Genomic DNA, 70,412 nt, shown 5'->3' with positions numbered 1-70,412 from the left:
ATATCTATTCTTTTTACCATTTTGATCTGAGAAGTTATACTAAGTACTCTTTAAGTAATTATTAAATAAATATCTGGATTTGAAGTAAAAATAAACTGATCTGGTTTTATTTAGATTTAAAATTTGAGACGGAAGGAGTACTTCTTATCAAATTAATCTTTTTTTAGAGTTTAGTCTTGTTTGTGTTTAATTCTAATTGTTGATGTTAATAAGCTTACTATTTATTCATTGAAACTCATACAGATGATGAAGTGAAGGTTTCTAAGCTCAAATTTCCTTCTTACATGTGCGCCCCTCAGAAGCCCACACTATAATAAGAGGTGTTTTTTTCTTTTGGTGTCGTTTAACAAAAAAAATCGTTAGTAGATCAAATTGTATATGGTAAGAGATAAATTTAGTTCTACAAATTGTATATTGGTTAATTTTTTTTTTCAATGCCATGCATGGCAGGACTCATGTGGTGCATAAGCTTTAAAAACTTTTTTAGAAAAGACATAAAATCTTCCCTAAACTTGTCGCCAAAACTCACTTTAGCAATTTAACTTTACGGATATTTATTTACCCCCTATTCTTGTTTGAGTTGAATTTAATTACCCCTAAAAGGTGACATGGCAAAAAACTTCCTACAAGCGCGTGAAGAGGGGGAAAAAGTACAAAAACTGATACAAACTATACACATTTCATCTTCTAATCGGATGACATACAACTTTACTTATGTAACTAATTTTCTTAATATTTTCTTACAATTTCAATATTTCTCTTTATTTCTTTGTCCCTTTTTTTTTTCTTTTCTCCTCTCTATTACTTTCTTTCTCTTTAATTATTTGTATGTTCATTGCCATAGCCCATTGGAATTAATCCTCCCTCCATATTCAATAGTAGCTTCAACTTTCTCACTTTCCATGGCTGAATATTCAATCAAAACAAATTTTGAAAATACTGATTTTTCTTACAACTTTGGTGCTTCCTTCGACGTTTTATTGCTTCATGTTGTGGGTGGGGGACGGGAACCTTATTCTAATTAATCAAGTTTACATGAAAAAGAGAGAAACGAAATAAGGATTGGGGGTGGACTTTCCAGCGGACTATGAACTTTCCCGCGAGATACAGCCGGAGATAGGGAAGCTTCAGAAATTGCATACTTTATTCTTGAAAGTTAATTTCTTTCTAGGTTTGTTACAACAGAGTTGAGAAATCCAAAAGCTTGCGGCTTTAACTTGTGGTGAAGACACGAGTGACTTACCGGTAAGTCAACGACGGGGAGGGACTGGAGGGCTTTGGCCAGTGGCGTAGGAGGGGTGTGCATGCGGTTGTTTGGGAGAGAGCAGAGGGGTGTGTGCGTAAGGCGTGTGGATGAAAAAGGGAAAAAAATGTAAAAAATGAGTTTTTGACACGTGGAGGTGCGTGCAGAACACCTCCCACTATAAGTGTGGTTATGTATTTTTGAATAGGTATTAAATTCATTTGAAAGTTGTTTAAGGGGTAAAAATTTGCCAATAAAATTTAATTACTAAAGTGAATTTTCAGTGCAAATTTAGAGGTGATTTTATGTCTTTTCTCAAACTTTTTTAGTCTTTCACTCATCACTATTAGGACTAACATTATCTCTTATCACATCTTTCCCTTTAGCCTCAATTCCATATAATCTAAATTTTTAAATTCTTATAAAAAATCCCTAGCTTCGTTTCAAACGACAAAGAGTAATCCCAATTGATAATATAGATTGAAACTCCAAAGGAGCTATATGGTCCCTCATCGTTAAATTTTCTATTTTGTTGAAACCGTTACTTTGATGCTGCAAGCTGTTTAATTATTCCATAAAAAAAGTACACAAGCTACTAGTTGAGGTACACTGTTTACTTCAAGATAGAATTCCTATATTCCTCCTCTTGTCCTGAAGATCTTCTAAGTTCTCCTCCTGAAGATCTCTTCTTCTTCTTGAAGAACTTGTGAAGTGGATATTTGTGGTGGGCTGGGTTTTTAATGGGGTGGTTGGATGGTGTATAAGATTATGTATATGATGGTGTACACTTTATAAATGGAAGCAGAGTGTAGCGAGTATAAGTATTGTATAAAAGTTACAGTATATAATTTGAATAAGAGTATTTAGACTTTCATTACCTTATTGTAGTTTCCTACCATTTGTAGCTACCCTTTTTAATATTACCATTCGTGGCTAAAAATCAGCTGATTTGTGTATGTTTTCGGATGTATTTGTTGTCAGCAAATACATGAGCATACGGTAAAAAAAGGAACAGGTTCCTTTATTTTAGCCTGTAACGGTAGAGGTATTAAATGATAAATTAATATATTTTTTACCTTCTTTTCCACAAAATCAGCTGTAATATTCCCTTTCCTTACACGTATCTCCTCTTCCACACATTCTTCAACATTCAAAACGTAAAAATTCAAATTTCAAATTAAATCTTCAACACATCTGAAAATACATTAACAGACACAAACACGTCAATCATCAGGTAATTCGTGCAAAAACACCGTTTTTGATTTCACAAATTTCGTCTATTCAATTTGTATTTATGTGATTTCAATTTTTTTCTTGGATCATAATGTCAAAGTTGTTTTATTCTTCTGATTTTGTTTTTTTGTTTTTTTTATTTCTATCTTCATAACTGATGTTCGAAAGTAATGATGTAATCTCATTGTAAGCGTGTCAATGAATGAATAATGCTTTTGAAAATTTCGGTTGAAAGTATGTTAATGTACATGAATGGTTAGTAATCAAAAAAAAAAAGTTCAAGTTCATATCTTTTATTTATCTGAAGCTAAACTATGTATTTCTGAACTATTTTTCATATCAGTTGCAATTTATGCTAAAACTATGTATTTCTGAATTGTAATTCAATATGTGTATGTTATATTTCAATGTGTTTTCTCTTTTACATGTTCCAAAAACTTATCGAAAGCTTTCATCAATAACTTTGCGAAGATCCAGTTCATATCTTCTTTTTTTTCCGAATCTAAACTATGTATTTCTGAAGTGTAATTCAATATCTAAACTATGTATTTCTGAACAATGTAAACTGAACTGTCTAAACTATGTATTTCTAAAATATCTAAACTATGTATTTCTAAACTATGTATTTCTGGACTATTTTTCATATCAGTTGCAATTTATGCTAAACTATGTATTTCTGAAGTGTAATTCAATATATGTATGTTGTATTTGAATTATTAGTGAGTAATTCTAATTTGCATAAATTGTTCAAATTCGAACGTGAATCTTATGTAGGGCATACATATGACAGGTTTTATGTTGACGCAGTGATTCAAAGATTATTTTATATATATATATAAAATGGCCAATATTTCATCGTTGATTAGACACTCCGGTATTTGGAACGACGAGAATAAATACGTCAATTACAAAATCGATGCTGTGACTTTCAAGGAGTATTCGACGTATGAGGAATTGTTACAAACAGTTGCAACCCAATTGAATTTGGACAAGAAAATGAAAAACATAAGCATAAAATACATGGTTGAAGGTGATTATATTCCAATGGAAATTCACAATGACATGGGTGTTAGGGTGTATGTGGAACTGAAGAAAGAGAACAAAGCATTACCAATGTACCCATTATGTATCATTACAACTGATAGAAGCACGGAGATATGTATATCGGATGAGAGTTGTGTTGAAGGTGATTATTTGCAAATAGGATACACGAATCAAACAGTTGGTTCCCGTGATTTTGCATCATCAAGTTGTGGAAAGGCTGATTTGTTATTCGAAAACAACATGGGTATGGTTATTGATGACAAGAACCAAAAAGTAGTTGCCGTCGATCAAGTATACAAGGATAAAGATACATTAAAAGCTGTGATGGTGAATTATGCAATTACGAACAGGTTCAACTATTGGACAGAAAGGAGCAATGCAATAAGGTACTAAATGTGCATTTGTTTATGTATTTGCAACTGTGTGTTGTTATGTATTTGAACTGTGACAGTATATGTTTGTTAATTTGTACGAGTGGAAGTATTTCTCAGCATGTGTATGTTTATTATAAAGTAGAATCAAAACTGATTTGTGTGTATTTGTACTCATAAATAACGTATTTGGTCTGAGTTGCATTTGATTTACTTATTTACATATGGTAAAATTACTCATCTGTCCTTTGTATTAATAATACAAGAATAAATACATTACTAATGTATTTTACATTGATGTTTTTTTTTGATTTATTTCTTTTTTTTATTATTGTTGTAGCTACACTCTTGTGTGCGTATCAGGAGAGTGTGACTGGAAATTCAGGGCGTCAAGTGTCGGTAAGTCAGGAATGTTTAGAGTTAGGGAGTTTCAAGACAAACATACATGTCCATTAAAGGAAAAGGTTTATTCCCAATGCCAAGCTACAAGTCGGTTGATAAGTGGGATTGTCAAACCAAAAATATCAAATCATAAGAGGAAATATACGCCTAAAGACATTGCGGAGGACGTCAAAAATGATTTTGGAATGGATGTGTCGTACATGGTTGCTTGGCGGGCCAAAGAAAGGGCGATGAACGATTTAATGGGTGAACCGGCTGAATCTTATAAAAGACTACCTGGATATCTATACATATTGGATAAGACTTACCCGGGTTCACATATTAGAATGCGTAAAACCCGCGAAAATGAATTTTTGTATGTTTTTATAGCACTACATGCATTTATCAAAGGCTTTGATTATTGTCGGCCAATTCTGGTGGTTGATGGAAGCCACTTAAAAACACCATACAATGGAACATTTGTCTCGGCAAGCACATTAGACGGTGCAGGTATGTCAAAAAAATACATATTAATTTATTACCTCAATATATATTTTATATGTTTTGGACAAATACAAAATGTATTTTTTTTTTCTTCTTAACTGTATCTCCAGGCAACATACTTCCCTTAGCATATGGTGTGATTGATTCTGAGAATGACAGATCATGGACGTGATTTTTTGAGCGTTTCAGAGAATCATATGGAATTAGAGAGAATATGTGTATCGTATCAGATAGACATGAAAGTATAAACAAGGCTGTTTGTCGAATTTATCCAGAAGTTGCACATTATGCATGTATTTGGCATCTGTGGGGTAATGTATGTAAAAAATACAAAAAGAGTCATGATGTGCTGAGTCCTGTTTTTTATTCCATGGAAAAGGCATACACGCAGGATGATTTCGATGAGTTAATGGGAAAGGTTCAAAAGGTAGATATGCGCGTGGCAGGGTATTTGGAATCGGCTGGTAGAGACAAGTGGGCTAGACTGTATGCATTTGTTAACCGAGGGTGGACAATGACTTCTAACATAGCAGAATGCATTAACCGACATCTTCTAGCAGCTAGATAACTGTCTATATATGACTTTCTCGAAGAAGTTAGAAGGATGTTTGGGAGATGGAATTACAATAACCGGAGAAATGGAACATACACGTTCATTACACTCGGTAAAAAGTTTCAGGAGATGCTATCAATCAACGAGTATCTATGTCTTCGAATGACGGCATGTTTCAGTTTAATGCGTGTTATAATTTATTTGACAAACTTGTATTGTACTAATCTGGTGTTTCTGCACATTATACAGTTGTGTATTTGGTATCCATGAACAGTTAGTGTTAATGTAAATTATATGAATCTTTGAAGATTGATATGTATTTGTTTAATGGTTTGTTCATTTATTTTAAAATTCTGATTGGTTCAATAACAAATACATGTCATATTTATTTTTTTAGGTAGAACCGTCAACCGAATTCGTGTACACAGTACATGATGGAGGACGACGATTAATTCTTAATTTGAATAGCAAAACTTGCAGTTGTCGTATGTTTCAACTAGATGAAATCCCCTGCCCGCATGCATGGGTTGTCATTAAAAAGAAAAATCTGGTTGCTGAGGATTATTGCTCTGATTTGTTCAAACCGGAGACCGTGTTGAGACATATGATGTACCTGTGGATCCTCTACCCGACGAGCGTGAATGGAACATTCCCAAAAACATCTTGGAGGATGTGGTTTTGCCACCAAGATACAAGAGACCGCCTGGTAGGCCAAAGAAGAGGCGTGATAAGCCTTTAAGTGAATTGTTGTTTGGAAAGGGCAGACATGCTTGCAGTACTTGTGGACAACTTGGGCACAACAGACGTTCATGTAGTTTTGAGTCTCTGAGGAAGTGAATTTTTCTTGTGTTCCTATCCCTTTAACTTTATTACCGAAGATAGATTGGTTATTTAAGTATTTGAACACTTGTGTCAAAAACTTCTATTGACACATGTTGTAGTATTATAGAACTTTTTGCAATGAAATGAATGTCACATTCAAAATGATCTTAATTGATTTTTTTTTTCCGATACGTATGGTGTTTTTTTCAACTTCAAAAAATAATGCGTACTTGGTAAAATAATACATATTATATTTGTAAAAATGATAAGTTGTTTTTATTTTGGATTTTTTTTGGATTGGAGACTCGTAGTTGTGCGGGTAATGTCAACTAACATTATGTATTTGTTGGCCTTCTGAAAATTGTATAAACTGTAATAGAACATACATGGTTTTTGTGATCCTGGTGTCTGAAATTACACGATAATGTTCAACCTCATAACACAGCATATATGGTATAAAAACGTACGTATTGTTTCCGAAACTGATGAAGATGGTTTATTTGAAGTAATTTTTTTTATTATTGAAATCATATAGTTGTGCTGGTCATTTCAAATACGCAAGATGTGTTTATTAAACTAAAACATATCTAAAACATACATATTTTGTGAACCTGGTGAATTAAACATAGATATTTTGTGAACCTAGTGAATAAATGTATTTGTGGATTCATGATGTCACATTTTACTGTATTTTTTCCAAACTTCAGATTTATTTGACAATATATGAAACTAAGTACATCAAACATATGGAACATAAAACCACTGAGATTTCTTTGGTTAAATTATAATTATCCAACATAAGTCAAAATACATCTAAAAACATCAGATTGTTTGCTGTAATGAAAAAAAGGACAAAAAACATCGAATGCACGAATAGTATTTATCAAACATCAATTGCATCTACAGTGTCGTAATCGATTGCTGGCCTAATCGGTCTTGGTGGAACTTCATTATCACTCTCTGCTTTGTCAGCAACCTTGCCTTCAGCGTAGTCCCATAAGAGTGCACCGTATCTCATACGCTGCATGTGTGCATCAATGACATCTGGAATCCTTTCACCCGATGTCAAATACTCAGCATACGCTGCCACAAAGACACCACAATCCCTAAAAAAGAAAAAAAGAAAAAAAAAACAGATAAGAAGTTGTATTAGAAAATATATGTTCCAAGTTCTAAATAAGGTATCTCAAGTTCAAACAACTCATGTATTTTAGAAGAATAATAAATTGATATGATATATCATGTATTTAACTATACTTACGGATGCGGTCAAAAATACATGAATCATTAACCGAATTTGGGCAACATGTAAAATACAATTTTATTCACAAAAAATAAATAAATATATATATATATATATATATATATAACAAATGAAAAATACCTGCTTGTTCATAGTTAATTGTTGTTCTCCGGTATCTGTCTCTACAACATTCTTCCCTTTGCTACTATAAGCAACATCGGATGTTTTTCTCCTCTTTGTGGCAGTATCAAAATCATTTTTTTTTTAAATTAACAGTTGAAGGATTTCTGATTCTGGAAGGATCATGGATTTTCTTAGATCTCCTTTCAGCAACCAACTTCTCAGCAGAAGCTGCATCAACATCATGTTGTTGCTGAGAAATACCCAAATCAAAAGAAGGGGAATCTAAATTTTGAAAAGTATGTGGGATACCTCTTGTAACCCTACCAGATATGCTTTCATCCGCCATTAACTGATGTTTTTCACTACTCAAAATGGGAAACCCTAAACATTGAAAGTTAAAATTTTTGAAAAAAGTCAAGAATATTGAATTAAATTGACCAAAATACACAAAATAATGAAAATTTACACAAATACACAACCACCCACGAATCTCGGTAAAATGAATTGTAGTGGAATCGTGCTTGATGGTAATGGATAGATTCTGAGGAGAAAAAAATGGCTAAATTTAATGGAAAGGGAGAGAGAAACTAATGTATATTACGTGAGTTTCAAAAATGGGAAGTTGGGATAGTGTTTACCTTTTTATACGGTGTATTTGAGAACTGATAAGTGCAAGTTACTGTTGTATCTACAATGGGTAATTTAGAAAATTAATTAGCTATTATTATTAATTTTAGTAAAATGTAGTTATTAACATTAAATAGGTAGTAAAAGTAGCTATAACAAGTAAATTTTCCTTCTTTTAATTAATTGGAGTAATGTGACTATAGGGCCAAGCAGCCCATTTCATAAAAGTCCCTAGATATGGGCTAGGACTCGACTGGCCCTTCGGAGGATCAAATCCGTCTACCCCTGTGCATCCAAAACATGAATGAATTAGCCCAGCTAAAGACTCTTACACATTGGTGGGTCACTTGCACTGGTATTCAATACTTGTGTCGGATCTCTTAAAGAATTTATACCTCACTAGGCATGCGTTTCATTTGAAGGACAAAAATTAAAGACCACCCCATTTGAAGGTCAAACCGTGCAATTTCTTCCCCATGGGTCAAACATCTGATCGTTGGCCCAAGATCCATTTGCATGTGGATTATTTGCTAACATTCATTTCCCTCTTTCAACTCTTTTTTTTAACTTGATGTCAAAGCCATCAATGGTCGGCCAAAAGTAGGTATGGCAAAGGTAAAGGTAAAGGTAAAGGCATGTGAATATCAATATTGTTAAGAACGTGAGACTTTTTGTCTTCCATTGGTTTGTGTATGGGACACACGAGTTTTCTGACTCGAGTTCCCGGCTCAAGCGAAATGATACCGGTGAAGGTAAATAAATTCTTTAGTTTAGGGAAGGAATCCAATACAAGATTCTCCATCCCTTTTTTATACTCTGTCTATTCCTCGATCAAGTAGATGGGCCTCTATCCGCATTTGTTGATGGATGTGTATGACACTCCTCCGTAATATCTTCTTATACCCTTTAGCTTACATACAAACTTATTTTACAGGAGCATGTTAGCTTATTCTCATCTCACTTCCGTAATATCAGTCCTATAAATAAACTCTATGGTAATGCATTACTTATTTCTAGTGAAATAAAATATAACCTTGGTTTTTAGTTTGCCTTAATTAGACTCTCTGTATTCCCTAATTTTGTGCATGGAGCTATAGCTAAGATACGAATCTATATAAAAAGTACAGTACGACATCTTTGTGGGACGAATGGATAAAACGCTATCTTATTGTACTACACTAGCTACTACTGTCATATACCCCTTTTTCCTGATTGGGAAAAAGAATAATTTACTGTATGAACCCTAAAAGTGACAGAGACAGTCAGATACATTGTGGTGCATGACAGAAAGAGGAGCAATTTTTCTTGTTGCCACTGGAATAGAGGATTTGTGGGGGGCTATTGATTCAGTGGTCACCTTTGGTGACAGATGCTAACATTATTTGAAAGTTGCTTTTGCAAGTACGTAGACACGTGTTATGTCTTTGCATGAGAGTGGCACAAAGTCAAGGGGTCCCCTACCCATGCTTGGCTTAAATGCCAAGGAATAGTTGGTGCCTGATTGACGGCTATAAAAATTTAAGAAAAGGTCACCAATTTCCCATTTCCGTAAAAATATAATCCATCCGTGGCAGGCTTTTTTTTTAAGTTTGTCAAAAAAAATATATTATTTTTTTATATTTAGAAACAATTTAACTTTATGAATAATTTACAGTTACACTAATATCTAAGGCTGTTTTGGACCATAATTTTCAAAAGTCTTTATTTTTTTTTAAAATTTCACGTCAAGTCAAATGGTGTCACATAAATTGAAACGGAGAGAGTAATTAAGATAGGTTTTCGAAAGGTCGTAATTGAAGTTATTGAGAATAAGTCATTCATCTTTAATTAGAAGTTTTGAATTTGAGCTCTAGAATAGATAATCGCCTTTAACAGGGAGACCCCCATAATAAAACTTTTCGGTCGAATTAGTTGGACTCCAAAACAAATACTAAACACGGGGTGAAAACTAAGCTCCCGTTTGGCCATAGATTTTGGAAACATATTTTGAAGATTTATTTTCAAATCTTTATTTGGCCATAAAATCTTAACAGATTTTGAAGCCAAATCTTCAGATTCTGGCTCAAACCTGTTTTTGGGCCAAGATCTATGTTTTGGCCTTTTCAAAACTTTTAAAAACTACCCCAAACTTTTGTATTTTATAAAAAAAAAAAAAAAAAAAAATTATCTATTTATGACCCAACTATTTTTTTTTTTTACCATTTTCCTCCATTAAAGTTGTATCTATCATGTTTTCACAATTAAAACAGTCTCTTCTATAAAGTGAAGATTGTTTGTACAATGTGGGAAGATTATATTAAGAATAGTTAGTTACTACCGTTGTTTTTTTTTTTCTACGGATGGATCTTTGTATTGTTATTTGAATTTTAGTAGCTTTTAAGTGTTTTATTAGCAATTGTTATTAAAATAGCATGATCTGCCTAATTTAGAATTAGCAAGTATGTATGTGGTAGCTGATAGTCAATCAAAGGTTCTTTTGATAACGTGTAGGCTGCTATATACATGCCTGTCTTAGTACAGTTTCCTGGTATTAGGATAGAAGAGGTATGGTTTATGCCCTCCTCCTTGCTATTTTTGTAATCATATGGTTATATAATCAACAAGGTAGGGGTCTATGCCAAACCCCTCACGCCACAAACGTAAAAATTTGGGTGATTGGATTAGGAAAAAAAAAGTATGTATATTTTGTATGGCTGAGTATTCTTGATAGTTTTTAGAACTTAAGGGTATAAGTAATGTTTTAAGTTTTCCTAAACAAAAAGTGAAATATGTTTTGAAAAACTATGACAAACACATTTTCAAAACTTGAAAAATTTCACCTAAATCAAAATTTTCAATTTTTTTTTTGGTGAATCTATGACCAGACGCTAGCTAAAAAAAGAGTTTGGGTATACCTTAGACTGGAGGTCTGGAACCAGTATGGTTAACTCGTTGTCATGACGCCATGTTTTCATGCATTACTTTGGCTGAATTATTGACATGTGAATCAGATCTCAAGTAGAGGAGAAATGGACTTATCTAACGTGTGAGGTGTTATGCAAAGGTTCAAAATTTTGGCATTGGAAAGACTGCAGTTACTGTAATTAAGTTTGATCAAATTGTAGTTCCTTGCTAAATAATGTACTCCATAAATATAATATCGTTGATTAGGGGCGGAGCCAGCCCATCGCATGTGGGTTCGGCCGAACCCAGTAGCTTTTGTTCGAACCATATATTTGTATTAAAAATTTTGTCAAATATGTATAAATTCCTAATTTAGAACCAAGAAACTTTAAAGAATTAGAATCCCGAACCCACAAGCTTTGAATCCTGGCTCCGCCTCTGTCGTTGATGCTATGTGTATATTTATCATCATGTGTGACATATAAATTATTTAACTATCGGTAGAACAGACGGAAGTAATCTATAAATGATATAAGAGGTCCTAAATCTGATTTCAAGTTTAACTTGGGAACATTCAGTTCCATTGCAACTCCACTTTTAGCCCCAGCAACAGAACTTGGGAAGTATAATTAACAATTCATATGATCTCTAAGAAATTGTGGTTTCCTCTGTCTTTTTTTCTTTTTAAATAATTATGTTTAAAATTCTCAAGTGGATAAGCTATTAGTATGGTATCTTGATTAAAGAAATCCCTTCATTTGTGGCGGATCTTTAACTTATGAGATTTTATACTTTACTGTGAAGTCAAAACTAAATAAACCAAAGCTTTCATTCTCATGTACATATCATCGTTATTTACTGTACTAATTGAATTACTATCGTGCGCATCAATAATTTTGTTTCTTATAATCATTTTAATTAGCTCCCCCCCAAAAATCAAGTCTCGTTTTCAATGAGAGGAAAATACCAACTTGTTGCATGTCGATATCATGCATGTGATATAGTCCCTTCTTTTATTCGTTCACCACTTCATTTTTGGACATATTAGGGGGTTTGTACAAAAATCGTATGGTAAATACACGTGAATATCATATGAAAAGAACGTGGAATTTTATCTTTCATTCCATTGGCACGTGAATATCATAGGAGTATATGTTTGTACTAATCAACTAAACTAGCTTGTTTCCACCAAAATACTCAGTTCATAGAACTTGGGCATATTTTAAAAACAAGGTCTCTATCCTGGTTATAATGCTTTGCTAAAAAAAAAGGATATACACAGATGTCAAGGATGAATTTTTCAAATTTTATGTAACACTTAAAAAAAAAACCATCCCTCTAAAATTTTATTTAATAGCACGGAAGCACTATTCCATAACATATGAAGAGAGAAAAAAATGTTTCAGAAGTCTCATGAAGAAAGCAGGAGAAAGAGCACTTTAGTTAATCGGCTAATGACACAATCTTTTTAAACATTTTGATCAAATCTCCCTTCATTCATTTCCATAACACATCAACTTTTATAATTTGGTATGTCCTGAAAGAAGTTAATTCATCACTTCTAGAAAGCATGGTATCCTGATTCTTTTTATAATAAAGTGTAATCCTAATACACATAATATATCTCTTTCCAATTTATTTGAAAGAAACTTTCAACTAATTACTCAACATAACAACTGTTATAAAATATAATTTCGGAAACAAGAAAGAAATAATTAGTCTTTAATACTGTAATCACTGTCTTTAAAAAATTTAAGTCTCCAACTATGTCGCAGTAGGAATTTTCACAAGATTCTTTCAGAATTTTACAAAGCTAACAAAATTCGAGTTTTAGCAATTAACTAGATTTTCTCACATAAATAAACTTTTGTGATTTGTAAAAAGAATCAAAAGAAAGGAAGATAGAAATTTGATATTTATTTTTTTTCGTAGAGGAAGTAGTAGGTATATATATACAATACCTCTTCATGTCTGTTACGATTAACAGGACAAACATTTTCATAAAAGGTATAGTCTAACCCAACATTACTTCTTACAACTCAAAATCTGTTAAAACTGTTTTGTAAAATAATTTTTTTTCATTACGAATAAAAAACCATTTTAAAAGTGACTCAGATAATTTCGGACTGCTTAAAATTTGGCCCAAGTGCCCATCTTTGACTATTAGGAAAAATTACGCAGGCAAACATTTATATAGACTATATTTATGAAATGTAGCTATTTAAAAAAAAAAATTACGAAACGTAGCTACTATATTTACAAAACATAGCTATATGAGCTGATACAGTTCTTTCGCACGATTTTAGCTAATACAGTATACGCTGATATAATTGATACCTGTCGATACAACTCTTTCGCTAATATAATTAATACCCACCGGATACAACAACTGTACTTGCGTTTCATAAATTCGCAACCTGTAGACACATTTCGTGAATACGCATACTGCAGCTACGTTTCATAAATGCGCAAACTATAGCTACATTTACGTAATCACGCTCTAAACTATAGCTACTTACCAAATTTTATCTTAATAATATAGCCAAATTTTCGGTTTTCCTTTAAAACTTCCCTCAAATTATTCAAACCAAATTAGACAAGACGTGTTTAAAAATACTTCTACTTTCTTGTATCCTCACAATGAAGGGCAAATTTCTACTCTCAACTACTACTCCCATCAAACGCTAACTATTACATTAACAACAATATATTTTAAAATATAGCAACTAAAGAAAATAGGAGGTCCCTTGATTTTTGGTTACGTTAATACTCTACCACTTAACACTAATCCTTATCTCTCTTTACCACCTAATCTTGATCCTTATTTATTTCTCACTACCACCTTCACTTCAGCCGGAAGCCCATCCCCATCGTGTAATTCGATCGACCACCGTTGTCCTCTTCGCAAACCGTGGAAGCTGACCCTATTGTGAAGTTGTTTTCACCTCCTCTTTCTTTTCTTTGGATGCACTTGGAGGCTAACACATAATGATTCATACATTACATATATCGCAATTAGTTAACACGTAATTATATTACTGAAGGTGTTACTTTGCGGGAGAACATATTTGTCTGTATCTGGAATAAAACACTTTTCTTCTACGAAAGTGATTTTTATATTATTATGGTGGAACATATGATGGTTATGGTAGTTGTGTGGTGGTATTTTCAAGGTGAAAATGAATGTATGTGTGTTGTACCTCACAATATGTATGATGTATATGTCGTGTATATTTGATGTATTTTTAGTGTTTGTGGAGCATATGTTACTGTATGTCCTATGTATCACTGTAAATACAGCAACATACATATACAATATATAAGTACATACTCTGACATATACAAGTATGTGTGTATCACCACCAAAAGACGCCCTTTTTTGAGGGACAAAACACACGAAAGTCCGTCGGTGGAAAGGGATTACCGACAATAAACTAATGGATAGTAGCCTATAAAAAGTAATCATATCGGTAAAAAAAAAATCAACGGATGCAGTCGGTAAATAGTCCATCGGAGAATAGAATAAAGCATATCATGATTTTTTCTGGCAACCTGAAAAAAAAAAAAAAAAAAGTTAAACAAAAAATAATATTTAAATAAAAGAAACTGACTATCGCCGTCGGGTTTTCGTAATTAAATTATTTTAAAGTTATAATTAAACTGACAATTCAGAATTATTTTAGTAGTGTATCATTGTATGTCGTGTATGTCAATATGTATCATTGTATGTCGTGTGTATGTCAAGTGTATACATTGATATACATACGACATACAATGATATACGCGTGTACATAGGGAAAAGAAGTTGTAAAATCCATGAGAGAGAACTCACGCAGAAAAAGAAAACTCATGTGAATAAAATTAAAAGCAATGGATAAAGTCATTTGATTTGCCGGTGAATCTCCGACGATTTTTTGACATGCAGTGACGATCGACGGGTGGATGGGGACAACAACAGCTAGGGTTTATGTGAGACAAAAGATAAGAATAAAAAGAAAATCTCCAAAATCCCTAATTTATGGAACTTGTTGGAAGATTGTACATGTTTTGTACAAAAACTATTGCTATGATTTAATAATGGAATTGTATTATTAGTTATGGCATATACTAATTTATTTTAGTATATTTCTGTAAAAGTCTCTTTATTTAATTCATGTCTAAATAGAATTTATAGTCAAAACACTATTAACATGAATTTCTTTATCCTATTATAAATGAGGTGTTGTTAGCTATTTTCTTTTCTTCGAAAATTGTAGAGACTAGTGAGTAAATTGTTTATTTTCCTTCAATTAGTAGTACAGTTGTACGTACTCTACGTGACCAATTGTACCAACCAAACCAATTGTACTAACCAAAGGAAAAATCTCTTATCAAGCTTCTAATTATTGTAATCAAACCCGTGTTTTGCTGGCAACCAAAGAACGGATTGCAGTAGAGATATTGGACAATTACAACTAAAAGAATTCAACTGAAAACCAATCGTGTTTGTAATATCGTGAGGCTGTTGATGGTTGACCCCCTTAATTAAGGAACAATCTCAATCTAAATTAGACTATTTATTTAGGTGGTCAATTCTTATTAGTTTCTTATTAAAAAAAATCATAAGTTCAGAATCGTCCCAGTTTTCCCCACTTAATTGTGATGCCATTATCAGTACCACGTACACCGATATATGGCTGTAGCTTGCAAGAAAGCCCTTAAAAAAGGACCGTTTGTAAATATATTTAAGTGACAAAAACAAGAGAGAGGGTCTTTTTTTTTTTAAAAAAAAAGGTAAATAAATATATGTCTTCATCTCAATTTATCACAAAACATGGTAAATTTATGTTATTTAATTAGTGTAAACACTGAGTGTGAAAAGTATTTTTATTTGAGACTTAGGTTCGCTTTTCAGACACTTATACTTACAGCAATGAAAAAATAATAAAATAGTAGTTGCAAATATTATAAATTAAAAATTCTCCTTCTAGTGACCTTTTTTCTATCAAATAAATCAAACGTTAATTATAGAAATTAATATTTATTTTAACGTGTTGGACGACTTATAGTATAACATAGTAGAAACAAGGTACATATATACCTAATAATGCAACCAACCTTAATTTTTAATCGGTCACTAAGCAGAGCTTGGTCATTCTAGTGAGTACATGGATCGATCTTTCTAGTATTGTTGTTAATGCAAGGAAGACCCACACCACAAGGTACTTTTTTGGTTAGTGGGATGAGCTAAGATTCACATATCTATGTACAGTACAAATTAACTAAGCATCTTTTGGAACAAATGAATATAATACATTATCTTATTGTACTGCTACACCATCTCTCGATTGAACCCCTTGGAAGGAAATTCAAGAGAGAGAGAAAAAAAAAAAAGGAACTAATTGCTTCCAATAGTAATGAGTACTTTATGCACTTATATCACTTGTGGTGATGAATTGTCGATTGACATTGATGAGACTACGTCTAAAAAGATGGCGTGAAATATTATGATGTGATCGAAATATTATCATGTGATCGACCAATGGGGCATCGTGTATGTCATCAAATTCCATATGGAGACATAAGTAGCTAGTAGCTAAGGCAAGTCACAGTGGTTGATCATTCATTAATTTCTAAAATTGTGATGAATTGTCAATAGGGGCGGAAGGAGGAAGGGCTAAGGACCCGAATCCTCTCAGCGAAAAATTATACTGTGTATACATGGTTAAAATTGGTTTTGATATATATATATATATATATATAGTAGATATTGAATCCCTTTATCTTCTTCGTGTGTTTACCTTTTTATATTTTAAAATTACTTAATAAAAATTCTGACTCCGCCACTGGTTATCAAGTAACATTATTGATGAGACCAATCTAAAAAAGTGATCACTATAATGAACATATTATTACGTGACACACTTAGTGTGAGGTTTCCACAAGAAGGTATCTCATCATCATTGACGCCATTGATCGTCCGTTCATTAAAGGACCTAGGTTATCTTTTTAATTTAGACCTCACACATGACACATTGCTTATCCCCAATCTTAATTTCTCCTTGTTGGTCGATAGTTTTCTCTTGATTAGCCCCAAGTTGGCGGACTTCAAATTAAACCATGTGGTTCTTGACTTAATTAGGCCTCATAATTCAACTTTAAATCATCCAGCCCATACACCAATTGAACCCCAATAAAAGTGATAGAGACACACCTAGCTATGTACGTGCGTTGTGTGTGTGTGTTTATATACACACCACAAGTTTTATGAAAGAAGAAGAAGAAGCAACAATAATTAATTATAATTATTCTAGTATCCACTTGGACAATGAAAGGAGTGGACGGGGGTCCTCCTGGTGAAAAGATTACGAGGAGGTTCCTTTCAAAACTAGACACGTAGTGTGATTTGCTTTTCCATGAGAGTAGAACAAGACGTCAAGACCCCATGGACTTTAATGCTAAAGGATTCTTCGTGACCTAATGGGCGTGCATAAATATATGTAACATGTACAAATTTGTACGTTTCTTTGTATTATCAGCAACTAACACACATATTGTATATTTGTATCCCCACACCTGCACGCTAAGGAAACATGAGCGAAGCTAAAGTATTAAATACAGATTGACGAATTTAATAGCTTTTGCTTAGATATTATTTAAAAGATTTATTAAATATGTGTAGATATTTAATTACAAGCTTAATAACTAACTGAACAGTAAATTTAATGATAAATTCATAACTCATATACTTTAAATTATGACTCTGCCATGAAAAGAAAATACTATAAAAATTCTCATTATATATGTTGCAGTAGTGGTGAGCGGTGAGGGGATATGTTTGACTTCGACATCTAGGGCATGTAACAAATAACAATATTGTCTTCTTTCCTCGCTATCTCCGAACGAGTTCAGGTATCTTTTATTTACAAGGATAATTCATACAGTGAAAAGTCGTATGTTGTAAAATTAAAGTGACAATTAATCGTAAGCTTGACTATCATAATGAAGCAATCGATTATCATAATGTAAGATGTTTCACTATTAAGGAAGGAGACCGACATGTGCAAAAGTTAGTAAATATGTTAGATAATGTAGAACCTACACTGTAAGTGCAAACAATAAAACAAAAAACTGAAAACGATACACACATATTGAAGAACACGATGTACATTTTTTAGAACAGTCGGAGAAAAGTTCCATCAATGTTGATTATCGGAGGCACATCAAAGATTTTAAGTAGATAGCACCTGTTGTTCCTTTATAACAATATACACAAAATTAATTTTGGAAGGATTTTTTTCCCACAAGACTCTGTTTCTATTTGGGAAGTGAACACAGTTGGCTAATTAATTACTACTAGGTAAGATGTTAGTTTTATTTTTTGCTGAAGAAAGGAAATTGCATAAATTAAAACGGAGTTTGAAATTTACAGTTCGGAACTAATTTGTTAGATGTAGTCCCTAAGTAATTTTTGCAAATAAAAGATAAAATAAAGATAGGTGGTTTGTTCCAAAACATATCCACCTCCCTAATAGGTAAGATGTTTCACTATAAGGCGTGGGAGAAAAAATGAGGCAAAGACAACATTGGAGTGGAAAGATCGACGAATGACACAAGTGACAAATGTAACATACATACATGTGTCAAAACATAAGTACTCCATATGTCTCATAATTGTTGTCCTCAAACTACATGAATTTTTTTATTAGCTTTTTAAAATATATTTTTTCATATCAAATTAAAAAGTTGCACCTTTTAGTATTTATTGGATAGTTTTTGAATAGTTAAATTTTAAATATAAAATATTGGATTAATCTTATTTAATTTAGCATTGAAAATGGTCAAATTGACTTTTGAAAGAAGAAACATGACAATTAATTTAGGACCGAGGAAATATTAGATAACAATAAGTAAAATACAAACGAGAAATATTAGATAACAATAAGCAAAATACAAATGATTCTTTCTCTCGTATATTCAATTCAAGGACTTTTAGCTTGATAACAATTGATCTCATCAATGATGTAACTTCAATGGTTCCAAAATCTCCTTATCCATATTTTGTGGTATTGTAAGAAGTTCATTCTCTTTTTTCCTTTCCCCCCTCCTCTTTATGTATTACTACATACTTATAATTCTTTCTTTTAGAAACCACCCAACTTCAAAAATCGGATTCTGGATGGAAGTTTTGTAGATAAAAATAGTAAAAGATACATAGGGAGCGGACTAGGCCTAGCCTCTGAAAACCTTAGGAAAATTGAACATATATATGAATGAACTCTTTGGTCAAAGATTTTAGTTGAAGTTAAATATCAAATTATGAATTCAATGTTCAAGTTAGCTAGTTATTTTAACAAGCACAAGCAAAGTAGAGCATAACACAATAAATAAATCAAACCCAAATTCTATACTTTTTTACGCTTTCATATTAAATTCAAAAGTTGTACTTATTTCTGGTAGCTTATGTTAGAGGTTAATATCTATACCTTTATTGGATTCACCGATTTTCCCAAAATATCGGAAATACTATTGATTAATTAAATATAAAACGCTTGTTCCCATTAGTCACCAAACCTTTTAATCACTCACAAGTACAATGATTAGCATTAATTATTAACCGTCCATGTGAGGGATCATGTGGTCAACTTACATAACAAGCAGCAACCCAAAACTAAAATAAACTAAAATGGTTGAAGGAAAACAAGTTTATGCATTATATATATATATATATATAAGGAATTCAAGAAGACAGTGGTCATAAGTCTTTTCCCAAATAATCAAATTTGAAATATTTGTATTACTTTTAATTTTATTAAGTATAATGATATGATATGAGTTTAAATGAAGAAGTAGAGATTCTTATATAGCCGATCCCAACTTATTTGGGATCAAGACGTAACTATTGTTGTTTTTTACTTTGCAGAAACAGTAGTTCAATTAATCTATTCTTCCATTCTTAGCTCTTTTCAGGTTAATAAAATTACAACAAGTCTTATAATGCTCTTTAGAAGCAAATTGTTGCATAAAATAACAAACTACTTTCTCTTTTCAAAAGCTTTACATGCATGTCCAATGATATAGTTTTAATTTCAGTTCACTTTCTTCCTTCAATACCCAAAAAGCATAAACTGAAAGAATGTAATTGTATCATGCAAATTATGCATTCTTTTATATCATAACAACAACTATTATAACATCTCAATTTCAAGCTAATTCGGTCGACTATATATATATGAATCATCAATTTCCATGTCGCCTCATTTAAGTTCGATATCATACAAAACTATGTAGCAATTTATTTGGCATTAGAAGTTCTCTATTTTTTTTATTTACCAGTATCCGCATAGAACAAAAGTTGAAGATAAAATTTAGGTCTAATCCTGTTTGTCATAAATTTCATCACATTGATGAATTTTGTCATAAAATCAAACAATTTTGTGACAGACTTTAATAAAAGATATTTCATCATAAATTTGAGGTTTACTTGTATTGAATGTATTAACATGACACTCTTTTACATGAACATAACAAATTTCCAACTCCCACTAGAATGAAATGAAAAAGTTAAGTTACTATCAAAGGATGTGGTGCAGCGAATGGGGCTGCTCCTCTCTTAATTTGAGATCTCGGATTTGAGCCCTGGTTATGAAAAATTCTTGGTATGATGCGTCCCCCCGGAATGACGCCTTACACGGCGCAAATCCCGATATAATTGGGCTCCAATACGGTTATCGGACACCGGATGGGAAAAAAATAAAAAATGAACAAGCTACAATAATTTACAGCAATTCATGCAAAATTACAAATGAATGAAGATAAACCATAGTTGAATGGGAGAGTTGGGGGAAGTACTATACCACAATGGTCCAAAGGAGGTGATTAATTACAGTATATAATGTGAACATGGAGTGAAGAAAACAGACTATTTATATGGGACCCAAGAGAGTTTGCTTGTATTATTATCATCATATAGTATCATTTCATTTATATTATAAATAGAAAGGTCTTTGATGGTTGTTAGGAAGAGGCCATCATCAACCATTATCAACATTGTCCTCTCTTGGAATCCTATGAATCTATAACCCTACACTCTTTAACAAAATTTCTCTCCCAAAATTTTTGCAATTTGAAACTTCAAAGAAATCTCAAAATTCTTCTTCTGGTTCCTACTACACCTATAATATAAAGTAAGTACTTAGTACCCTTTAATTGTTATCTTTATCTCTTTCCAATTGTGTATTCTTTATCCTTTTATTTATTTGGTTCACAAGCATCTTAACCATTTATATAGTCTTGGATAAAAATGGTTCCTTTTTTATGCAGTTCTTGATGTGTTTCACCTAGTAAGTGAGTCTTGATCTGTAATTAGATCTTAGTGTTCAAGAATTGTGTTGTATTTCCTGCTTCTGATTATTTTTTTCATTTGATTTGATTTTTCATCTTTCTTTAATGCTTCTTGATGATGGATAATTGGCACTTGAAAGAGCTGATTTTACCTTGGATCTTCACTTTTTTTTTTTTTTCACTATTGAAAAGCTCTGTTTTATGTGCTATGTTGTATAATTTGCAATTGGTGGTCCAGATTTCATTTTTTCTCAAGGATAAATATTCCAGAAATTGGTTTCCTATTATCCTGAAAAGGGTGTTCTTTTTTGGCTTTTTCTATTAACATTTGGTATCAAGAAAATGAATATATTGCAGTTTTAGCACAAATTTCTCTGGTTCTTGGATCCATGTACATAAAAATCTGGATTTGTTTTTTCAATGGCACAAAACTGAATTTTTAAAAGAAGATAAGGACTTTCCAATTATGGGGTTCTCATATCTTGTTTAGTTGTGTACATAGTCCAATTTTCAGTTCCTGATTGGGTTTCTGCTTCTTGCGTATGCTATTTATTTAGGCTGATATATAAATCTGCTCTTCTGGAAGGAGTATGTTCCATTTATAATTGGCTTACTTCTGTGGCCTCCTAACTTTATCTCATAATTGACTTATTGATATATGTTACTGCTTGTTTCTATGCAGGTCCAGCGCACTCAGCTATTCCAGAAGTTGTTGCTAGAAGAAGAAAATCTCTTAATTCAGCCTAGGTAAACTCTTATTGCAGAAGTTCTGGTCTTTCCATTTATTTCTGTTCTGGATGGCCTCTTTCTGATTGGATCATCTTGACCTTAATATTGCATAACTAGAAGCAACTATTAGTCTTGTACTGCCCTTACTACCTCTGAGCAAGCTGTTTATTCTAGTCTACTTGGAATATTTAGATAGCAGTTCTGGAAAGTAAATACAACAACATACAGTGTAATCCCAAGTGGGGTCTGGAGAGGGTAGGATGTACACAGACCTTACCCCTACCTTTGTGGGGTAAAGAGGCTATTTCCAATAGACCCTCTGCTCAAAAGAAGTGTAATCAAAGCGGATTAAAGAAAATAATGGCAGATTTTGGAAAGTAAATATTAGTTAAATATGAATTTATTTCACTTGGCTGAAAGATGAATTTTGACTGATCGTTTTGCTAAAAGAATGTGAAGCTTGTGGTGTTGCTGTTCTTGTTTGAAAAACTATTATACTTTTTGACTAATAGTTGATGTTTTATTTTCATGACTAGATTTCAATCCATTATGGGCCTATCACAGTATCCAACTCCAGCAGATGCAGGAGTGCTCTGTGTGATTCTAGTAAACACAGCCATATCTATCTCTATCGTCAAGGAGATAGTCCGATCGATCCTTCATGTGATTGGCATCCACATAGCATCATGGGACGAATATTCCATAGAAGGCCCTTTAGACCCGTTTGAATGTCGAGGTAGCCCATCGGAATCATATATGGACGAATTCAGGAGTCGTACCCCTGCAATTCGGTACGACTCAATCTGTATCTCTAACCACGCCGAGAAAGAGTGCTCGGTTTGCTTGACGGATTTTGAGCCCGACGCAGAGATAAACCATCTCTCGTGTGGTCATGTTTTCCACAAGCTTTGTCTAGAGAAGTGGCTCAAGTACTGGAATGTAACTTGTCCACTTTGTAGGAATTACATGATGATGTCTCAGGAAGGTGAAGAAGATACTTGTCCTATGTGAGCTATAGAAGTTTATGAGGCTTTTAACACTACTATACATCTCTGAGGATGTTCTGCTGTACAGCTTAGTAGTGTACATGCAATGGTTGATCTTTGACATTGGGTAGTTTCTGTAGCTTTTCATATTGTAATGCTTTGGCGTCCTCTCGGAGTGACGGGTCTCTTTGCTGTGACCAAGAAGAATTCATACATTCTTGTACATAATATATGGAAGATTTTCTTATCATGTTTCCCATCCTTCTTGCTTAGCTATCAAGTGAATGGTCTCTTTCTGCTTTGCTTAATTTGGTGTTTTTCGAGAGGTTATTTTGAGTGTCTGGGAAGTTGCGAGGTCAAAGTTTAAACAAGGAGGATCAAATTTCTAAGATGTGTCAGTCTTTCTGTCTTTTGGTTTTCTTTTGGGTGGGTGAAGGATGTTAGAAAAAGCATGTGCAGTAATTGAACTCAGAATCAACCAATGAATAAACAAATGTACAGCTTTCTTTAGGATCTACTCCAACGCTAGTGAATAGGTAAAGATACACAAGAGAGATCTAAGTAGTAGTAGCGCCGCCAAATGGTGATTCAAAGAAAACACTCTTTAATGGAACTTTAGCCTTAACTGGCCGTGACAAAAAAACCATTGGTTTTGCTTGGTATGCCCTACTTATAAATTTATCCAGTAGTTAACAACTAGGGGCTTATGTAGGCCATGCTGGGGAACAAAAGCTAGAAACGGCTGCTAATACCCCGTAGGCTGAGGAGCAAAAGGAGGAATCCGCCCCCAGATCATCGATCTCATACCAATCCCATCAATCGAATTACTTTTTTGCGAAATACGAGACATCTAAGTCGTAAAAGTAAAGAGGTCTATTCATTTGATAAGAAAACGAAAAAGGAATCAGATCAGCAAGTTATAGTAAACCAAGATCATGGACCAAATGGAAAGGAGAAAAGACAGAAAATTGAGTCCTTATTACATGTTTAATTACAGAGGACAGTTAGAATTATCCCTTAATAAGATGAGCATTGTTTTGAATAATTTTCCAGCATCCATGCTATGCATCAGAATTCAGTAGTGTCATTTTCCAGCAGCAAGCTCGGAGAGTTTGGAGCCAACGGACATGCTATTACGAGTGAGGCTAGAGCTTCTGTGGTATCTGCATCTGAAAGAACCGGCGTGTGTGGTTGGTGAGCACAAGCAGTTGTACTTTGCGCTCTTTGGTTGGCCTGAAGGTGAGGATGGCACTGAAGATGGCAGGTTGTTCTTCATGCCCTCCAATATCCTGCTTGGCACAATCAACTTCTTCTTAGGTCGTTGAATCTCAATTGAATGTTCACTCACATTTGAGCGTTCAGCCATTTTTTTTTAATGGACTCTGCAAAAGAGAGCCATCGTTAAAACAATAATCTTTTGAATGGGGTGTCTGCGCGTATGTTCCTTGCAAAGTCGTAAGACCATGTATAGGGAAAGGTCAAGGAAGTTGGAAACATAATGACGAGGAGAGAGTATTTTGTATGTCGTATGAGAATGTTGATTCTTGAACCAGACGTCGTTTAATCATTTTGAGAGAAATTTGATGCACATATACAATGGAACAAGATAATAGTAACGCCTATCCTTGACACTTTATACTCTTGCACTGCACTATTTATACGTAAGGTTATTTCCTATTTTTCCATCTCTTTTTAATTTCTCTGTTCACTTTTTCAAGTTGTGTTTTCTCTGATTTTGGGGCAGAAAACCGAGTTGTGGATTATTATATTTTCAAGAAAGCTTTCGGGTTCAATCGAAAAGAGGCAACAAAAACAGGAAATGTTTTTTTTTCCTTCCTTGAATTCAAATGAAAACGCATGATAGTATGTCAACATTAAGCTTTTCTTTTTTCACCATATGGCAACATTATGTTAGCATGACCAGAATTAGCATTCAATTTTCCATAATAAAAACTCAAAAAGAACAATATCAGGAAAAAAAAGACACTTACATTAATTAAGATGAAGAAATTAAAGGATCACCGGAACGTAAAAGGAAGGCAAAAAAGAAAGAAGAAGCATAAAATGATAATCCTAAGAAAATATCATTTAATACCTGGAAATGCAAGTATGGAGAATTGTTGAAAGTAGGAGAGGAAGGAAAAGGATTTTAAGGAGAAATTTCTCCCAAAAGAAAAAACAACTCCTCTCTAGGAATGATTCTTAGTTTCTTCTCTCATGTTTATGCTTGACTCCTCCTGAGGCTATTGTCATTTCTGTTTTTGACACCACTATTTTTTCTACTTTTTATTATATTATATGAAAAAAAATATATCAGGAAAATATAAAATTTATACTCCTGTTATACATGAATTACCATGTAATGTAACAAATCTTTGAATTTTATTATAAGTTGGTCAATTTCTCGGCATGGGTCAAAAAAATAAAAATAAAATACTGAAGTCCGTTTTTATACAACTTTAGTGTCTGGACCAATTTGTGCGTACCTCAGCTATTTTATCGAATACTTGCTACCTTCCACTGAATGTTGAGTAACTCTGCTAAAAAAAAGTCAACTAGTATTTTTCTGCCTCTATTAGAATTTGACCCCTGATTTTCCATAAATTGTATCCCGACTTCATCGACCACGAGTCCAGAATCTTAGGTGCAACCAAAAAAAAAAAAAAAAAAAAACTTTAAGTTCTTACACGTTTTCCCTTTTATTTTTGGAGGAGAAAATTGGGTACCCACTGTGATGTTGGCGGTTGTAAAGAAAGGGATAAGCTCTCAGAAATCATTAAAATTCAGCTGTAAATTGCAAAATCATAGTAAATGCTGGCACTATAATCTCACAAATTCAATAAGAAAGCTGACACTAAAAGTAGAAGAATAAATAATAGTAGCAGTCGGTTGAAACTTAAAACCTTCTGTTCTCTTCATTTTTGGGCCATTTCAGGACTCATCTTTACTGGACATAAGAATCTCAGAATGACCAAGCTTGGCTTCTTGGAAGCAAGAGATTTTGAAGGGACTGAATTATCCAAGTCCAACTTAAATAAATAAAGATAGAAAGAAATAACAGAAGATAGATGACATTTTACAAGAAGTGAGAACAATGTTCCAATTCCACCTTTTTTTTTAATAAGTTAGTTGAAATTTCCAATTCCACCTTGAATAAATAGAAGTTGAAATGAAAGAAGAAGATGTTCAGTTTGAGATAGCTAAAATCTGCAGACATAACCAGTATTTCTTCATTCCAATAAGAGAAGTAGCAATGCATTTTGGTAACCTTGTTCAGCATCATAACTATCTCCCTATGTACACCATCAGGTAAGTCTTCCACTAGAACCATGACAGTGTTCTTGTTGTTTAAAAAAAAAAAAACAGCCATAGCACGTTAGCAATTGGATTTTTTTATCATACCTTTAAGCAGCATAAATGGCGGGGTCTTATCCAGAGACGGATGTCTATAGTTTGCAATACAACCTAATACCTTCGGAAATGAAAATACGCGACTGAGTTGTCATTCTACCTATTTTCGATAACACTGGAAAAGCATGATTCTATCTTCAACAAGTCAACTAGAAGCAGTGTTTAATGAAAGGACGCATCTGAGTTATTCTCTCAGACCCTAAACCCTAAGATTGCAATGGTTCAGTGTCGCTGAGAGGAAATGCTAGAACGCATATTAAGATTGCAATGGTTCAGTATCGCAGAGAGAAGCATTTTCATTAGCATAAGCACAAATGAGATCATAGAACAATTTCACAATTAATGTAACAGCAATTTAAGTCAGGAACACAAATGACATTCTTATTAACTTACCAAATGAAAGGATACAAGCTTGAAGCAGACACTGAGTACAATGCAACTACACTATAAAGAGGTACCAACTAAAGAAGTAATCTGTAATTGCTTTTCAAAATAAATACTTACGAATGCACTCTACAAATAAAGACCAAAGCTTACCTAAAACAACAGTATGGTATAGATCTATCCAAAAACTGCAGGAGTAAATAAAGCTTCAAACGCCAGTCAGAAACTAGCTGGACGAACTGCACGTATTGATCCCATCCTTGCAGTCTTTTGTGAGATCATTAAATGTCTCAACCTGTTTTTTACCCCTCAAGAAAACTTCCGTATCAACTGAAACCCTCATGTACCCATCAAATTCAACTGGATTCCCATTATTAAGTTTTGCCGTCTCAGCATACCACTCACTCTTTTCATCCCAAAGATCTTTATATTCATCAAGGAAATGTGTGGAATATTTGTCTTTTAAAGGGTTAAAAAAGGATGTATTTGGTTCGTTAGTTGCAATATAGAGGTTCCTCCCGTCATCAATCTTGTCCTGCAAGCTAGACAGTAGAGCCTCGGGAGAAGTATCTTTTTCCAAATGTGGCCACATTTCACGATTCCTTGCTTTCTCCCCTCTTACAACATGAACCGAGTCATAATCCCAATTCAACCTTGATGAAATAGCTGAAACAATGTCCACTAACCGTCTAGATTTCCATACTAGATCCCATGGTCGTTCAACGACGGGTTCTGTCTCACCCTCGCATACCCTGAACCAGTAATTATCTGGCTCTACAGAACCAAATTTCCTCATAATTAAAGTATCTTTTACTCCAGATAACTTCATGGGTGTAACCCTAAAATCCTCCACAAGATGGAGACTTAATCTGTCTTTTCTATGCCATTGCTTCCAATCTGACCAAAACTGAACCTGATCGAGGACCGAAGCTGAATCCTTTAAGTGCTCAAAATCGAAGTAAAACCTGAAATCCTTTCCTTCCTCATCTACACCAGATGAAGTATAAATCTTGGATAAACAAATACTTAAGTCCATTACCAAAGTCCTGTTCAAATATTGAGCCTCACCTAACGCACACAGGAAGCTCCAAAGATAATGGCCCATGCTCTTGCACCTATCCCCACCTCCCGAATAAATCAAATACTTCCTGTCACCAAACGAACTCTCCGATTCCACCACCGGAAGCGAGTCATTTATAGTTTCCCCAACCACAGGCAGAGTAATATGTTCTCCTTCTGTCTTAGGAGGTGCCTTCTCGAAACCCTCATCATTCTTCCCACGATTTCTGTTCTCTCTCTTCCTCTTGCGAGCATTTCCACCAGAATGATAATCACCTATTCTGACCACATCAAACGTGCAGTTCTCCGACCTAGAAACCACAAAAGACCGGTAATCCTTATAAAGGGAAGCAGTCTTCCCTTCCTTAGGCCTAAACCGCCACGCCATGTGGCAGGAACTATCGTTCGACCCTCGAACCGGCTTCCCAAACCGGTAAAAATGTATGTCCTTAAACTTCTCAATAGCAGCCCTCATCAACAAATGAAACACATCCGGATCCGTGCAATCAATGGGATCATCAATCTTGCCACGACAATCCAAATTATCGTCAGACACAAGTACAGCATTAGTGGTTGGAACATCAACATCAGTGAGGTTTATAAAGGTCAAAAACGCGGTGTGATTAGCAACAAGAAAGTCCTCACCAGTCCTCACTACAGTATCATCAGCTTTAAATGTAGCATTAGATTTGGAAGTAAGGAAATTAGTCATTTTTGTTGAAGGGTGGAATAAAGGGTCTTCAGGTTGATAAGTTGCAGCAATTATAGTGAAAATCAAAACCCCAAGTACAAATATAGTGAAACAAAGGTTCCCTATCATTGCCATTGCATTTTGACCCAAATTTTCTGGCCTGAAACCTCCAGTCCTGGACAGCAAAATTGATGGTCGACCCAACATTTTTTCCCACTTTTTATCACTATAGCATTAAAGCTTCAAACACTACAAAAATGAAATCTGAAAAATGAGCAATATATTAGACTATCACTCCCAAAAACAAACAAAAAAACAAAAAAAAGACTAAAGGGTATCTTTGAAAAATGAAATTTGACAAAGTACAACCAAGGGGCCTGAAACTTTTTTTTTTTCCTACTTTTTTTCTCACCAAAATGAGCTCACTATAGCATTAAAACCTCAAACGCAACAAGAATGAAATCTGTAAACAGATGCAATATATTAGACTAAAGGGTATCTAAAAAACATGATTTTTTACAAAGTAAAATCAAGAATTCATAGATCTGGTTTAATTACAATCAAGAATTGACTATGTTAAAGCTAAAAGAAGAATAATTATAAGAGACTTTATATAGTATAAAGATTATGGTTTACCTCATAAAGATTGGTGATTGTTCAATGAGATCACTGGTAGCTCAACATAGATTTCAGAACTTCTCTTTCATTCTTTGTCTCTCTAGAGAATAATCAGTGAAGTAAAGCTGCTTTATTTTTCTTAATTTTTTTAGAGTCAAGATCCTAGATTTTTACTTACCATTTTACACTCTGTAGTAGCGTTTATATTGTGTCGTGTGTCTGTACTGTATTTATTCTATTATTTTGATGAATATAATATTTGAAGAGATAGTATAATTTTTAATCATTATATAATGTCGCACTTAAGTAATTTGAACGATAAATCTATGAGATAAGCAGGGTAAAAGTTAAAATAAAATTATCACTCCTTTCGTTCCAAACAAGTGTCATCTCAGCACAAATTATGTTAATTAAAAAATTAATAAATATAGGTTAGTGAGTTGGTCCATTTATGACGTGGACGGTCGGATATTATAGTTTTATGTGGTACCGGGTATTTGCCGCTTCATGAAATTAAATTAAAAATATTTTAATGGGATAAACATTGTGCACCGACAAAACTATTCGGTGGTCGAAATGTGATTAGCGAATAGAGTGAGGCCCTAAATCACGGAACAATATTAGCGTAATACGTGCTTCGAAATTTGTTGCGTCACCCCCCGGAGGTTTTCCTATTGACCAAATTATCCTCTGACTAGACTGACTTTAATAAATAAAGTTCTAAATATTGCTCACGGAACTATTTTGTTCACTTTTTAATTATATTGGTTTTTACTCTCTCCGTTCATTTGTACTTGTCATGTGTATTAAAGAGAGTCAATTCCTCAAATGATCACTCAACTTAAGTAAACCACCTAATAAAGAGCCCGTTTGGATTGGCTTATAAGTTGCTTATAAGTTATTTTCAGCTTTTTTGAGTGTTTGGCTGGCAGGTTAAAGTCATTTTGTGCTTAAAATAAGCTCAAAAAAAATAATTTGACCCATTTAACTTAACTTATCTAAAACAGCTTATAAGCTGAAAACAACTTATAAGCTAAAAAAAATAAGTTAAGCTACCCTAACTTATTTTTTTTAGTTTATAAGTTGTTTTCAGCTTATAGGCATAAGCCCATCCAAACAGGCTCAAAGTCATTTATCTTTTTTTTCTTTCTCATATGGTCATCGAAGTTTGTGCATTTGTCTTACAAAGTAACAATGATCAAAAGTCACTTTAAAAATAAAAGAAAAAAGGGTCAAAGTAGTCCTTTAAATTTGGACTTTAAGTTAAAATACCTCTTATTTATTAACACCGAGCAATAATAGTCCTCTAACTATTTTTCACTTTCTTACTTCGTAAATTAGATTGTGTTCGTCCATATTATAGATTAAAAAAAAAACAAATCATAATATTTAAAAGTAAAATAAAAAATAAAGGGTGTTAACGTAGAAGGTAAAATAAGTTCTAAAAGTTTTAATTTTTTTTAGCAGGATTGGAGGGAGGAAACAATGTTTACCCAAATAATATTACAAGATTGACAAAAATAATACTTGAAAACTTTAAAAGAATTTAATACACAATGACAATGTAGAATCTCCTCATTTTATGTTTTGTCGAATAATTTCTATTATTATGATGATGTTCTTCAATATATATATATCTATGCTTTGTTCTTTATGAAAATCCTTTATGATTAATCATTACACATGGATTTTTTTTTCCTATTAGGACCTAATTTTTTTTGTTTGAAGGAATTCATTCTTCCTTATTAGTTAGTGTGAATTTTATGGCAATAGTTTCTACCGTAGAAAAAAAATAACAACTAATTTAAACTATTTTATCAAAATAAAGATTACTCATAAAATGAATAAATAAATAAATTGTTATTTTATTGTTGAACTCCTAAGGTTCCAAGCAAATAGAATACAACAGGTTATTTGATATTCTTTTCTTAGCAGCAATAAAATGAAAAAGTTTTTTTTTTTTCATTTCTAAGGTTATCAGTCACAATTTTTTGTGTGTTTCGTTATTTTTAATACCACAATTAGAATTTTACTAAAGTTGTACTATTTTGTATCATTAAAATGTTGTTAGTGTTTTATGTTTAAAAATAAAGAACATTTTAACTCAAAGTCCAAACTTAAGGGACTGCTTTGACCCTTTTTTCTTTTATTTTTAAAGTGACTTTTAGCCCTTGTTACTTTGTAAGACAAATACATAAACTTCAATGACCATATGAGGAAGAAAAAAAAGATAAATTACTTTAGTAGGTGGTTTGCTTCAGTTGAGTGACCATTTGAGGAATTGACTCCTAAAAATAGATGTTTACTTTTATTTGTCCAGTTAAAAATTAAGAAATAATTTATCATACCATATCTATTTTACCCTAATTATTAATTATTGGGTAGGAACTTTAAGTAATTGTTAGTGGATAGGGTTGTTAAAACCGAACCGCTCCCATTAAACCAATCGCAAAATTGGCTTATTGGCTTATGGGTATTGGGTTATTGGATTAATGGTTGGCTAGCGGATTGAATTTTTTTAGCTAACCGTTTATCGGTGCTGGGTCGAATTACTCAATTCCTTTTCGGGTAAACTGTTACCCTCGTTAAGAATTAGTATCATATTTATAGTTTTACCCCCTAGGTATATAAAATAATAAATTATATATTGTAATTTGTAAACCCTTAAACAATAAAGCTAAAGCCCCAACAATTTCGTGGACGCCTTCGCAATTGTCCAAATAATTCTGCATTGCAATTTGTTGTGGGAGATTTGAAGTTTTATCACATGGTAATGGAACACTAAAATAGTCGAAGAGGAGAAGAGATATGTAGAAGAAAGGAGGGATATTTTCTATATTGCAATTGATCTGTACAAGGCACTTCTTTACATACAATCTTACTTGGCTGATTAACTTACTAATCACGCTAAATAAAATTCAACTTACTTATCTAATTAGCAACAAAACTGAATTAGTTAAAGTGATAATTGTTAGTTTAGTCGATACACCGCCCGATAATTGCTAATTAATTTGATACCGAACCAGTCGATATCTTATCGGTTGGCAAGCGGATTAGTATATATATTTAAGAGCCGATAACCGATAAGCTGAACCGTTAAGCATAATTATAAATAGATTATTTTTTAAAGTATATTTGATTGATTTCAATCATTAGATTATTTAGTAATAATTAGGGGTGATAAAATTGTCATTTTATTTATGGCTTCTTAAAGAGTGTGTCAAATCTATACAGAACAAGTAAAAATGAACAGAGAGAGTAATTTTCTTTTTTGAAAGTTTTATATTGGCTTGTAAGCATGTGGAACTTTCGCAAACAAAAATGAAATGATCACAGGAACTTTATGGAGTATGGTACTGTATGGTAACTAGAGATCGAAAATCATTACTCCCTCCCGTCCGTTTTACTTGCTAGTTATCAAAAATATTTGATGCCAAATACTTATCATTTTAAAAAATCAAGACAGAATTAGGTAGAAAAAATTGACCTTTACCTTTACTCTAATAAATATGAAAAGAACGTAAAAGCTGCTCAAAATATAAAAATCAAGTAATTTAAAGAAATGATTATTTTTGTTTAGGGCTGTTATAAATAGAATCTTCTTTATAAAATCAGAAACTAAGGAAAGAGTCCTTGAGTTCAAACTTCATGAATGATTTATGAAATTTAAACCAGTTTAAATTTCAAAGATGGTTCATGAATTTTAAACTTGTCAAGAATTGTAGTTTTTTCGTTATTTCGTTTAAAGGTATATTTGTCTAAACTTATTATAAAGTGAATATATGTCAATTACTTTTTGAAACGGTGACTAATTCCTCATCACCAATCTATGAAGTGGTTATTTACCCATGATATCCGTTAAAATTTTCTTTTTACCTACACAACATTAGCAAAATGATAATGTTCTTCACGTGATGATTGATAAGAAATGGTTCTTGTAAAGAGAATAACTGTGTTAGGTTAATGTTCTTCTAGTTTCTTTTTATTGAAGTTTATCTTTTGCCGACTATTGGTTTTAGCGTTTCTGACTCATCCATATAATTCCTCCTTGTCTTAACATATTTTTCAAATTTTATCTAGAGCATAAAATAATTCCGACATATAAAACACACGACGAAATAATGTTACGGCGTTCTAAGGGGACGAGATAGAAAATGCCTTAAAATAAGGAAGAAAACTTATCGGCATTGAATGTTTATATCAAGTCAATAGATGCATAATGTGTATTTACATATAGACTTTAAATACTTAGGCTGAACCATCAGAAGATATCTGTGGTTGGTAATATTTTTTACTTACACACCTCTACTAAGCATTTTTCCATTTAGACACTTGAAGTAAGGTCCTACTGTGCCGTTTAGACACTTTTTGCTAACTGAGCAAAATATGTGAAGAGTGTATAGCACACTCGCTAATGATGGGGCAAAGTAGCCAATTAACTGATTACATATGTCATTTTGGGTCCAAAATAATAGTTAAAAATAAATTATGAAAAAAAGAAAAGAAAAATATTTTCAGCAAAAACCAAAAAAGAAAAAAATATTTTCTAAATCCCAGCCCCTCCTTCCCGATCTAAACAATTGGAAGCATTTTCTAAAAGTTACTGATTGTCTATGATATATAATGCATTCGGCAACATGAATTTTGGTTCAAGGATATATAAATGATATAACAATTTCTTTTGCTTTGAAGGCGATGTCAATGAAATAAACCTAGAGTAGTATAACGGCAACAAGAATCAGAAGTGTTGGGGTAACCAAATCTAAATATCGTTTTTACTAACCATACTCTAGCCGGATAAGGCCGGAGAAGAAGAAGAACGGGGGGTGGGTTAATTTTTTTTTTCTTTTTCTGGCTGAAATTCTTTCTTTTTTTAACTTAAAGTTCATTTTTGATTTTGATTTTATACAAAAAAAAAAATGTCACATGTTCTCCGAGAATGGTGGCGGTCTTCATTTTTTCTGATGAGCAAGATAGCAATAGTGGAAGGTTTGTTAATGGTAGAATATTAAGTGGAGAAAAAAGAGAAAAAGAATCTATATATCTATGTAAAAGCAGAACATAGGCCTGCTGACGTGTCGCAACACGAGTCCGGAACCAAAATGACTCAATAAAAATCCAAGTGAACCAAAATACTCCAAAAACTTTTTTGGCACAAAAGTACCTTTAGCGCAGTAAAATACTGTGCTAAAGCACTCAAACCTGACGGAGCCGTTAAGTGCTTTAGCGCAGTATTTTACTGCCCTAAGACAAAGTTTCTCTCACCTATAACGCAGTAAAACACTGCGCTATAGCACCCGACCTTAAAACCCCTTCGGCTCCACCACTGGTCCCTCCAGTGGCGTTAAAGATTTTCAAAAACGCCATTGGAGGCGATTTCGACATGGTCCCCAAAAAAAACGTCGTTTTCTATTAATGTTCGTCGGGAAAGTTTTGATTCTTGGTATATTCAAGTCAAGGAGCAAGATTCTAACCTCGAGTTGTGGAAAAAAGTGGTGTACAACTCGATTAACACAACTCTACAAAAATTTTACATTAAGGTTTTCTGTTATGAACTTTTGTTATTAATTTGTTATATACATTATATTGTACGCATGTTTTACATTTAATTGTCGTTAACTTCCAAAAAAAAAAAATCAAATTTCATTTATTTATTTTTTGCTTTCATCCGCTGGGTAGTGGGTTCTTTTTTTTTCATTAATTGTTAAATGTGTATGAATTATTAGTTTGTTAAATCTTTATGAATTGTTAAGTTGTTTTATGTTTATGAGTTGTTAATTTGTTAATTGTTTATGAATTGTTAGTTATTTATGAATTGTGAATTGTTAATTGTTAATGAATTATTATTTTGTTAATTGATTATTTGTTAAATATTGATTATGAATTAATTAGTTGTTAAATATTGATTACGAATTAAAAGAAGTTGATTGATAAGGAATTATTATTTTGTTAACACTTTGTTTGGATGATTGTTATGTATTGTTTCATAATGTATGGTATTGTGTTGTACTGTATAGGACCAAATCAGTCATTACATAAAATAGGACCTTTCCTCGTTACGTAACGATGGATTTAACGATACGATACAATAAAATAAAAGTAACAATCAAAGCAAACATTGTAGTTAAACTAACAATACAATATAATACAATAGGTAACAACCATCCAAACAAGTTGTAAATGATTATGAATTGTTAAATCTATATTATTTTAAAAGCATGAATATATATGTTAAATAAAAAAAGATTATCTAAAAAAGAATAGTTAAAGTTCTTCTTTTAATGTTTATGTTCACGGAAATAAAAATTATTATGAATTTCATATACGTTAACGATAAAATGTATAGGACCAAATCAGTCGTTACATAAAATAGGACCTTTCCTCGTTACGTAACCATGAATTTAACAATACGATACAATAAAATTAAAGTAACAATCAAAGCAAACATTGTATTTAAACTAACAACACAATATAATATAATAGGTAACAACCATCCAAATAAGTTGTAAATGATTATGAATTGTTAAATCTATATTATTTTAAAAGCATGAATACATATGTTAAATAAAAAAAGATTATCTAAAAAAGAATAGTTAAAGTTCTTCTTTTAATATTTATGTTCACGGAAATAAAAATTATTATGAATTTCATAAATACATACGTTAAAGATTTATACATTCAAAATAAATATTGTATTCAAGATAATAAGTAGATATTTTCTTTCCAAGTTAAAATTATTAATTAGTTAATATAATTTCTCTTTCATTTTAAGAGTAATGACTAATTTAGTTTATACAAACTAGACTCTTTCATGGATCCGAATGTTCCACCGGGGCCTGATGATCACCCGGGGCCCGCTGTTCACCCTGAGCCCGCTGATAGATCAGTAATGTCTTTGCAAGGCAATCATAGGTCAGAGTTATTATGGGCTGGTACTATAGGGATATCGACTAGGATCCGTCCCCGTAGGCTGCAGAGAGCGTGGACTCTTTTACGCGAGGGCCCCCCCCCCCCCCCACACCCTCGTGTCTTAGAGATATTGTTTCGGGGCGGCATCTATCGTTGCGTATCCGTTGGTCGGGTATAGCATGATTGGGTGCTCATTACGGCCATGGTTGAGCGGTGGAGGCCGGAGACACATACCTTCTATCTTCGCACTGGTAAGGCTACGATTACAGTTCAGGATGTGGAGGTCCTCTTTGGATTGCGGGTAGATGGAGAGCCATTATACACTCGATACGAGCCTCCTCATGGTAGTACATGGGTGACGGAGTTGACTAGGCTCACCCACTTCGTGCCTGGTGGCGAGGGCCAGATGTCGGGTTCAGATTAGTGCACTCTGCACTTATTTAGAGGCTCTGCCTCCTGTTGAGGACGGCACCCAGCAGGACGTTGTTGATCGTCATGCCCGTTTGTACCTACTTATTATATTCGAGGGCATCTTGTTCCCGAACTCATCGGGTGCCTTTGTTAGTTTACGATATTTGGTTTTCTTGGAGCATCTGGACCGCTTGGGAGACTACAGCTGGGGCGATGCTGTTTTGGTGTATCTTTACAGATGCCTATGCCGAGCGTCTATTGGTGCTGTCAGCGATGTGTGTGGATTTTTTGCTCTTCTCCGGGTAATATTTTAAGTGTGCGTTTCTTTAATGCAAACAAACTTCTTGAAACAACGACTAAAAAATCGTATTTTCTAATATCGCTTACAGTTATGGGCGTGGGAGAGGATGCTACCTTTTCAGCCCGTACCTAGGCATCACCTCGAGATTGACATGCCTTATACGAGGAGGTGGATAGCGGGTTTTGACCAGGATGTGGATACACACCACAATATTCTTCCATTCCCGGACCAACTTGATCACATGACGGACGATGCGGTAAAACTATTTAACTTTACATTATTAATTTAATTAAACGTCTTTTCTACTTAGTGATCACTGATTTGTATTTATATGTTATGCATCTATTTATATGGACGTCGTACGCTGCTATATTAGATGGTTTGCCGGCCTTTTGCAGGGCAGGTCAGGGGGTTTGGAGGTCGCGGTGTCCATTGATACACCTGGACATCGTAGAGGACCACATACCTAAGCGTGTCATATGACAATTTGGGCATACACAGAATATACCCCCTGACGTTCGTCATGAGCTTCGACACTACCAACGGGACGATCAGGCTGCCATTGATGATGATTTTCTGGCTTTCATGGCTGTCCAGCTCTACCGTTGGGAGAACAGGTTGGGCACTTTAGCGGTGGTCGGCCATTTGACTCCCATTAAGGATAACATGCGCTGGTATCATCAGATCACACGCTGATTGATCGGCAACCCAGTTTTGCATCCCGCTAGGGATGTAGGATACTCAGCACTCGCGGGGCAGTACGAGGCATTGGTAAGTTTATTGTATTTAGATTTATTTAATTGCATTAACTGTTACGTTTTAAAAAATACCTTTTTTTTACTGTTGAACACAAATGCAGCTGGTAGCCATACAACGATTACGCATGTTGGGGTTAGAGCATATTCCTTACCCCGGGCTTGCGGGGATTGCGTCGGAGATGGTACTGATATCTGAGGATGGTATCCGGCAGGCAGGAGAGATTAGACGTATGCAGGAGCCTGTTCCAGAGGCTGAGTATCAGCCAGCGCCAGGAGGAGGACCGGGTGCTCCCAGAGAAGAAGGTCGTGCGGCCAGAAGACGTCGTGCGCGTAGAGGACGCGATGCTGCTGCTAGAGGACCTATTGGTGGAGGACACCATCTGGTAGATGAGGCAGATGAGGCCGATCTCATTCCAGAGGGCGTTACCCTTCTAGTCCATCCGCAGCCGTTCCAGGCTGATGGCAGCTCACCTGGGGACGCACCTACGTTTACGTCGGCGCTCCTACTTGCTGAGATACCTGGGTCTTCATCACAGCCGAGCCAGAATGCATACATGGAGGAGCGTGATAACGTCGATTGGGTGGCGTTACGCGCATCATTAGCTGATGAGCGGCCTGTGAGGAATTTAGAGGGAGCCAGGATTCTTGACTTCGATCAGTTTTTTTATCCCGGTTAGTATTTAAAATACTCATTTGTTCATTTAAATTACTTATTTTAAATATATATATATATATATATATATATATGTTACTCATTATTTAGTAATATTTTATATTTTAGGATTCGGCGCCAGCGAGTCCAGCAGAGCCACCCACTCAGGCGTTTTCTCATGGGCCTGCCGAGCCAACGATGTCTTCCTATGTGACTGTCGAGCCACAGGTAAGCTTTTTATTAAAATTAGTTTTATTCAATATAAGGTCAATATTTAAAATACATATTTGTTTATTTAAAGTATTTATTTTAAATATGTATGTTACTTATTATTTCATTTTTTTCATATTTTAGGATTCGACGCCAGTGGGTCCACAGGATAGGCGCATTCAGGAGCCTTCTCATCAGCCTGCCGAGGCAGAGGTGTCTTCTCATGAGACTACCGAGGCACAAGTAAGATTTTTACTTAAAATGAATTTTATTCAATATAAGATAAATATTTATTTAATTTTTACAACATTTATTTGGACTTCGAACAGCATCTCGTCCAGGAGACTACCTCATATTCTGCACCAGACCCATATCAGGAGCTTACTCAGTCGCCCGTTGATACACAGATTTGATTATTCAACAAACATTAATGTATTCAATATAAATAAGAAATAGTACTAATTATTATATACTTTTCATGTGCATCCTTCGGCGCCTGCGATGGCGACTCCCGACGAGAAAGAGGTCGAGGTTCTAGACCCAGGTCAGCATGAGGTTCTGCCCGTGCTAGCGGGACCAGATCCCAAGAAGAAGCACATTCTAGTCAAGGGTGCACGGGCCAGGGGAAGAGGAGATGATCATGACTTGGAGCGCTCGGTTATTAAGAGGAAAAAGGGCGATGGAGACGATGGCGAGGGCGGTGGGGATGGTATGAGCCTTAGGCCTAAGGATAGTCTTAGGCATACCACATGTGGGACCCATCCACGATAGTGTACAGGGGCGGATTCACTAAGGCTTGTGGAGATGCCACGCCACCCGCAAGCTTCCGACGAAACCCTACATATATATAGGTGTATATATATAACACATGGTAAATAATTAAAGTGGCACCCGAATAACAAAAGGTTACCGTAGTGCCACTGGCAAAGGGCGACTGGGCGATGCTTTTGTGCTTGGAAGCGTGGGATCGAACCACGGCAACAACACTTAAAAAAAAAAAAAAAACTTACAGGCTACAGCATCAGCAAGAGCTGCTTATCTCTTTCTTTTTCTTTTACTTTTACTTCCAATTGACTTAGTTTAAATAAATGATGGATATTTATGATATTAGTAATCTTATTGGAAGTTTTTTGTTTTTTTCACTTCATGATCTCAGTCGATGATATTAGTAATATTATTGGAAGTTTTATGTTTGTTTTTTTTCACTTCATGATCTCAGCCGTATGTGGTGTTTAATGCTATAAACAAATATTTCATCTGAAAAGACAAATAACCCGACCCGAAACCCAAATGGATTTAATGATGGATGGCACTTGGAAACTCCAAATCCTAGATCCTCCTCTGATAGTGTATATACATTAGTGTTGTACAGTTTATCGTAAATATTATATATTTTTTGCATATCTATTTATATTTATAAATATTATCTTAGCCTTTATTATTGTTTATAGTTTCACATCCTAAATTGATAATAAAAAAAAACGTGACACATTCGAAATAAAGTTAAGCATTAATTTAAAAATAACACAAAACCCTAAAAGATAAATAACGTAAAGCTAATGACTACAAGTCTCCAAACAAAAAAGGACTTCCAGCACTTTTCAACCACTAAAACGAAAATCCAAACTTTTGTGTATCCTTGAAGTATTGAGCTTACCTTATTAATCGTACAAATATAAGTAGGGTTCTATATAAAATATTGAAGTTCCGGAGTCTCAAAGCATGATTAATATACGGCTAAACTACGTAAAAAAAGTGTGAAAATGTAATAAGTGGTTGTTTTGGGAAAATGGTGGACTCCTATAGCGCAATAAAATACTGCGCTATAGGGGACAGACAGTTTAATTTAGCACAGTATTTTACTGCACTAAAGCACTTAACGGCTCCGTCACGGTTAAGTGCTTTAGCGCAGTAAAGTATTTATGTCACTTTTTTTGTTTTGTTGAGATATTTTGGTTCAAAAGGTTTTTTTTGGGTCATTTTGGTTCCGGACTCGCGCAACACAAACGCGGAGTTTACATTTATCTATTTTCTCATAATTTGGCTTTTCCCCTTATTTATTTCCGATTTATTCATTAAAAAAAAAAAACAAAGGAACAGAAAAGACGCGTCCGTTATTTTTTGCTACGTCTCTTCTTCTTGGTTCTTCAACTGCCCTCTTACCTTTTCACTTCTTTATTATTCACAACCCACACTGACTGAAGCACAAAATCAAGATAAACGATTACCTTTTTCCTTAGTTTTTCGGGTTTTATCCCTATGTCTCCTTTGATTATGTGCTAAATTATAAAACGAATAGCCTTATTTGTTTAGTACACCGTTTCGTCGTCTCTTCTTCTTCAATTACAATTGTCAGCCTCTTCTTCCCTTTCTCTTCGTCCTCTATCTCACTCTCGCCTAAAGTAAATCCCCTTTTCTCTTTACAGAATTTTATGTTTTCTTATGATTCTCTTTTTGATATTTCAGGTTATCTTTCATGCTTGGTTGGTGTTTCGTGCTCTTTATATTCTCTTTATAGATTGCAGTCAATTATTATTATTATTTTTTTTGTTTGTTTGTTTGATAACGGTGGTGTCAATTACAATTCTTTTTTGATAACGGTAAGAGCAATTATGCAATTCTTCATTTTGATTAGTCGTATGTTGTGATATTGTTTAGATTGATAGTGGAAGACAGTATGGAATTCTTTTGGAAACAATTCAAATTCTCACAAATCTCAACCCGTTTTGATAAAAAAAAAAAGGCTTACACATTTATTTTATTGTGATGGTTGGTCACTTGTGGGCTATAAGCTCAATTCATTGTACATTTTCGTTTAAGCACATCTTACGCAACAGTTTTTATTGATTGTTGTCGTTTCAATTCTTTTATTCACGTTACTGACATGGACCTAAGTTACTGGATGAAAGTATCATCAGTTATGTTGAACCAGTATATATATATATATATATAACCTCTTCTTCTCCTAAAATTCCTTCTGTAACAGTCGCTCTCTTACTTACCATACTTATCTTTCTCTTCCAGGTAAAACTCCTTCAACGCCTTCCTCTTCTCCTCTTCTTCACCTTCTGTTTTGGAGTAAATTTTATTTTCACTCGCCAGAGATAATTTATCTCTGTTCCCGTTGTTTCTCCCAATAGGTGAATCTCTCTTTTTCTTTAGTATAGTTGTTCCCTTATGTTTACTTGTTGTTTCATGTTTCCGTGATTGTTCATATTGTTTTTTACCTTTTATTTCGCAAAGAATTGATTGTTTTTGGGCTTCATTTTTCACCCTACTCTGTTAAAATTGAAGGAAAAGAAAAGATTACCATGATGTATAAGAAGTCAAGTAGTAAAATCAAAGGTAAAATAAAAGATTGACCTCTTCTCAATCTGCATAATAAATACCGTGGTGTCATTCGCACCCAACCCCGCGCTTACCTGTTTGTATGTGTCAATTATTTTTCTCTGTCTACTTTTTTTATTCTGACTTTTTCTTATAAGATGTCAATTGTAATAGAAGATTTTGGGTTCTCATATAGGAGTTTAGCAGAAACTGGGAAAAACGTTACTTCTTCGTACATTGAACTAGGAGTTGCTAAATGTCATAGACAAGCATAAGTCCTTGAAGACGGTCTTTGCTCTTCCAGGAATTGAAATAGCTAAAATTCCCTTCATTTTTCACTAATCAAGTTTGTGAACCTATGTCGTTCAGTTGGACAGTTATCGTGAAAACAAAATAACTTGAAAAAAAAAAAAGAGAAAGAGCGAAAAAACTGAAGCAGCAGCGTATTTTATTTTATTTTTGGTTGAGAATATGACTTGTGAAAAAAATACCAAATGTGCAGGTGGTGAAAAAAGAATATGTTTTAAAGCTGTAATATAAACTTGGTGATGTGCTATTCTCAGTTTATTAATTCGATGTCATTTTTACATCTTCATATGGCAAATTGTCAGTGTGCATCGCTTGCCATGCTCCGATATTATTTAGGGGAAGAGCTGAAATTTTTTAAAAAGGAGAAGGATTTATATTTGATTTTTTATTATAAGAGTTGATTTTAGAAAATTGACATTACCGTTCTGTCACTTGAAAATGAAGGTAAGACAATATATGAAACAAAAAATACACCTACAGGCAATTAAAGATAAATATTTTTTTCTTGGTCCGAGATAGGTTCCACGAAAAGTCTGCAAATTCGAGTTCTCTCACTCTTTCCTATAATTATTGTTATTAATCTGTAGTAATTGGTGCACTACTGGAGATTCAGGAAAGTTACTCATCTAGACTCAAACTGTTATCGCAGTTCTGATGCAAGTGGAAAATCACTGGAAACACAGAGAAAATTAATAGATCCCAATCTCGAGAGAGGGAAAAACTGCCTAAGCTATTGATGTTTTTCTTTCAGTTGGGGGAAGAAGAGACACACATTTGTTCCTCGAAAAAGAAGAGGGTTCTAAATTTAGCTGAACAAAATTTGGAATTTATAGGCCATAGTCATTCATAAAAATTTGACGGGTGGCCGTTAATTTATTTATTTTCATTTTTCTCTAACAGTGCAGTTTTGCGCTTTTGTGGTTGGTGCCAATTTGCTAATTGCAAAGGTGTGGTAATGATTGTGTATTTGTAAAGAGTTAGCAAGTGAAAATTACATCGGAAATCCGAATATGGAGGGCTTTCTTTGGTGTGTGCTTTATTTCCATCTTTATGGAGTATTTCTTTACCTTGATGCTTTTTAATTTGCTTTCAGTCAAGATTACATGTCTAATTTTGTTGTGCGTAAGTGGAATCATTATGTTAGCACCAATCACGTCCTCCTTCTCCTTCCATTGTCTAAATTTTTCGAGAACGAACTGAGTAATTATTATTGTGTATCATTTGTTTCATTTTTTTTCCTTTCCTTAGTTTTAAATTTTTTATTTGTGAGGCATGAACAATGTTAAACTGAGTCCGGAACTTTTTTAACCCAAAAAAAAAAAAATTGGAACCAAACTAACCCGTTAAAAAAAAAAAACCAAAATAGGCTTCACGCACAGAATCTGTGCGTGAAAGGGCTAAACTGTAACTTTTTGAGTTTGGTCCTTTCACGCATAGATCCTGTGCGTGAAACGGGTGTGCCTTTTTTTTCTTTTCTTTTTTTAAGCTAACAAAATCACGTTTTTTTCATACTTTGGACAAAGATTAGTCATGTTTCAAAACCCCGAAATATCAATATGTTATATAGAACTTAATATATTTTTTTGCGTACAATAACGTCAGCTCATTACATCAAGTATACCTAAACATTTTGATCGTCGTTTTAGGGGTTGTAAAGTGTCCCGAAGTAAGTTTTGTTTGCTTGGAAACTTGTCATCTTTAGATCTAAGTGTCATATTTTATAGTGTTTTGATTTAAGTGTTTTGAAATAAATAGAAATATTATATTAAAAAATAATCCATCCAATACTAGAGGTTCAACCAAGGTATAATATATCTCATTCAATGTTCCCACCAAGGTTTGATCCCATGTTGTTGGCATAAAAAAGAAGTGAGTAAAAAAAGAGGCTAAACCACCAAGCCAAATTGGTGAATGTTACAAAGTAGACACTTTTTATTTTTTATATTGTTCACTAATGCTATCTAACTCGTTTTCATAAATTGAATTTCGAACCTCGAAATTGACATTCAAAACACCATTACCACGGGATTAGCATCTCAAAATAGATTTTTTATCATTAGATTTTTACTATAGAAGAATGAAAATTGTGCACCAATTTGGGGGAAAATTCAAATTGAATGGGATAATAGGCATTTTTTGGAAAATCGACCCAGCCAAACCGCCTACGGCAGTCCGACCCGCTAGATCTCGAAAAAATACCCTGGGTCAAAAAAAAATCGAGTAAATCGGACATCTGAGCGCAAAGTTATGATCATTTAAAGTTTCAACAATTTACAACTAGTTTTCTACCTATGCTCATGTCCTTATTTTTATTTACGTGAGCGAAGAGGCATATGTATACCTGATGTAATGAGCCGATATTATTGTACGCTAAAAAAAATATTAAGTTCTATATAAAATATTTATATTCCGACGTTTTAAAACGTGACTAATCTTCGGTCAAAGTACGAAAAAAAACTTAAAGATAACAAGTTTTCAAACTTACTTTGAGGTACTTTACAACCCCTAAAACGACGATCCAAACATATATGTATACTTGATGTAATGAGCCGACATTATTTTACATTAAGAAAATATGAAGTTCTATATAAAATATTTATATTCCGGTATTTTGAAACGTGATTAATCTTCAGTTAAAGTAAGGAAAAAAGCTTAATTTTGAGTTTGATTTCCAAAGAACAAAGGTGACAAGTTTCCAAGCAAATAAAACTTACTTCGGGGCACTTTACAACTCCTAAAACGACGATCCAAACGTTTAGGTATACTTGATGTAATGAGCCGACGTTATTGTAAGCAAAAAAATATATTAAGTTCTATATAACATATTGATATTTCGGGGTTTTGAAACATGACTAATATTTGCCCAAAGTATAGAAAAAACGTGATTTTGATAGCTTAAAATAAGAAAAGAAAAAAAGGCACCCTGTTTCACGCACAGAATCTGTGCGTGAAGCCTACTTTGGTACTTTTTTTTTTTAATGGGTTAGTTTGATTCCAAATTAATTTTTTTTTAGGTTAAAAAAGCTCCGGACTCAGTTAAACTAAGAGCTGGAAGGAAAAAGCAAACGATATCTTAGGTTTACATTACCTAGATTTATGCATTATTATCTTTGCTATTTTTTCCAACTTTTATATTCTTATTCAAATTCATGTATACTGATTAATTGGGTTACTCCATATTCAACCCTGGAATGTTTTTGCAGTTCCTTTTTCAAAGAATTTTAAGGTGTTAAAAGAATTCAATTAGATAGAATCATGAAAAATAGTTTTGATTAAGAAAGATTAAATCACTTTGTTAAAAAATACCATCAATATTCAATTATATTTTTTTAAGCAAAGATTCTACATTCGCGCAGGCAAATACACTAGTAAAGAAGTAAAGAAGAAGAAGAATGAGGAAATAAAAAGAATAAAAAAATAAAAAAAATGTTTTTTTAGCCTTCCACGAGCCTGTTTTGTGTGAAAATTCACACAACTTGCCAAGTCAGCGAAAAGTGTCTAAATGGCATAGTGGCGCCCTACTTCAGGTGTCTAAATGGAACAATGTTTAGTTGAGATGTCTAAGTGAAAAATGTTGTCAACCACGTGTGTGTCCCAATGGGTTTAGTCAAATACTTAATCATGACTAATCAACATGCATTGTTATTCCATTAAATCGCTTATTTATAATAAATTTACATGATTTGACGCAAACACCCTCTGCCTAAGTATTTACCTAAAAATAGAGGCAGCTCAAGGAGCAAAGCGAAATATGTAGTAGTTTTGGACTCTAGAGAATATTGCTTTAGACATATTTACCTACCAACTAAACTAATCCCCTTTTTCCCTCGTCTTGTTTTTTTAAATAGGCAAACAGCAGATTAATCTTCAATAGAATTATTCGCTGTTCTTCAAGAAGTTTTGACTATGGTTTCACAAAGTCGTCATCGCTAGAAAATGGAGTAAGAAAGCAAAGAAGTCATTATAGGAAGAAGCTGTATATGGCCAGAGGACAGAGACCTTATTCAGTGAATTTTCTTCTGTAAAATGAATGAATCTTTTCTAACAAAAACTCCTCTTTAAAATAATTAAAAATCAATCTTATCTAACAAATTTTTTTCCCCAATAAACAGCTTCATTGTATTACTTCATAATGTGTTTCAAATGTTCGTAAGACATCACTGCATCATTTACAACCAACTTGGAAATATAGAATCCAACGAAAATATAATAGGAGAATTTAGCTAGATTATGAGGTAGCACATTCTATGTTCGAGGAATACATCAAACGTTGATATCTGAAGTTCAAAGACATGGTAGATATAACAGAAGCAAAATGCGCAAGTAATTGCAAACTTTACAAATGAGTGATTAAATTAGAAATGTACAATGCTCATTAAGGTCAAGAAAATCACCTTATCCTTCCACTGGTGTTACCACCAGCATATACTATCTACTAGCTACCAGTTTCTAGTTATATGGTCTTTGCAACTCCGCGTCTTTCCACATAAAATCGGGCAGAGGAAGAAGAGCTAATATACTCCATTTACATAGCTTCATTTTCTTGGCTATATACCGGTCTATCTGAAAACCTGAAACTACCTAATTATTCATAAAGACTGCACCTTTGAAGGGGTACAAGATGAAGCCCGTAACTGTAAACGACTCGTGCTTAGCTCCATACTTCTGTGAACCATGTCTTGCAACAATCTCTTGGCTGTTTCAGCAGCTTTATCCGTTCCATCAACTTGTGCAGCAAAGTCGTACACTATTCTTTCCAATGTGGAAGATGAGAATCTGCTTTCAGGAGGAGTGTCTCGAAGCAAGTCCAAAAGCGTTCTAGCTCTATCCTGAGCTTGAGGTGTGCCCTCTGCAGTTAACCGTAAAAGGCCTGGAATAGCGCCTTCTTTGAGAATGAGTTCCCTGTATTTGTCTCGGCTGCTTTGACACAATGACAGCAAAACCCTAACAGCGTGTTCCGTGCTGATGAGGGACCCGTCTTCAACAGTCTCCACCAGAGTGAGTATTCCGCCATCTGCATTTGTGATTGCATCTCTTCCCTCTTCAGAATTAGATAGGATTTCCAATAGGGCTGTGGTTTTCTCGGCGAACTTGGAATATTTCTTGCAGTCTTTGAGGAGATTCATTAGCGGGAAAACCGCTCTAGGATCAAGAACTAACTTGGGATCTTCTATGCTTGTGGAGAGATTGTGGAGGGCTGTGACGGAATCAACCCTTCCTTGAACAGTGCCTGAACTCAGGATCTGCACCAGAAGAGGTGCAACTCCAGATGCAGCTATTGTCGGTTTGTTGGTTGCAGCAGCTGACAGTGTCAAAATAGCAGCAGTTGCTAGTTCTTTCAAATTGCCATTTTGGAACTTCAGGAGCTCCACAAGAGGAGGGATGGCACCGGATGCAACGATCCTTATTTTGTTTCTGGTAAGTTTGAGAAGGAATATAAGGAGATAAGTTAATTATCCATGAATCAAGCAATTCTTACAAAACAGGAGGGAAACCAAAAAAACCAATGAAGATATTATCATATATGTCCAAGGATACCAAAAACACTGGCTAAAAACAAACCTATAATATGTTTTTACATTTGCATATATGCGATTCCTAAGCAGAACTGTTGTTGGTAAGTATGAAGAAATCATGCTTAGCTGAAATGAAAGAAGTATTGCTTACATGAGGAAAGGAAAGAGAAAAAATGAGAATATATTTGATCATGTGAGCACAGCAACTATCGTCTATTCTGCATAATCATCCATCTTTACTCCAGAACTTATGGAGACTTAAGTAGAGGTATAATCCAAAGCCAAATTCATGGAAAACAAGCAACTTAACCAGGTTTGCATGCAGGAAAAGATATACAGTACTGACTATGAAACTAGAAGATCGAGCTTCAGATTGTGGAGGTTTGATCATTCTTTGGGGTATAGCCATGGCATGTCTAGAGCATTGACATTTTAATTGTACCAATAACAAGAAAAACCCTTAAGGAAAAATAAGGCACCAATCACCATAATAAATAGGGTGAAGAAAGTTTTGGAAGTACACCAGGAGAACACAAAAGAAAAACAAGACAAACAAAGAGCTCTACAAGAAAAATAGAAAGACAGAATCTAGGGGAGGATAGAAAAACCCGAATTAGATGTCAAACAATACTATCATCTATATAGCCGTGTCACAACCTGGAGGGATGGAAAATCTTCCCTCCCTTGTGCCAGACTGCCAGTAGATAGGTCAGGAGAAAATGCATATAAAGATGATGAGCCATGGACATATTGTAAAGTTTCAGCGTGTGAGAAGTTCATTTACATGCCTAACGTGGGTGAAAATAGATACTAGCTAGCATCATGAAACATGGTCAGTTTTTTCTTCTTTCCATAAAACCACAACAATGAAAAGATGTATTCTGCCCTCACTAAAATTAAGACATTAAAGAAACAGGATGACATTTTCTAGTGAGATGCAAAAAGGTGCTAGAACTTCACTATCAGAGCAAGAAGCTCAAAGATCATGACCTTTCAAAATCCTTTTCTTTTCTTTTTTTTTTTTTTTATGACAAGGGAACCCGCAGCCGCTACCCTTTGGGTGCGTACAGGGTAAAACCCGCTCTTGTGCAATAGCTCGCAAACCACACAGGAGACATAACCCATACTAGGCAAGTCCGGTGCGACGAGCTCGACCCAGAAGGCAAATCCCCTGCTGCCGTGGGCAAGGGGGTTTTGAACCTGAGACCTCCATTATGGAAGCCCCATTCAAAATCTTAATCAGAACACAGTTTATGAATCCCATGAAAGTGTAGTCGTTGCACATAAAATGACATAGAGAAACTTTCTGGGCTTGTGGCTCCAAACAGGCATGGACGAGCAAAAGTTTAGCATTGAATACGACTTCTAAATGCAATTTTTCAGCTAGAAATCTTTTTTGAACTTTATTGGCCAAGGAGCCAAATGCTATGATTTGACTAAATGGGCCAAAGAGCCAAATGTTACGAAATATTTTGGGAGTATCATTTAGTTAACCGAGACCGCATTGTCCAAAGTGATAAATGCCTGAAACTATGTGTGCCCACGTGATGCGCAGAAAACGACTTCTAAAGGTCAATTTAGGGTCTCAGCTAGGCCCAATAATTTTGTCAGAGAAGCTTCTAGATTTAAGTTCTTCTAATTTTACAAGCCCTTGGTCCACAGAACACAATCGAGATGTCACTGCTGTTGAGTGGTGACTTGAGGCATGCACTGGAAGTGGCGGCAGCACCAAAGGCCACTTCTTCCTTCCTTGTAGACACAGGAACTCAAGGTCACTGATATGCTTTAAAGATTATCTTGATGCCAGTGATATAACACCTTACCAAAAAAAATAAAAAAATCTGGTATGGTTCTTGTTATCTGCTAACCCTGCATAAGCGTCTTGTTCCTTTTCTTCCTAGACTCCCAGAATCCCTTCCCCTCAGGGTTCAACTAAGAAAGCCCCATCAACCTCTCCATCTGCTGGACCTAAGTCTTGCTTGCACCTTGCAAGCAGTTCCTGGACTCATGACCTAGCAGTTAGGCCATGCACACCTCATTGCTGCCCGAGTGTGTCTCACAGTTGGGCCATACTCCAAGTAGATTAAAACACAAGTGCGAAGATGCAACATTGAAATGTATTTCTAAAGAAAAAAATGTGAATGATTCAATGGTGTATCTCATTCTGAGGGAAATGGAACATTCGTTTTTGCTTAAGAGTCACTAGTCTTTTCCATATCATCTTTCTTCAGATATGAGTGACAGAGTCAGCATGGCTAGCCTAGTTCATATACAAAAAGAACTACATCCCCTCCATCCCAGTCTAGTAGCCAACTCTTTTTCCCTATTTTGCAAATGAAACTAAATTGCCGATCTAGGTGATAATAACACGTAACTAAGCAAGGAAATTATACTTAACATAAAATTTCAGCAAATAAGCTCTGGTTCTTATCTGACAACTAATATTCATTATTTCACATAGCTCTTTCTATTTAGAGCTGATGTCCACACTGGGAACCTTTACAGCTGGTTGCTATGCTTGATCACCTTCTTGTATATAACATCCATTTTTCCATTACACCAAAGGCTTAATCTAGAGCTTCCTACAGTTAAAATCATTGTTTACATTATGGCCACCATTTTCATCCTTTAGCTTCTTGTCAAATAAAAATCGGGGACAAGGAAAACCTTTCCTTCTCATTTCTACAATAATAGAATATTCCCAGACTCAACATCCAAAATTTTCACTTTTATCTGGAAAAAGTCAAAATCTTTCCCATCTAAATCATCTAGAGCACAAAAATCACCACTATCAAACTAACCCAGAAAATTCTTGAACAAATTTCATTCATACAACAAATATCCACACAAATGTATTTCTCCACCAGAGGTTAAAAAAAAAGAGTTAATAGCCAAAAAAAACACCTGAACTATCACTTTTTCGCGAGTTTCACACCCCAACTATCAATTATTCCCTTTTCCTACCTACCTCAACTATCATCATCCATGTTATTAAAACACGCCTCAAAGCTGATTAGACCAACTATCAGCTATTCCCTTTCTTTTTTTTTGATTAAGCACCGGGTGTCCGGGTCTCTTTGAGCCCCGACTAATCCCGGGGGTGCACAGGCCCTCGGCAAGGAGTTTCCCGCAAGTGCACCACGGGTAATTCAGGGTTTTACCCCAGTCCGATGGCCCTCAGAAATTGTTTGCACCCAATGGGTTTCGAACTTGAGACCTTGAAAGGGAGCACCCAAGGCTCAAGCCAATTACCACCAGGCCAACCCCTGAACTATCAACATAAGTATGTTTTAATACACAGATGGTGATAGTTTAGGAAAAGGGAACAGTTGATACTTTGGGTGTAAAACTCGCGAAAAAGTGACAATTCCAAGTGTGTTTTTGGCCATTTACTTAAACAAAAAAAAACTAAAGAGGAAGATTTTAAGAGGACTAACCTTTCATTACGGGAGGCAAGATTAAGGAGAGCTAATAGAGCAGCCTCACGAGCAAGTAAAGAATAAGAACAACCTTGAAGCATATCAACCAACGGTGGAATAACACCAGCAGCAGCAAACCGGACACGTGTCTTCCCTGAAGACGATGACTTCCTCACCAGTTTCCTAATATCTTTAGCTGCTTCAATCTTTCCCTCTTCACACACTTCATTCTTCAACTTCTCTGCTATTTCTTCTATTACATTCTTGCATTTTCTGTTCTTTGGCTCATCTTCAAGATTGCATTTTTCTTCCATCAATGCCTCCTCTTTTATCATTTTTCTGACACCCTTTTGAGTCTTCTTTCAAAGGGTATTGGAGATTTTGTTGATTTCTTACAGGTGAAGATCTTTCAAGATTCAACTGTTGTACTTTTCTTTTTGGAAGTTGTACCTATTTTTCAAGATTTCATTTTTCTTCCATCAATTGCTCCTCTTTTACCATTTTTCTGACACCCTTTTGAGTCTTCTTTCAAAGAGTATGCTCAGAATTTTACAAAGATTTGAACAATTTTGTTGATTTCTAACAAGTGAAGGTCTTTTGGGACTCAAGTATTGTACTTTTCTATTTGGAGGTTGTACCTACTACCTATTTGTGGCTCGTCTTTTACTAATTCTCTTACCTCTGCATTCTCGTCACGCCTTTTTGGTACTCTTTCAAAGGGTATGTTCAAAATTTTACAAAGATCTACAAACAAATGATGATGACAATGGAAATGGTGAGTGATTTTCTTGATTTCTTATAGCAGGTAATTTTCTTGATTTCTTGATTGCATCAATTGCTCCTCTTTTATCATTTTTTTTTGACACCCTTTGAGTCCTCTTTAAAGGGGTATGTCCAAAATGTTGCAAAGATTTAACAAAAAGGTGATGATTTTGTTGATTTCTTACAGGCGAAGGTCTTTTTTGGATAAAGTGTTGTACTTTTCTTATTGGAGGTTGTACCTATTGTGTGACTCCAGAGAGAAAAAGGTTTTCTGTATTGTCATTTTCATATACTTTGCTCTTTTGGAATATGCATAGAGTCTTTTCGGATTCTATGGTAAATTTACTAATTAAGTTTGAACAAATAAACATTAACTGCCTTTTACTTAGGAAGTAACGTAGCTATGTATCAAGCCAAAAAAGAATGAGAAGAAAGATTATTTATCTCGACAAAGAAAAAAAGAAAATACTTTAGAAGAAATAAATGAAAATAGCTATGTATTCTTTTTTCACAAAGAAATGGTTTTTTAAGAAAAAATTTATTACATAGGGAGAGGGGGGGGGGGGGGGGGGGGGATTTTTTTTTACTATTTAAATGATGTATCTCAATCGGTTATTTTGATTATTTTCGTGAAGTAATAGAAGTGAAGGAAGAAAAGGAGAAGGTGTTGCTAAAAATTAGAAACAATTATGCTTGAAAGTTAGGCAAGTTTTTTTAAGTAAAGTGTATTTAGAAATTAGGATAACTTGCAAGTATCCTATATATAAAGGGGTTTTAAAGATTGAGATCACGTGATTTACGTAGTCTAATTTCAAATAATCACGATATTGTCTCGTCATAGTTAGTTCAATAATGCATGCATTAACATACAATATCTTTTGATAGGACAATGATTCATCAGTGGAGAAAATAATACTAAAATTATGAAAGTTAAAGGTGTTCTTCTTGACGTGGCCTTTTCTGAATTTAATAATGAACTTAATAGCAATTCAGAAATGTTAATTAAGTAATATAATTTACTTTTATACGAGTCTAATGTAGGATCGTATGGAGAAGGGGGAGGGGAGTAAGATGCTATGATTGATTGATATGAATTATTGATGGATGGATATAGAGACGTGTATAATGAAGTTCATATAATTTCAATTTTTTTAATTTTTATATACTATTGTAACATAATTTTGACACTATTAAGACCTATAAAGGCTAATTACATGAATTATTACCTATTTAATAAGTAGAATTAGTAATAGTTGGTTGGTTACCTAAATTTTCATCTTGTTGGAGAAGGTTCAACTTTGTATCTTTTTTCATTTCTCCTCTTTTTTTCTCCCCTATATATAATTTTAACAAAACTTAAAACAAAACAAAAAAAAAATATAACAAGTCAAATTAGACAATTATACAAAATTTTCATCACACTATCATCACATGTACAGTAATTCATGTACGAAAGGCATCAAAGAAAAGTGCCTCCAAGGATACAAGCAAGAATTTTTAGGTACGAATTTGAATTAATCAAACTCCAAAACTGATACCGAACACTAGGCAGAAAATCATAAAACCAATACATTTTTTTGTGCGGATTGCCCTTCAAAGGCACTGGTCTTTAATTTTTGTCCTTCACCTAATACCTCTAGGTTTGGGTTCGAACCCCAGCTCAGTAAAAAAAAAAAAAAATTCCCAAGGCAGAGTTTTGCACTCTGCCTGAGGCCTAACTTTGGCCCGAATAGGCCTAACTTTGCTATGAAACTCTGCGTTGCGATTTTTTTTTTTGAACTGAACCGGGGTTCGAACCCCAAACCTCATGGGTTTGAATTAATCGAACTCCAAAACTAATACCGAACACTAGGCAGAAAGCCATAAAACCAATCCATTTTTTTGTGCGGTTGCCCTTCAAAGGCACTGGTCTTTAATTTTTGCCCCTCAAATTGGTGGTTTTTAATTTTTGTCCTTCACCTAATGGTTCTAGGTTTTGAGTTCGAATCTCAGCTCAGTAAAAAAAAAAAAAATCGCAAGGCAGAGTTTGCACTCTGCCTGAGGCCTAACTTTAATCTGAATAGGCCTAACTTTGCTACGAAACTCTGCCTTGTGATTTTTTTTTTTTTTTGAACTGAGCCGGGATTTGAACCCCAAACCTCATGGTATTAAGCGAAGGGTAAAAATTAAAAACCACCAATTTGAGAGGCAAAAATTAATGACCAGTGCCTTTGAAGGGTAATCGTGCAAATGACCCAAAGGAATACGGCTTGTTAAGCAAGGCGGCCAAATGTAAGTATGTAGCAAATCCGCTAAGCTTTTAGGAGGAAGTGTTGAACCTAATTGGGAAATATATTGTTCTTTACTCTATTGGTGATGTATAAAGTAACGAGAAAGTGTCCTTTTCAATTACTTGATTAGGATGTAATTTTTAGGGAGGACAATATTAACATGATAAGAAAAGTAGTCAGCAAACCAAGTTCCAACAAGTATATGCTTAGATTTCTTTGTGGACCCCTTGTATTGTATTAATATATTGCAGCCTTAATAGTCCCTTCTAAATTAATTTCGAAGGATAATTTCATCCAAATTTGTTAAACTAAATTAATTGCCAGATGAGGAGTGTTTGTTTGAATTAGCTATAAACTTTTGTAATGTATTGAATTAGATGCATTAATAGCTAGATTATTTTCGTTAGTTTTGTGCTACAAAGATCCTTGTTAGTCACAGATCATAATTTATAACAGTTCTAATAAGTTAGTATAAACTAGTAGATGTTACATATTTTCCATTTTAACAGTCGGGTATAACATGCTTACCATCTACTAGTAGACCCGTTTGTGCCTTATTCCACTATTTGAAACACTTGAGTTTAGTATTATTACAAGTATTCATTTGCTCATTAGTATTTGCAATTTGCAAATATTGGGCTTTAGTACTTGAAGTATGGATAGGAGTGGATATAGGTTTGAATATATATGGGGTCGCCCCAACCAGTAACTTTGATACAGATCTCTTATGCTTAAAAAAATTACTAAATATGTACAAAAATTTAATTCAAAACTCAGTTTCTAATATTTGAGGCTATGTTTCCTAAAATAAGGTGTAGCATTGGAATTGCTATGTAGACTTCAGAATCCGTAAAGTTCAAATCGTAGATTCGCTTCTGAATATAGGCGTAATATTCAAATACTGATTTGAGTTTCAAATGAAATAATCTACTCACAAATTTTCAACAATCACAAGCTATATTTTGTTAAGTAAAGTTTGTGTCCAGACACAACTCAACCTACCTTCAAAACACTTTTTCAATTTAACTTCAGATACATTGTTTTCAACCTCAACTAAATTTTTCCAAATGCTTGGTAGATTTTATCTTATTTTATTTTACTTTTATCCAAAGAAGACCGAATATTAGACTAAGTATCATTTATAAAGGTAGTGGAGTACATTCTCTTGGAGGTATGATGATAAAATAAGATATTAAACTAGCAATCTTAAACTTAGTAGGGATATTCGATATCTCCTTTACCCTTTTCCCAACAATATATAAAGGATTTCCAACCTAAAGTTACATTGGCGATGACAATATTAATCTTAAGAACCATTGATTAAGGTAGTACAATATATTAAGGATTCCCAACGTAAAGTTACATGATCCATTAGAATAAAGGGAATTGACATATTTGGTACAAATCTACGACTTTGGACACTGCATATGTTGGTAAATGGTTTGGTTACCTACCAAGCATACCTAGTGATAAACTAGTATTAATTTGGTCAATCTCAACGAACTGACAATAAATTTTTTTTAAAATATTCACAACCCCTCCGCACAGTGGCGGCCTTATTTACTAAAGGCGAATATATTCCTTTTTCGTTGAAAAAATGCACTATCTATTCAAGTGAAAATTTTATTTATGTGTGTAAAAATATAATAAATTATTAAATCTCCTAAACACATGAGAGCTTGTTTTCCAATCCATTTAATAAAATTTCTGAATTTGTCACTCGCCAACTCTCTCCCGCAAAAAATTAAAAAAATTAAAAATAAAGGACCAACATTTTCATCTTAACGTAAATTTGCACTTGTTTTTTAGGTGCTAGACTTACAGTTACAAAGATAAGGGGTAATAATCCCGAGCAGATTGGACCATTTGGTTAGATTTTAATTCCGGTAGTAAGTAGATTGGACCATATAGTTTTGAGTTTCCAAGGTCCTATGGACGCAAGTGGTTTGGAAGATATGTTTGTAACTTGTATCTTGTGCGCAATTATGGATGTACTATTCTCATGACAAGTCCTGCTGATATCCTTGGCTCATAGTTTGTTGTCTTGCAGTTGTTTGGATGTCAAACTAAGTGCTTGTACCCAAACAGTTTATTTTTCTCTAACAAGAATCTACACTTTCCCGTGTTTGGTGGAGAGAGAATATTTTTTTGGCGATATACATAAACAATCCCTTAAACATGTAAATAAATTTCATAGACTTCAAACTACAACATGTTCCGACTAAGCAACTAAACACATAATGAAGTGTTCTCACTAGACAGTTCTAACTCAAATTTTAGAAGAGCAACTAAACACATAATGAAGTGTTCTCATGCACTCATTATATAAATAAATTAACCACTTAAAATGTCACCTCCTTCAATTATACTTATTAGTCTCAATAAGCCATAAGACCTCAGGTTTACTCCAAATGAGATTGATGTGTGTAATTAAAAGAGATAACATATTTTATGTGGTTAACTTATAGGCACTGAAGAACACACGCAAAAACATTTCCAAAGTTTCAACAAAAGTGTCAAATAAGAACACTATATCCTGTGTTCAAATGCTCAAAAGTTAAAGGACTGTCGATGTATTCCACCTACTTTTTTCTGTTTGAATGCAAAATCCACCGGGTACAGATCAATGTGAAGTATTAGTAGTAACTTGCACGTTGTTTCTCAAGCAATTCATATCCAGGCATTCATCATCTTCGCCAACTTATTGCATGACAGAAACATTTCTTTAAAATGAAAACACTGCAAAGAGGAAGCAATTCATATTTTTCTCCAGTCATTCTGGAAAATTTAGCACTGCAATATCTAGTGCACTCCCCGAGTAGCAAGAAATGGAAAATGTAGGAGAAATGTCAAGATTAGAGAAAATTCTAACAGTGAATTGGATGCAAGACCATCAATAATCTCAAAATTTCAACACCACAGAAAGGGCCTTTCAAGTTATGTATCAATTCACCTCACCATTTACCGCGAATAATGCCGCATTTTTCTTTGCCCCAACCACCAATTACAAGAGTCCCTCAAAATTAACTTTACAGGTACAAAGATAAGCGCGAAAGCAAGATGTATGAAAAAAACCCTAGAAACCTCATTGCTTTCAAGAGTCCTAAAAATCCTACCAAAAGACGAAATATGTAGGGACGAAAAAAGTTTAACCTCATAGTTATTCTAATAAAATAATGCTCAAAACTATTGAAGGCTATAAAGTTGTAAACAAAACCAATCCGCATATACCTGCCTCAACTAAAATCTGTCACTATCAGTTACAGGAGGATTCATCATTATCCTCAGTCCAAGCAAGAAGAGATGCCAATGGTGACGTACTTTTGTGGTTGGCACCCTTCATAAATTTACAGTCAGCCTGCACACTTCTTTCCAACATTTGCTGGAACCATTCCTCCACATCGCAACATGTTGCATCTCTAAACCCTCCAATGAATAGCAGTCAATAACTATTTGGCCAGTTCATTTGTGAATGCTGAGGCCGTTGATAAACGTTGGCGGTTGGTCCCACCATATCAACTGGACCAGCAATCGTCTGAGACTGCTGCAGAAGTGGATGAACACTTGATGCTGTAACTGGTTGAGCTGGGTGATAAACACTAGCAAAGGTCCCATGTCCAGGTTGTGTGGGTGTTAAAGCCACTTGACCCTGAGGAAGATTGTAAAAGGAACTTGCTTGCAAGCTAGATAAATCTCTGTTGTGCGCATTAATCCACACACCTGAGCTTTCGCTCTGCAAAAATGACATGTCGCATCTATAATCACATTCTTCATACATATGCACAGATGATAAATATTTTTAATGAAGTGATGAAAGGAATTGAGTCCATAGTACAAGATATTTAATCACAGAGTAGGAAAGTTAAGTATGAAGTCTAAGCAAACCACTATGCCAACTTATTCTGCAGGCAACTAAGTTTAGAAATTCTAATTGTTATCTCTGTTTCAGAAATACAGAATTCTTCCTTCAACTAGATTGCGGAGATGTACCAGTGTTTAATTGGACAGCATACAAGCCCCAGTACTACCAAGCTGCCCTACGCGAAACTAAAAGCTCTATAACAACAAACACAAGTAAATCTTGTAACTTCCTCAAATGGAATGATGCAACAAATTTCTGTTTTACTTTTTAACATTTTCGTCCTCTTTTTAAAACCAATCCTTGATAATGTTAGCTAAAATGTCAAAATCTGAAACCAAATTACAAACAAAGCAATTAGTTCATGACGAATCATAGCTGCTCAGCAATTAAGTCTCAATTAAAATCACATAAAGCACACATACAGGGAAGAGAAATGATCAGGAAACAATACAAACTCCATAGTGCAGCTTTTCCCTACTAAAGATGCAAAAATTCATGAATTTCTGCGACTGCCTATATGGCTCCTCAGATAAGCAGATCCCGTGGGGCGATGACAGGTTTTATTTCCTTGTGAAGTGACTTTTTAAAAAAAAAAAGAAAAAAAAAAGAATTTTTTGAAGTTCTTGAGATAACTGTGTACTCCTGCCCTTGTTAACACACATGCTGCCCCTCAACTTCCACAGGCCGGGATAAGCCAACATCAAATCCCTCTATTAGCATACACTTTGCTAGGAAATGCACAAGTGATAACACTTAAAGTATAATATAATATCATGGATATATTACAGTTATAAACAAAACTAAGATCAAATTCCATTTGACAAACTAATGTACTCCAATTTGAATTACACTAATCAGTTTTTGGTTTCAATTCTTACCAGCCCCTTAACACTTCTGCTCAAAACATTTCAAGCTCTAAATATCCACAGTTTTCACTATTTTCAGCAATAATGATGCACATTTTCACAGGAAATATTTCAATGGAGCATTAAGAAATACCAACATTGCAAAGAGCAGGTTATAGGACCAACCTGTTGTCCACTCACATAGACGTTACTCTCCTGGAACTGCGATGCAGAAAGATCCTCATTGGGATTAGGGTTTCCAGTCGTTGTAGCTGAACTAGGGTTATAGTTGACAGGAGAGGATCCATATGGTGCATAAGTGCCAGGCACTCCCATGTGAGCTGAATTTCCCACATTAGCTCCTGGTCTATATTGCGAAAGTGAGTATCTGGCAGCAGCTGATGGTGGAGGTGGATACCCACCTCCAGCCTGGGGTTGCTGGGAAAATGCACCGTTGCTTAATAATTGATGGATGGCTGTTGGTGGAACATAAAGTGGTGAAAAGTAGTGACCATATGGAATATAATTCGGAGGATAATGGGGCAGATGCATCCCAGTAGCCTGTCGAAATACAGGGACAGGTTGCTGTGGTACAGATATAGAACTCTGCATAAGCCCAGCAGCTTGAGTCACAAGTGGTGTTTGAGTTGCTGCAGATAAAGTAGGAGTATTCCCACCCTGCAGAACAATCAAATAAATAAATACAAGCACAATCTTAGGGGTGGGTCAACTGCACGTCAAAGCATCACGGCAAAGTGATATTGTACCAAAACTAAATAATTGTTCTCTGCGCATTATTTATTATGCAGACTTTCCAATGAAGTGTGAAACTACTTGAACATCACCATCAGAAGTTAAATCAAGACTGATCTGTTATTATTCTATTAAAAAGGACAAAAAGGCGTCCAAGCCAATGATTTAGTGCATATTGAGAAGTAACAAAATATATTTACTCTTTACTCAGCGGCTTAATGAGACCTCCTGTGAGATTACCTACAATATTATCAGGGAAGCAAGTTCCAACAACAACATACCCAGTGTAATCCCACAAGAGGCGTCTGGGGAGGGTGGTGTGTACGCAGACCTTACCCTACCTTGTGAAGGTAGAGAGGTTTCAGGGAAGCATGTTCTAGCAGAAGGAAATTTGGTGAGCTCACAATTTGAACAGCACGGAATCTGATTTAATCTCTCTTCTATGGTTTATTTAGAAGGCATTTGTTTGAACATGATCCATGTTTATCATTTGAAATTATGTCTACAAGAAGTTAAGAGACAAAAATATAGGCCACAAATCAGTCTAGACGGATTCGAACCTCTTGAGAAGATTGAGAAGTGTGTGAAGGCACAACTGCCACACTGCCATTGTACTGGGAAACACCTGCTGAATGGAAGGGTGAAATGCGGCCATCACTATCAGCACTCGAACGGTAGAATTGGGCGTAGTAGCCTGTTGGGTCAACGGGCTGCTGAACCTGAACAAATGGATAGCTGTAAAAGTTCTGGAATATAATAAGTATATCTTCCGAGCTTAACCATACAAATGCTTCAAAATGTATTGATTATCATTGATACAATATTTAAGAACATGTCAAATCATTTTCAGAGAAGCAATTGTTGTTAAATAGTTCCTACAGCCATCAATATGAAACCGAGCACAACTGAACAAGCACATGAATTCCTAGGTCCCTGCTACTCATATTGAGGTAAAACCAGTTCACACTGAGGAAAGTGTTCAATCAAACTGCTGTGATAGAGCACCAATTTGAAAGTTCATTATATCAATAACAGCTTGAAGCTTCAGAAAAGTATAATAATGACAAAATAGGTATACAAAAAAAAAAAAAAAAACAGAGAATGAAGACCTACAAGGTAATTTGGAAGACGAGAAACATCTCGAGTTTGAGATTCAGAGCTCTCAAAGGGTGGGAGCTGATTGCCTAACATTGGTGGAACAAAGCCAAAATTATAGTTGGGGGATGTATGAACAACTGAATATTGTTGGCCCACCGGCAGAGTCTCTTGCTTCGGTTCACTGCACTCTGGGGCAGAGGATGAGACATCATCTGCTTTCGCAGGCAAACTCTCTTGTCCATGTGACGGTGGAGGCTGATCAGAATAATCAGTGTCCTCTGCAGCTGCTGATGCATTTTGATTACTGCATGAACCCATACAGAAGAAAAATTGTTAAGAGGCGAAATGCTAAACTGGAGGAGGTGCAAATCTAATCATGCATCAGAATTCATTTGGAAAGAAAAGATTTCACCAAGTTCAGAATAAAAAACTAAGAGGCAAACATGCTCATGTGCACCAAAAAACTGAAAGTATGGGGGATCTCTTAAGAAAACAAGCTGAGTGCAATGATAAGACTTGACTAAGAAGTTGTATTATAAGGTTGCAGGTTGAGCTGTAAAACCAAAAAACTGAAGCTTGTGTCACTTGATACTTTAGGGCACTGAATTTCAGGTTCTCAAGTTAGGTCTAAATTACACCCTTTATCCAATTAAAGTGTCCCGGTTTCACTAGACATTGTTTTAAGTTGAGACTTGAAATTTTTATATTTAAATATAACTAGGTCCTCGCCGGGGCTTTGGTCCTAGTGGTAAGAGTGCAGTGTGTGATGTGTGAGCTAGGCGCCAGTGTTATCAAAAGCGAAAAGCGCAAAAAAACTGTAAGGTCAGCTAGGGCTTTAAGCGCAAAGCGCAAATAAAGCGTGGGCTTTAATGAAAAAAAGGCGCAATGGTGCAAAAATACAAATATATATATATGTTTAGTCCAAGACTAATAATAATAAGCATGAATAACAAATATATGGACAAAAAAAATCGTAAAAACATTATTTTTTTTGATTAAGCACCGGGTGTCCGGGTCTCTTTGAGCCCCGACTAATCCCGGGGGTGCACAGGCCCTCGGCAAGGAGTTTCCCGCAAGTGCACCACGGGTAATTCAGGGTTTTACCCCAGTCCGATGGCCCTCAGAAATTGTTTGCACCCAGTGGGTTTCGAACTTGAGACCTTGAAAGGGAGCACCCCAAGGCTCAAGCCAATTACCACCAGGCCAACCCCTGAGGGTTTAAAAACATTATGATAAAGTGAAATATCAATTATCTAGTGTCATGTCTTCAAGAGAGGCTCATTGGCAAGGAAAAGTATGTCTCAGGGCCTTGATGATGACACTAAAGCGCACATAAAGTGAGGCGAAGCGCTCAACATGTTTTGAGGCTCGCTTCGAGGCTTAAGCGTGCTTTAAGCACGCCTTTGATAACACTGCTAGGCGCACCTCAGGGTTCGAACCCCACCACAGAGAAAAGTCTTACATTTAAGTGGAGAAGGGTATAGGGGGGAGCCCATTATCCACCAAGTTTCGAACTTGCACTATGACCCTTGGGGATTTCTCAGATAGCAATACACACACACACATCCACAGAGATATCCAAAAAAGGAGAACAAGCGGGCAAAGGTTGAGAGATTTGTGACTTAGATCACACGTTCGAGCACTGGGCCCTGCGAACTAATCACGGTATTTAAGTGGAGAAGGGTTGAGGGGCATGCCCATTATTTCCGAGTCTCAAAACCTGCAGTTGGTCCTACATATTGGCCCCAGACAGATTTCTCGGTCACCAAAAAATGGTGAAAAGAATTAACTTTTGAAGAAATCTTTCTTTATGGAAAAATTGGGTCCAGCGATACCTTAATATATTTTTTCTAAGTAGGTGGACCCAAATTTGTGACAACCAGCACAACCCGAAGTGGGAAAGTTTGAACTGTAACAGTGGGAGTGGGACAAAGGGAGTAGGGGAAGTATCTGAAGCATCTACCGATAGCATGTTTTCAGTTAATCCTTTGATATTGCTGTTGAAACTGTACTTGGGGCCAAAAGACTCCCTAAAGATTCAATAATAAGTTACTTTGTCTTGGTTGATAAGTACAGATACAACATAAATTATTGCGAAAAAAAAAAAAAACACAGCTGCCTTATCAATAGGACAAGGGAGGGAGCATCGGGGACAGAGAAGAAATAGAGAGAGAGAGAGATAGACCTTGGAGGTTGTTCAGTTGTAGCTTCTTCAATGCACTCGGAAGCTTCAGAAAGTGGTGGACTTCTGTCATGCTCAGGAGCATTATTTGTGCTTGTGCCCAAACTAAAGCTAGTGTCAAAACTTCCAAAGCAGAAACCAAGTTTTTCAACCTCAGGAACGTGAAGGTGGCTAGGAATAATAACATGTTCAACATCTGAAATGTGTGATTCCTCTAACTTCTTCTGCAGGTCCTCCGTAACTTCTTTTGTTTCGGGAACAGCAGCAGGAGGCTGCGACAGAGTATTGACTTCAACAGAAACCGTAGAAACACCGGACGAAGCAGCAAGAGCAGACCCCTGAACTAGATTACTGTTTACAGGCTTTGGCTTCCACTCCTTAGAAGGACCTGCTGTAGAAAAACAAAGAAGACAGTGTTATGCTTCCAGCACGAATTACTGAACAGATGGGAAAAAAACAAACTCTATTTGCTAATGCATTTTCTTTTTCTTTTCCAATCTAACAAGTGAACTCGAACCAACAAACAAGCAAAGAGACTTACAGCACTAAGGTTCAAAATTGAGAACACTACTCATCTAGAGACAGAGTTACAAACACGCCAAATATAAAAACTCAAGACACTACCCATTTCTGATCCAAGCGAAAGTAAAAACAGACAAGTATCTAAACAGAGATCAATACTTTCTAACCTTTACCAGGCAGTATCCAGCAAACTTAACTTATGCAAGGGGCCAGATGATTAGTAACGAGCCAACGACCAACATTCTATTTTGAAAACATACATGGCTTTTAAACATTCCCGGTGCAACATTTTGATTTTGGAAACTCAAGCTTGAGCTAAGTTCCAGCTCAGACTATCTTTTTATTGGTGAACAATTCTAACAATAGTATATGTGCAGTTTAGAAAGAAGAAAAAAATCCAAGTGTGTACATTATGATATAGGCTCAACAACTAGGGCTGACCCCCACCCTTTCAAAGTGCAATGGAGGTCACTAACCTAAGATGGCTCTTATTGATCACTCATTGAACCCATCTATGCATGTATATTGTATTGTATATTATAGAATTACAAATGGAGTAATACAGAAATTTTTAAGTTAAAACAACAATAACTGGAAAAATTATGCTTTGATTATCAAGTCACTGGTCTTCGAAAGTATCCAGCAAGATTTATATAGTTAGATGTCTTATATTGATATACTTTATGATTTATTTTTTATTTTTTGGTATTACGCAATAGCTTATTGATGTTGAGGGAGAAAATCCTGTACACAAAAGTATACAGAAAGGTAGAAAACCTTCACCCAAACGTTTTATAATGATACACATAATGATATATTGTTAACACAAACAAAAATTAAGTTTCCACCAGTTCATCTCGTTTAATCTACGTTGAGCTCAATTTCAGCTCATATGACCAAATCAACAAGAATTTAAGAATTCTAAATTCTCCTTGTGGCATGAGAAACACCCTTTCTCTGTCTTTTATGAAGAGAAAATCAAAGTTATATCTTTATTACTGTTGCAGAAGCTTTTACTCTCTATTCATTGTTGTGGCATGCAAAAGCTTCTTTTTAATTTCACAAAAGCATCCCAAGCAGAATTGCTACATTCGTTCTTCGTCATAAATTTGTGTTTTGATAATATATGATCTTACCCACAAGCAAATGTTCTTGTGGGAAATGGTAGAAGAACATTATGCAGGTAATTACGAGGCAAAAGCCAAGAACTTCAATTATCAAACTACGCAGCAATAGTAACAAAATCAGTATAATAAATCATTTGACAAGTTAGGGCATTAAAACCAATATTATAAGTTATAACATACAGATCACGTTAAATTACTATACCTTTTTGTAGACCAATTGTTTGTGAGCGATTGTTGTAATTAGATGACGGCCTACTAACGGAAGAACCACCATGGGTTGAAGAAGCAGTTTGCGAGTACTCTTGAAGTTGATTCTTTCCAGACCCCTGAAATTTGCTTGGCATCTTTACTTGGATATCTGAGCTTCCAGCATCAGAAATTGCTACTAGGATGTGAGGGGAAAGAAATATATAAGCTTCACAAATTGGGCAGTAACAAGTCCGTCTTCTTAAAAAAACAAAAAGGGGATAATAAAATATATAATTATAATAATCATAATAAATTTTCTATCAAATAGTAACAGTTTCATAGTATTAAGTCTTCAAAGCCTTTACCATTAGTCTTTTTGCTCCCATTGGAGTTAGAAGAAACATGTTCAACAGGAGAATGCTGGCTCCCAATTTCCCTTCTAACTGTGCCTACTACACCAGCGGGTCGTGAATCTTGAGATGGTAAGAGCACGGGATCTGAAGCTGAGAGATAAGTTCCCGTTGGAGGTGGTGAAGATAGCGTTCTTGAAGAATTGCCGGAGTTTGGCCTTCTCTGCCCATGCACATCCCTGTTTCCTGTAGCCGCTTTTGGGTTTTTGCTTGCATCAGCAGAAGTTGTCTGTACACCTGTATTTGCTTGAAATTGTTTAACTGCTCTTCTTGTGGATGCATGAGCATTTAGTACAACACTGTTGCTCCCGGAAGCTAGACCACTAGGCCCATTTACTGCAGCACTTGATGAGCTGAAAAATAATAATGAAAATCAGGCCTTCAAAATAAGACCAGATAATCTAGGCAACCAAAAACCTAAGCGGGATTTTTTTGTAATTTATTATGAAAGGTATTACCCTGGCAATCCAAGGTATCATCATGCATATGCAACAATTGCCTATACCGGGCAAAAATCCGTAAACACCAATACTACCTTGAAACATTCTTTGCCTCAACATTAGGAACAGAAGATAGGTTGACACTCTTGTCAAGAATTTGATTGGTAATGTTATCTTTCCTATTCTTTCCACCACCTACATCTGACAAAACATACACATGATAGTATGAGTGTATAAGGAAAGAGAAAAACATAAGATCAATCTAAGAGAAATATAAAGGTTCTATCTATGAGTGAAATGAAAAGGTCTCAAGTGTGAAGTCAATTCTTTAAAGTCTAAATCCTAATAAGAGCTTAAAATCAGTTAAGATGCATTTGAAATAACTGGTGAAATATGTAAACAAAGGGACGGATTGTAGATTAGACATTTTAAATCTTAGAAATCAGAGCCTTTTGTCAGTTAGCAAGAAGGGCACATCAGAATAGATGGAAAAGAAAGTAGATTGAGTACGTTAGAAAAGATGGGCTTATAAATTAAGATTCAGAAGAACATAAAATGTGGAACCAGGGCATCACGAGAGACTACCAAAATGCAGGAAGATTAAAAAAATTGTTGATTACCATGTGAAGCATGACGAGAAGTCAAATTTCCACGAATCCCTTTGCTCCCCCTGCCCTGCATGCCTGTTTTCCACTTTGGTTCAGCAGACTCCTTGATTGAATTCTGAGGCCAAGAGTGCAGAAAGAGCAGGTAAAGGTCTATGGTAACCCAAAACACTTCTGCATTTATCAGACGTTTAAAAGAAAAAAACAATGCAACTTAAGCAAGATGCTTATACCAAATCGGATTAATCCATAACTCCTCCGAAAAAGAAACCCTTTTGACATACATTAGGTCCTTAAGAACCAAAAGGGGAATGAATTCTGCTAAGGTGTTAATGCATAATGGTACTACATCAGGATCTTTATTTGATAAACCAAGACACTAATCAGTACTATATGTGATTTTCTTCAGCAGGACAACAAGATAAGCTGCAACTATAATTAAAGCAGCTGAACACAAGATGGCATTCACAAATGCTGACCAGCTACGTGATTGCAACAGGTCTATGGATATGCTATTGAATTTGTTATCTCTTTTAGGCAATAAATCACTCGCTCACCCTAGACTTGACACAGATTCTAGAACCTACACCTCCAATGAGAACTTATCCATCAGTATGCCAGCCACAGACCAAGAGTATGTGCTAAAATAACCTCTTCAGGCACCTAAAACAGCTAACTACATTATTTTACAATTTCTCGCCCAAAATAAATAAAGAGAAGGGAGAAAAGACAACTGATAAGTCATACCTATGCAACTCCCATTAGAAATTTACAGGCGAATTAATAAGTTCATTATTTTTTCGTGTTAGAGAGTGCGATTATAGTTATGCAAATACATTCCTAATCATACCTCTTTTCTTCGGTCACGCTTACTTTTAACTTCATGGAATGTATCTGCAAACAAAGCATAAAAGAGGTTAGCAAAGAAAACAAAGCATAAAAGAGGTTAGCAAAGAAACTTAGTTATGTCACGAACGCAAGGATACCCTAGAAAGAGAAAACAATAGACCCTTTATGCTCCTAATGTGAATGCCACATTTCCTAATCAAAATACCTGTGAATGGCTCATTTACTCTTAAAAGCATTGGACCAACCATCAACCGATCTTACATTAAATCATAGCTTCAAAAATGTAATCTTTAACCCACAATCAAATGTAATCTGCTTCAAAATCTGATCTTGAACCAAAAACAGATTGTAAACCCAACCCCCCCCCCCCACCCCAAATATTTTTTCACGGAGAGGGGAAAGGGTGATTGCATCTTTCAGAAGGTATTTTTCTCAAACACCATAAAATTTAAAGGCAGCCCCTTTACACATATACAAGTGCACCACTGAAGAAGCCAAAATTGAAAAATGTAATTTTTAACCCAAAATCAAATATAATTTGCTGCAAAATCTGATCTTGAACCAAAAGCAAATTTAAGTTCTCAACCCCCACCCCCCCACCCCTTTTTTTTTTTTTTTGTGGGTGTGAGGGTAGGGGGAGGCTGATTTTGCATCTATCAGAAAGTTTTTTCTCAAACACCATAACAAATTAAAGGCAGCCCTTCTACACCTATTCAAAAGCATCACTCAAGAACCCAAAATTGAATTCTGTCCATTCGCTCCCCACCCCACCCCCCCCCCCCAACCAAAAAAAAAAATCAAAAACACCAGAAAGAGCAAAAAGAAAACATAAGACAAAAGAGTAACAAGGGGCATGAGAAAATAAAAGAGAACCGACTGAATTGAGGACGAGGCACACATGCACAAGACACACCAAACAGAGAAAAAATAAAAATTGAACAAAGGGTCTTTCAAGAAAACTCATTCCATCAGTAATCAAAGCAACAAACAGATCACAACATAAAACAAGATCAACCCCATCTCATACACTAAAGTCACAGCTAAAGTACATACACAAACAAGACATAAAGCTACACATATACATAGAGATATAAAAAGGGGTGAAAATGGACCCTGTGAGAGGAGTTTCTGAGCAGTTTCATTGGGATCCATACAACATTCTTTAAGCATTGCATATACTTCATCTTCACTGTGATTTGTAGTCATCTCTTTGATGTTTTGGATCATTTTTCTCACATTAGTAGGGATTGAAACCCTAGCAACTCCACCACCAAGACCACTGTTGTTGCTCATCTTCAACACCACCCCCTTACAAACCCCACCAATATTCTCTCAACTAATATATATTCCAGTATATACCTAACTATCTCTCTGTATATATATATATCTCAAGTGTATATATAGTCTTTATTAGAGAGAGGGGGAGAAAGAAAGAGGAAGAGAGGGAGAAAAGAGAGTGATATTTGGTGAAATATAACACTTGGGGGAAGGGTTCTTGAATATTTTATTTTTTATTTCTAGTTTCTATTTTATTATTATTATTATTATAGAGACCCATTAATTAGGGGCGGAAGTGCAGAATTTTCATAACGCAGGGGTGTAACTGTTTTTAAAATTAAGATATTGAGAGTCTATCTGTAACCGAGTCATAGTAGAGAGGTGTTTAGTGTAATCAATCATTTTCTTTTTTGTTGGTCTTATTAAGGGCATTTTTGGTATTTTACTCGCTTTTGTTTTTTCAATTTTATGGTCTTTTGACATTTAATAATTGGTCATTTGGGTTGTAAATCTGAATTAGATTACGCCATTTATGTTATTTGGCGTTTTTTGAGTATAATAATTGTTTCCTCGATGTACAAGTAAAACGGTATTCCTTCCGTCTCATTTTAAGTATCTTAGTTTGACTGGACATAAAATTTAAGGAATAAAAGGATACTTTTGAATTTCGTGGTCATAAATTAAAAATGTGTATAATGTACTAAAATGTCATTTGAATCTTGTGGCTTTAAACGTGTCACGTAAGATGTTTGGATTGTCAACTTACTAAATATAGAAAGAGATTCTCTTTTTTAGACAAAGAAAAAAAAATATAAGACACTTAAATTGGACTAATGGAGAATAATTTTTTTGAATGTACTGTACTCAACTTGAAAGCATTGTAGAGGAGAGCGAATTTTTTAGTTAACATGACAAAATTTGTATCAATGATTTTATCATGATTTTCAAATATTAATTAATATTGAGAAAGAAAAAATAATTGATATCATAAGGAGCTTGTAATAATTAAACTTACAAAGAGTTTGCACGTACATTCAAGTGAGTGGAATTTTTTTTATTTTTTTTTTTGCTATTGGCCTTATTAAGGGCAATTTAGGTATTTGACTTAATTTTATTTTTTAATTTTTGTTGTCTCCTAACATTTAATTGTTAGTCAATGTTTGGATTGCGAATCCAAATTAGATTACGCCATTTATATTGTTTGGCGTTTTCTGAGTGTAATAACTGTTAAATAAAATATTATAATTTTTTTGGTGTACTCGTATTGAAAGTAGTAGTGTAAGGAAGGGTATATATCTTATATTCTTGTATATATGTATATATCTTATATCCCTATATATACTTAGCTATCTCTCTTTTTATATACATAATGAATATATATATATATATATATATATCTCAGTGTATCTATATATAGTCTTTAGAGAGAGGGGGGGTGTCACGACCCGTCTAGAGGGCCGCGACGAGCGCCCGGTGCTAGCCCACCCGGGCACCCCTTATCATACATTTACTCTTACGTCTAGGTGAGCCACATGATTAACATACATTTCTATTCATCAACCATACTAGTCCCATCGGACGATAATGCCTTTATATCATCATTGGCGTTTATGCCACATCAATGTACACGAGCCGACAAGGCTATCAAAAATGATATACAAAAATATAGGCCGACAAGGCCAGACATAGCTAACTGTATACACGTGACTACGAGCCTCTAAGGAAAGTATGACATATCACATAAGCGGGACAGGACCCCGCTATGCTCATAATTATGTACACAAAAGAATTAATACCCAAAAGTTATGGCTCCGGATGAAATGGAGCTCTGCTGTGTAATCTCTGATAAAGCAGCTATGGATCAAGTCTGTCTCCCTGTGCACCTGCGGGCATGATGCAGCGTCCACAAACAAAAGGACGTCAGTACGGAGAATGTACTGAGTATGTAAAGCATGATCAATATCGATATAGAAGCATAATGAACAATCATAAGATTTAGCACCAGATGGGAAACAGTAATATCATCGTCACAGACACTTACTTACCTTACATAGGAACTTTTCATTTCTAATGCGTGTTTGTGTACATAGCTCCATATCCATACCCGTAACCATTTACATATCCTTACTCACATTCGCATCGTTTACATCTCATATACATAACATATTCGTACTCATATA

At 34.8% G+C, this 70,412-nt stretch overlaps 4 protein-coding genes and 1 long non-coding RNA gene across 10 annotated transcripts; 2 read left to right on the top strand and 3 right to left on the bottom strand.

Moving 5' to 3' along the window:
- The first annotated feature begins 20,992 nt into the window (after nt 1–20,992).
- Nucleotides 20,993–23,326, top strand: LOC132618389 (probable E3 ubiquitin-protein ligase XERICO). 2 transcript variants are annotated; one of them, XM_060333450.1, is made up of 3 exons: nt 20,993–21,193; nt 22,033–22,097; nt 22,616–23,326. In XM_060333450.1, the coding sequence occupies exon 3, from the start codon at nt 22,629–22,631 to the stop codon at nt 23,088–23,090; it is 462 nt and encodes a 153-aa protein (XP_060189433.1). In that variant the 5' UTR covers nt 20,993–21,193; nt 22,033–22,097; nt 22,616–22,628; the 3' UTR covers nt 23,091–23,326. The 2 variants fall into 2 exon arrangements, with proteins under 2 accessions (XP_060189433.1, XP_060189434.1); XM_060333451.1 differs by lacking the exon at nt 20,993–21,193 and adding an exon at nt 21,276–21,349.
- A 3,504-nt stretch (nt 23,327–26,830) lies between these two features.
- On the bottom strand, nt 26,831–29,462 carry LOC132618388 (uncharacterized). 2 transcript variants are annotated; one of them, XM_060333449.1, is made up of 2 exons: nt 29,247–29,462; nt 26,831–28,859 (listed from the first exon to the last, which is right to left on the bottom strand). In XM_060333449.1, exon 2 carries the CDS (start codon nt 28,815–28,817, stop codon nt 27,087–27,089), a length of 1,731 nt encoding a protein of 576 aa, XP_060189432.1. In that variant the 5' UTR covers nt 28,818–28,859; nt 29,247–29,462; the 3' UTR covers nt 26,831–27,086. The 2 variants fall into 2 exon arrangements, with proteins under 2 accessions (XP_060189432.1, XP_060189431.1); XM_060333448.1 differs by having other exon boundaries at nt 26,831–28,874; nt 29,247–29,461.
- Nucleotides 29,463–40,572: 11,110 nt separating this feature from the next.
- On the top strand, nt 40,573–43,114 carry LOC132619044 (uncharacterized). The gene is made up of 2 exons (XR_009574482.1): nt 40,573–40,871; nt 41,494–43,114. It is a non-coding gene; the product is annotated as an uncharacterized LOC132619044 (long non-coding RNA).
- Nucleotides 43,115–46,429: 3,315 nt separating this feature from the next.
- LOC132617925 (U-box domain-containing protein 4) lies at nt 46,430–52,119 on the bottom strand. Its single transcript, XM_060332987.1, has 2 exons — nt 51,059–52,119; nt 46,430–47,520 (listed from the first exon to the last, which is right to left on the bottom strand). The coding sequence occupies exons 1-2, from the start codon at nt 51,373–51,375 to the stop codon at nt 46,695–46,697; spliced, it is 1,143 nt and encodes a 380-aa protein (XP_060188970.1). The 5' UTR covers nt 51,376–52,119; the 3' UTR covers nt 46,430–46,694.
- A 4,808-nt stretch (nt 52,120–56,927) lies between these two features.
- LOC132616520 (GBF-interacting protein 1-like) lies at nt 56,928–68,427 on the bottom strand. 4 transcript variants are annotated; one of them, XM_060330971.1, is made up of 11 exons: nt 68,067–68,427; nt 66,956–66,999; nt 66,121–66,223; nt 65,596–65,701; nt 65,016–65,413; nt 64,664–64,846; nt 62,816–63,203; nt 60,646–60,934; nt 60,093–60,245; nt 58,966–59,457; nt 56,928–57,805 (listed from the first exon to the last, which is right to left on the bottom strand). In XM_060330971.1, the coding sequence occupies exons 1-11, from the start codon at nt 68,245–68,247 to the stop codon at nt 57,515–57,517; spliced, it is 2,628 nt and encodes an 875-aa protein (XP_060186954.1). In that variant the 5' UTR covers nt 68,248–68,427; the 3' UTR covers nt 56,928–57,514. The 4 variants fall into 4 exon arrangements, with proteins under 4 accessions (XP_060186954.1, XP_060186951.1, XP_060186952.1 ...); XM_060330968.1 differs by having other exon boundaries at nt 60,093–60,251; nt 68,067–68,426; XM_060330969.1 differs by having other exon boundaries at nt 60,093–60,251; nt 62,816–63,200; nt 68,067–68,426.
- Between the last annotated feature and the right edge of the window lie 1,985 nt (nt 68,428–70,412).

The sequence above is a fragment of the Lycium barbarum genome, chromosome 11 (genome assembly GCF_019175385.1).
Source record: "Lycium barbarum isolate Lr01 chromosome 11, ASM1917538v2, whole genome shotgun sequence".
Classification (NCBI taxonomy): Eukaryota; Viridiplantae; Streptophyta; class Magnoliopsida; order Solanales; family Solanaceae; genus Lycium; species Lycium barbarum.
Note: the sequence above shows the minus strand (reverse complement) of the source record. Positions and strands in the feature narration are given on the sequence as shown.

Bases quoted from the DNA above. Each gene is read 5' to 3' on its own strand.
- LOC132618389 (XM_060333450.1), top strand. From the start codon at position 22,629: ATGGGCCTATCACAGTATCCAACTCCAGCAGATGCAGGAGTGCTCTGT.
- LOC132618388 (XM_060333449.1), bottom strand. From the start codon at position 28,817: ATGTTGGGTCGACCATCAATTTTGCTGTCCAGGACTGGAGGTTTCAGG.
- LOC132617925 (XM_060332987.1), bottom strand. From the start codon at position 51,375: ATGATAAAAGAGGAGGCATTGATGGAAGAAAAATGCAATCTTGAAGAT. The intron at 47,521-51,058 runs GTTAGTCCTCTT...CAAACTTACCAG, and splicing joins CTTGCCTCCCGTAATGAAAG to AAACAAAATAAGGATCGTTG.
- LOC132616520 (XM_060330968.1), bottom strand. From the start codon at position 68,247: ATGAGCAACAACAGTGGTCTTGGTGGTGGAGTTGCTAGGGTTTCAATC. The intron at 65,702-66,120 runs GTAATCAACAAT...ATGTTTTGTCAG, and splicing joins TTCTCGTCATGCTTCACATG to ATGTAGGTGGTGGAAAGAAT. The intron at 63,204-64,663 runs GTATAGTAATTT...GTTTTTCTACAG, and splicing joins AACAATTGGTCTACAAAAAG to CAGGTCCTTCTAAGGAGTGG.